Raw genomic sequence first — 72089 nt, 5'->3', positions numbered from 1 at the left:
TGTCAAAATGTAATAGAATTTTTAAAAATTCCTTAAATATATCAGTCAGCCAATAAACCCTTATTAGGTGCCTAGACATTGTGCCAAATGCTGGAATGAGATATCAGGAATGAAATTGTAACAGTGATATTCCTAATAATGTTGACAGAGCTCTACTATTCTGCAATGAGAGATGAAGGGTTAACAGCTAGCAGCTGCAGTCTCAAGCTGGGATAAGACTTCCTTTGGAATGTTATATTCAATGATAGGAATGGAGCCTGGAATGACAAATCCAAGAGAACAGGCAGAAATAAAAAAATACCATAAAAAGAATAGAGTAAGATGAGATTTTGAGAAAAGTACCCAAGATGAGACAAACCAATCACAGGAGGTTCCAAGCAAAAAAAAACAGGGGTAGAAATCAGGAAGCAACAAGAAGTATACAAAGTTCCAAAGACCAGATGTCTTATTATAAGGAATGGCTACTTATAGCTTCCCTATTGGTTTTTTTTTCTCTTTTTTTGGGGGGGGAGTGCTAAAATTTATTAATTTTTAATACGCATTTTTTAAATCATGTTGGGAGAGAAAAATCAGAGCAAAAGGGAAAAACCATGGGAGAGGAAAAAAGTAGAAAAAAAGAAGTGAATATAGTATGTCTTGATTTACATTCAATCTCCATAGTTCTTTTTCTGGATGCAGATGGAATTTTCTATCCAAAGTCTATTAAGATTTCTTTGGATCACTCAACCACTGAGAAGAACCAAGTCTTTCATAGTTGATCATCACACATTCTTGCTGTTATTTTATACAATGTATTCTTGTTCTGCTTGCTTTACTCAGCATCATGTAAATCTTTCCAGGCCCTTCTAAAATCAGCTTGTTCATCATTTTTATAGCACAATAATATGCCATTACTTATATTCCACAACTTATTTAGCCATTCCTCAATTGATGGCCATCAACTCAGTTTTCAATTTTTCATTACCACAAAAAGAGCTGCTATAAACATTTTTGCTCATGTGGGTCCTTTACCTTCTTCATGACTTCCTTAAGATATTGGCCCAGTAATGGCATTTCTGGGTCAAAGGGTATGCACAGTTTGATAACCCTCTGGGCATAGTTCAAGATTGCTCTTCAGAATGGTTGGATCATTTACAATTCTACCAACTTTAGTGTCCCAGTTTTCCTACATCCCCTCTAATATTTATCATTATCTTTTCCTGTCATTTTAGACAATCTGAGAGGTGTGAAGTGGTATCTCAGAGTTGTTTTAATTTGCATTTCTCTAATCAATAGTGATTCAAAGCATTTTTATAAGACTATAGATGGCTTTAATTTCATTATCTGAAAATTGCTTGTTCAAATCCTTTGACCATTAATCAATTGGAGAATGACTTGTATTCTTATAAATTTGACAGAGCTCTTTAAATATGTTAGAAATGATACCTTTATCAGAAACACTGGCTGTAAAGATTTTCCCTAAGATTTGTATTTCCCTTTTAATTTTGTTTCTTTTGGTTTTGTTGTACAAAAATATTTTAATTTAATGTAATCAAATTTGTCCATTTTGCTTTTCATAATGTTCTCTAGTTCTTCTTTGGTCATAAATTCCTTTCTTCTCCAAAGATCTGATAGGTAGGGGGTTTTTCTAAATAAGTTAAACTGTTTCACCCACAGAGTCTTTCCTTACTCCCCCTCTCTCTCTAGATAGATATTTGACTGATGATTTCAATACTTATGGTTTCTATAGATGTGGCCTTTGAGTGTTGTTGTGGTTTAAAAAAAATCATTATTTGGAAACCTGGTGATAACTCTCTCTCTCTTTGAACTTAGGTCCACTGCTCTTAGTTGAAAGTCACATAGTCTTAACTTCAGGATGTACTTGAAGGCATTCAGATTCGAAGAACCAAACTTACATTTTGATAACCCAGTGTCACCTCCAGACCATGATAAAGTAGTAAACTAAATATTTTATAAATTAATTTATGTAAATCATGGTTTAATACCATGCATGCTGCTTAGCTTGATTTTTATTTTACAGATGACCACAATCTTAGCAGCAAGTGTTATAGGGTTGAAAAATTAGAATCTAGAATCAGTGTCTTCCATAAATCAAAAATTTTTAAGAAACAGTAAAAATGAATTGTCTTATGATAAGGAGTGACTGCACATCTTTCTTTGAGCAAAAGGCTGGAGTATAGCAACGTCTATCTTCATGTCTAAAAATACTCAAAACTTGAACCAAATATATCAAGCAACTGAAGCAAAGTCAGCAACTGGGTGAAGGTTTTGATTGAACCTTGATTGAATTTATTCTATAAATCTTTACTGAATAAATCTATATTTTCTGCTATAGGATAATATACATGAAAATAAATTAAACTGCTTAAAATTTGGAAGAAGATAGCTAGGCAGATGTAATTGGAGTAAATTATCTAAGAATAATATAAACAAAAAGTTAAAGACAAAAATGTAACTTTAAGAGGTATGTTAACATCATAGAACTGAAAAGAAACCCTACCATTACACTCAGTACTATTCAAACCATTATCAAACCATTAGAGTACCAAACATAGTTCTTAACTTCACAATTAGAAAGGGATGTAGAAAACTTGGAAAAAGTTCAGAGAAAAGCCACAAAGAAGATTAAAGGGTTTGGGAAAGAGCTCAGAGGAGAGACTGAGGGAATTGGAATTATTCAATTCGAAGAAGAGAAGGTTAAGGGGTAATTTAATAATGTTCTTCAAATATATGAATAGTTTTTGCATAGGGGTGGTTACCACCTGTTCTCTATTTCCATTCAGGACAAAAAGAGAGGAAACAGGCTTAAACTGCAACAAGGGGGATTTAGGTTAGTTATAAAGAATTTCCTGACTGTGAAATAATAGAACAAGACCCCAAGGGAGAATATGGAATATCCCTATCTGAAATTCTTAAAATATAGACATTTCTCACATATCTAAGATGGCATAACCATAATCTTGCCTAAAGGTGGGGGTGTGCCTCTACTTGCCATTCTATAACACATTCCTATACTTTGAGTTAATTTAAATGTTTTAATTCTTTCCTGCCTCAGTTTCTCTTCTTTTTTCAGAAGTTAACATGTTCTGCCATTTTAACCCAAGTTTTCAACATAAAAAAAAAAAAAATGTCAAATTTTGTCTGGGAAAAGAAAATTGTTTTTTTTTTTTTTTTCTTTTAATTTGTATTTTGTTTAGGGTAGGTGAACCACAGTTTTAGAGGAAATGATGGAGGGGACAAGAGAGATGAGGGCTGTAGATAGACCCAGAGCACACACAGCATGCTGGGATTAGGGCTAATTAAGATGTTGACTGAATCTATGCTAATCATGTTCCACCAGACTCTGCAGGATTAGTATGTAAATTGGTAAACTCTGTTCTAAAATTGCCCTACCAGCTGAGGTCTAATTACTGACTAGACATAACAAATAATAATGGGATTTGTATTTTAGGATGTTTAATTATGGAAATGCGTGTCTGGAAGAAAATACCAGTTGTGTTGCAAAAGGAATTAATTCATAATGTTCTACTAGAGGTTTGTGAAATTTTGCACCTTTCATGTCTTGCAGAAGCATTTTAGCAGATAAGCAAAAGAATCCTTCAGAAAACTAGCATTCATGAAAGACCAGAATGACAATGATCTACACAGTGTTTAAAGTGATCCCCAAGCTACTCAAAACCCAATTGTTTAGTTGCTGATAAGCAGTATGTAAGCTTTTGGCTGCAGGTAAGACTGTTAGCATCATCAATGGGAATTTTCCTTATTCATGAACTACAATAATAAAATATACAGAGGATTTAACTCAACTAATGTAGAGACACTATTAAAAAAGGGAACACTAACAAGCACCGAACAAGAACATATGTGTATTTAGAGAAAATGAAATACCTTTTACATTTTTTTTTTTTTTTGCTAAACGCTTCTACAAGTAAAATAATTACCACATAAATTAGGAAATGATTAAGTCAATTTTGTACTAATAGAAAACATAGACTGAATAGAAAAATTTAAAAATAACCTTTTAATACTTACCCTGAGAGTGATCATCTTCTTTGGAATCATGTTTATGTAACTTATCAATTTCTAATAGCCATATAGAGTTGATGATATGCAGAGTTTTTTATTAACTACTTGATCAGTCCATGTTTCATATCATTTTAAGGGCTTTCGGGCAATCATTAAATCTTTATTAAATTTTACAACATAAACATAAATTATTCATAGCACTCTAATGCATATTAATATCCTACTGCCCTCTTGTCCACATTCATCAAACCAAATTATATACTGCAGATAAGGTTCATTTCAATTTCAGAATAATTTGAAAAAGAGAAAAATCACACACACAAGCTACAGCAAAATTCTTCCTATATTTACCAAAAAGATTTATATTCTGTTATGGCTAAAGAACCATTTTTGGGGGGGTTATTAAAGGAAAGTTCCTGATTAGAGTTTATTAAAGAGATAACAGCTCTGGAAGATCTGAATCCCATTCTATCACATGTGGCTAAAGAAAAGAGTTACATTATATTTGTCAGTTGTTTTAAAATTTGTTGCTCTCAAAATCTTTTACAATCTTAAAAATTATTGGTGAAACTTTCAGAATCCAAGATGGCAAAATAAACAGCAAATTGCTATACCCTTCCCATACTTGCCTCCAAATAACCATAAAATAGCACCCCAAAATATCAGAACCAACAAAAAGTCAGAGTGAAACTATCTTTTAGCCAAGAAATTTGGAAAATTGCCTAGAAAAGTCTATCTCACTCAGGCAAAAGGGGAATGCAGTCCTAGAGGAAGCATCCAAGTGAGCCAGCAGCAAATTGATAGGAAATCCTCAGTCCCAGTTTGGTGGAGTAGGCAAATGCCAGTGAAAGAACCCCAATGTGCCTCAGTATAGCTTTCAAGAGTCAGCATGTGCTTCTAGGGAAACACAGAAACACCCCACTGTACTCAGTACATACTGGACATCCTGGCTCAACAGTGGGTAAACTGCCAGACCCCTATACCTTCCAGCAGTATTAGTCACTCTTCACCCTAGCCCATGAGCATAGCCTCAGATTTGAGGGTCCCCCTTGTGTCTCAGGGCAATATCATTGCAGCACCAGGTAACAGTCAGAGCTTATAGTCCCTAGCAAAAGAAGCCTGAGACAGTGCCTTTTCCACCCAGGGAGCAGAGTTCAAATTTAAAAGAAAGGAAAAAAGGCCAAAAAAAATGAGCAAAAAGACAACTAAACAAATTCTGACAATAAAATATTATATATAATATCATAGGTATTATATGGTGACAGGGAAGATCCAGACACAAACTAGAAGAGGACAACAGTGTCTATGGGCAAAACCCCAAAATAAAATGAGAAATGATCTCAAGTCTAGAAAGAACTCAAGAAAGAGCTGAAAAAGGAGTTTAAACATCATATAATAAGGGTATGAGAAAAAATGGGAAAAGAAATGAGATTGAGGCACAAGAATTATTAAAAAAAAAAGAGTGAAAAGTTTGGGAAAAAACACAAACTGCCTAAAAAGTAGAATTGGCGAAATGGAAAAGGAAGTGCAAAAGCTAACTAAGGAAAACAATTCCTTTAAAGTTAGAATTGGGCAAATGGAAGACAATGAGTATCAATTGAACAAATTAAAAGAATGAAAAAATACCTCACTGGAAAAACAAATGACCTGGGAAAGGTTCAGAAGAAACAATACCAGACTCATTAGACTATTACTTGAAAGCCATAATCAAAAGGAGGACTTGGACACTATTTTCCAATAATCAAGGGAAACTGCCTCAATTTTCTGGAACCAGAAGGCAAAATAGGTATTGAAAGAATCCTTTGAGCAACATAGCTCTCTTTTTGTTAATCTATTATGTTAAGTATCAAAAATTCCCCAAATGCTTCTTGTAAGATTCTATGAAGAGAAGCCAAAATGCAAACTTGGCATCTGTTTTACATTAAATTAATATTGTACAAGGTAAATTGGCAAAAATAGCATGTAGGACCTTTTCAAATTTGTTTCTTACTTTTAACACCTGTCATCCATTTTGTACTCTAAAGATAAAAGAACATTAATTTACTGTACTACCATTCTTATAGCATGTAAAAGGATGCATTAAGATCTCATGTGAACTCATAAATATCATCCTTATTTGTCTATTGATTAACTTAATTCTCCTGTATTTGGAAAGGAATATAATTCAAGTGCATAGACTTGTGAAGACTAAAAATGATATAGGTCAGTGGTTTTCAATGTGTGGTCTAGGAACCTTGAGGGGATCCTGGAGGACAAAAGTATTTTATAATAATATTTTAATTTTGAATATGGCAAATATAAATAGATCTAGCTTACATAAACAAAAGCTCTTGGGATGAAAGGAAGTCCTCAATAATTTTTTAGATCTAAATAAGTAGTTTAATAAAGAAATACAAAGCTTAAGAAAATTATAACATATCACACAATGATTAGAATTGAATTTGGTAATTTTACTTATTAGTAGTAGTATACTCAGCTGGGAAACATTTCATATTCAAGACTCATTGGGACACAAATAGGCTTTATAAACTGCTAAGTAGTTATATGACATTTCACTTCAATTAGCATTGCCTAATCAATAGTAACATTATCTGCTAAGCCATGTATAATCCCACTGCAGAAATCTCCAATATCATTTCCATTTTGAAATCATTATAGTACTTTGAACTGTATGGTAGTATAATCTTGATCTTTCTTTTATTTAAATTATAATTTTTCCCCAATTACATGTCAAAATAATGATTATGCATTCATTTTTACAAGATTTTGAGTTCTATTTTTTCTCCCTCACTCCCTGCCTCCACTTCCTAAAATCAATTTGATATAGATTATACATGTAAAACATATTTCCATATTTTTCACAGCTATTAAAAAAAAAAGATTAAAAGGAAAAAAAAACATGAAAAAAGAATAAAGTAAATGAAAAAAATAGTATTGTATAAATAGTATATGCTTTACATATATAATATATATAGCACATATTTGGCATAGTATATATATATATATACATATATATATATATATATATATTATGTATATTACATAGTATATATGCTATATATGTAGGAGAAAGAACAAGAATTCTAGCTCAAGAGTTTCTGACCCCGTTTTCTGTTCACTGATGCATCACCACTAAACTCTAAAAGTAAGTGGTAAATGATAACTAATTGCTGACAAGTATATTTGAGTATTTGGCAACTTAAATGTGTAAAAGTGTTTTTATTATATATCTGTTTCCCATATAAAGATTTTCACTATGTAAACAAATGCATTTGCCTGGAAGAAGTAGTAGAATTCTATACTGAATTATAGGTGAAAGTGTCTGTTGTTCAGTTGTGGATGATTATGAGTCCAGTCCCTGCAGTTTTCTTAACAAAGATACTGGAGTATTTTCTGTAATGTCCAGCCTAGCTTTCCTCTGGATAGGCCTTAGTCTCAGCAGGATAGTCACCATGAGAGGATGGTCAGGTATAGAGTCTAAAGTCTATTGTTTCTTTCATAATCTGTCTCTTTCTGAGTGTGTCCCCAGGTCTCTCAGCCCTTAAATACCCAATTACAATTACATCATTATAGCATACTAAGTATATGTAAACTAGAGAACCATCATCTCATCAATCATACTGAGTTAACACCTTGTTGTAAGTATCCTTATTTCAAGTATACTTCTCCAGAGTTCTGGCCCTTTACAATTCTCCCATTTCTTTCCCCAGTGGATTAAGGCAAATAGTTGTCAAGTAATTTGTCCAGCATCACAGTTGCTCAGTGTCAAAGGTTGGATTTGAACTCAGGTCTTTTTTATTCTAGTCTCAGAGATTACAGCAACAACATAAATTTAAATGAACTTCACATAGAATAGTAGTAAATTAGTTAATTCTCGAGCCAAATTTGGGTCTAACTACTACTTTGCTGCTTATTGCCAGTATAAATGGAGTAACTTCTCCACTCTGGAACTCAGTTCATCCATCCCATCTATAAAATTAAAGAGTTAGACTAGATATGGCTAGTGTTAAACTCACATAAAATTATGAGCTAAAAAGCTGTATGAAAATCCATGCACTTAATTTTTAAATGTTTTATCATATTTTTATTCATTTTGTTAAATATTCTCCAATTACATTTATTCTGAGTAAGTATTGCTGGCTGAATATTTGGCAATATAGTCTATATACCTAAATAGACTATAAAATATAAATTTAAATCTATGGTGCTGTGATCCTAGTAGTTCTAAAGAACTCTCTTTTGTCAGAAAGGTGGAGCCTCTACCATATTGCTGAAATTGTTAGATCTCATCTCTGTGTTTAATACTTTGCTTAAATTTAAACCTTAACTTTTTTCCTCTTCATTATAAGATAAGCTCATTTGGTAAGGAGAAGTATATCCTGAAATGAATGACAAAAAGAAAACATAATGATAAAACTATTTTCCTCCAAAAAATTGAAAAAAGAATTTCAAATTAACTATCAGCTATACCTTCATAGTGTTGAAACTGTGATCCCCATGATTCCATTTCCTAAACTGTAAAATAAGAGTGTTTGATCACATGGTCTCTGAGATTACTTCTAGCAACAGTTCTAACATCCTATGAAATATAGCATACTTTCGGCTGAGCAATTTATCCTTGGTAAATATTTTTTTTACTTAATAGTTGTAATTTTCCTTGAAGGTCAGTAGCACACATTTATTTTACTGCTAGCATAAGTTTTACTTAATACTTCATATGGTATATAAAATGTGTTTAGGATTTCTAGACTAATATATACAAATGACAGATTCCTGATCAGGAATGAAATGGACCCAACAAAGGCAAATAAGAATATATTTGCCTAGAATCTTGACAAACTTAGTCAAAGACTAAATCAAAATTGAAAAGGACAAATAAGGGAGAAAACTGCATGTATCTATATATCTATATTATAATTATACACACATATAAACATCTACACATATGCATACATATAACATATGTGTAGGTATTTCTAATACATATATACATGTGTGTGTATGAAATTCCAATAAGCAATATATCACGGAGAAGATAAAATGTCCAAAGAATAGCAATAGGGATTCCCATATGTTCAATGGAGACACAAATCCACAAAAATAGCCATCAATAAAACCAAATATCTATATAGAAATGTACAACACAAAATTAATTATTGATTGAAGGAAGGAAATTTGACCCAGACTTAGTAGATTGAGTCCCAAGATTAGAATATGGCTCAGCAAGAATATACTTAATTTAAGAAAGAGGATGGGTAAAAAGAAGTAGTGATGTAGCAATGTATAAGAAAAAGATAGACCTGAGAGAAAATCCAAGAATTATTGTATGGAGGCATGAATCAAGATTAATGAAGGCAGAATAATATTATCATTAGAGCATAATATAGACGTTTTTGACAGAAAGAAGAAAAAGATGTGGAATTTGGAAGATATTATAAGCATGGTAGAGATACGACTTAATGATGAGGGGACTTTAGTTATCAATACATTTGTTACAGATCTCTGCCCAAAACAAACAGCTTAAAATTTCTTTATTTACTATAATGATTATTTCATCCACTCAAGATACAGAAAGGAAAAGGCAGAAATCAGTCTTGAATCTGACTGTCATTGACAATAAAACACTTGTCATGTTGGAAATGATGGGAAACATAAAGGTAAATGACTACTCTATCTTAGAATTATGTTCCATGAATATGACACTATTGACTGCTGACATCAAGGCATATTCACTGGCTGTCATCCATGCCAGAAATGTGTTCTTTCTCTGCCTTTTAGCTTCCCTAGATTCCTTCAAATAACAACTAAATCTTAGCTTCTACAGGAAGCCTTTTCTTATTAATTGTGGAACTTTATTTTTGTTCATAGTCTTCAATTTATTCTATACATAGATTGTTTGTATATAGATGTTTGCATGTTATCTCTCCCAGTTAAAATGTGAGCTCCTTGAGAACATGATTCTGTCTTTTACCATTTTTTGGTAATAGGGGAAGATGCAAAACTCTCAGAATTCTGAAAAACACCAAGAGAAGCAGTTTTGATAATAAGCAAATAGGGCAAAAGAGAAGTATGAGCTTGTACAGGGAACAAACCAAATAAAAAAGATTCAAAAGAAAATATCCAAAAAAATGTAAGCAAGGACAGGCAAAAGATATGGTATGGTCTTGTAAGAATAGTATCAGCTTATGAGATAAAGCTGATAAGAAAATACTAAATATAAAGGAGAGGGGATTTGGGGGTATATTGAGGAAAAAAGAAGGATTAAAGAGCTAAGAGTACTTCTCAAGATGGATGAAGTGAAGAAAGAATTCTCAACTCTTATTTTTTACTTTTAATTTCTTATTTTATTTCTTATTCCATATTATTTTTTATTTCTATTTTCTTTACCAAGCAAAATGATCTTATAGACTAAAAAAGACAAAATAAAAATGGCTAATTGGAAGTTATATATTTTGGCACATGTTTAGTTTGAGGGTTGATATGTGCTGTGGAACAAACCAGAAGGAACTACCCTAAAATATATAGCTATGTTTATTCTACATATAATAAGCATATGAACTCCTTTAAGAATATTGATTCTTTGGGACCAATGGATATTTGAAAGCATCCAATGTTACAAATGAAAATGTGAGACTTTCAGAGATTAAATGACTTGCCCAGGACAGCCTTAGCTAGTGTCAGAAGTGAGACTTGAAACAAAGATTCTTGAATCTTGCTCTAGCCACTATTTTATATGCTTCTTATATCTATAAGTTGAAATTTATTCAAGAAAAATATGTATCCCACCAAAACCATATATAATACTTCACTGTACCCTGAAGGTGATTTTGGATCTAAATGAAAGTGACCCACAGTGTGGCAAATCCTACCAAATAGGAATAAATCTAAAGATTATGTTTGTCATCTGAACAGCAGCTTTACTAAATTTGGAATAGTCCAACACCATAATTTAGATTATTAGGTGATAAATTTTTAATAATAGCAATTCATGAAGTTTGTGTCAGCAGAGGTAGTAACCATATTTATGAACATGTGGAATATTCATATCATTCATTCAAAACCATTTGTTAAGACCTACTTTGTATCAAGTGCGGTGATACATGCTAAAGATATACAGAAAAGTAAAAGTGTCTGGTCTCAAGGAGCTCATAATCTAATGGGGAAAGATAACATACAAAAAAGAAGATAAAAAGGCATTAAATGGAGGGTAGTTGGGGAAGAAGAAAATAATGAAGATCTGAAGACAGGAAATGATGATTTACTTTGGGCCCCCCTTTTAAAAAGATCTGAAAGGAGCTCTCCAGTATCTACTCTCTACCCAGTCCAATTAGAGGGATGGATCCCAGGACCAGGCAGTATTGAAGTGTTAGTTTCAGAATTTATGTAATCTTGCAGAAAGGTGAGTTACTGGAGACAATTATGGAACCTAAGGGATCAACTGGGATGTCAAATATTAATATACTATACTTAGCTATGCATAAGGATAATTCATTCATTATTTTGAATAAATTATGATATAGAAAGAAAGGTACCTTGGAGATTTTCTAATCTAGGGGTCGGCAAACTATGGCCTGTAGGCCAAATTATGTTTTTAAAGCTTTATTATATTTTTAAAATAATTTTAAAGAAAAGCCAACCCAATTTGTAGCCCTACAAAAACAAATAGGTAAGATTTGTCTTATCTCTGACCTAGTCTAAACCTGATATTGTACAGATGAGGAAACTGAGGCCTTAAGTGAAATGAATTACCAAGATCACATAGCTTTTAAGTGGCAAAACTAGGAGGCAAATACCTTCCTAGTTACAATTATGAAATCTGTGCTATTTCTATTAGATGCTTTCAAAAAATAATATGTAACATTAGTTTCCATGAAACATCAAAAAAAGTGAAATATTTCTCCACTTTGTTGTTAGTCAACATTTATTAAGATCTGTGTTTCAGGCACTGTGTCTATAGATGATAAGCACAAAGCATTTAAAAATGTTTTGGACTATTGTTTTACTAGATTATTCACAAATAGCCTAAATTTTGAATTATTTAGTAAGATATTAATATATTTAGAACACAATGAGATTGGTGATTAAATCAGTTACTGAATGATAAAAGATAATAATGCATTAAATTTTTTATCTTTAATTCAGGAAAATTAGCATTTTTTCTATTGACTGAAAACTAATTTGGAATTTAGTACTCTATGTGTGTGATGGAGCTATAATGCTAAGGAGATTTCTTTTGCTATATTCACTGGTTGACAAACAGGTTTGCTCCAACTTTAATTTCCTCATTTAATAATATGAAGATGATCTTCCTACAAACTAGTCTTATTAAATACTTTTCTATCTTGTATAAAACCAAAAAAAAATTTAAAGGTCTTTATTTTAAAGACTCAGTTTCAATAGAGCATATCTTGTGGCAACAATCTTTCTAAACTAAATAAGAAACCTCATGGTATAGTGAGACATTTCAAGCAAGATATGAAAATAACCCATGTGTCTTCCTTTGAAGTATACAGATAAATCAATAAACAACTGTTAACCCCCAGTGGGGAGTCTAGAATTAGCTGTCAGTTCCTAGCAAACAAACAAATCCTAAAGGCAAAGGACAATAACTTTCAACCATTTGGTTGAATTAGCAATTTGGAGGTTGATAAAAGGAATCAGAGCTGGCTGCAAGTTAAAAATGAATTGATTTGCTAGATCCTAGAATATCTAAGGGGAAAACAATATATTGCCTTAAGAAAACATTGATATCTTTCCCAGTTACCTAGTATTTTCAAATTCACACAAGAAACATCATTTAAGTAGATTTGCATTAAAAAAGCTTGCTAAAGAGAGAAAAAAAAAAAAAAAAAAAACCTGTCAAAAATTTTACTGAACCTGGAATGAGTTCATCAGATTTAACTAGAAATTCCCACAGGACCAATTCTAATATTAGTAAATAGAACACCATGGAAATGAATGTCATTAGTCATTTTATATGATCACAGCAGATGTATACAATAGGAGTACTAACATTTTTGATATTTGAATTTTGTCATTTTAAAAATTGTAAAACACTGTTCCCTAAGCTTTGGTCAGTCCAGTATACAGTCTACAATTTTGCCATTTCGAATAATACAAACATAAAAGAAGAATAAATTCTAAGATAAAACTTTGAAGTGATATAAAACAACATGCTTTAAATCCTGTTCATTGTTTTTTCCTCCCCCCTCCCCCCATAAATATTACCAAGAAGTCATTTTATTCCCCACTAGGACAAGATAAGCTTCTGTCAATCACTTACCTCCTTCCCATCCCCCACAGCCCACCAAACCAAGTCATGAGGTTTTCTGCAATTTAACTGTAGGATGGTTTGCCCCAAGCTGAGTTCATGTATTTCTAAGTATCCAGGCTGAAGTTTTCCATGTTATGATGAAAGGAAATAAAAGATTATAAATACCAAAGTTGCCCTTCTAAAAATAACATAACATTAGGGAGAAAAAGGTTAGACAATCATTTCCCAAATAAGGTTAAATCCACTTTCTTGAAAACATCTAACGAAACACCACATACCTGTACTTTCTGATTCTAGGGCAGCCTCCTCATTTCTTCCCTCCAATTATTACCGACAGCCGGTGTCAGGTACAAAACCTGGAATTCTTTACAGCTAGATCAGATTTCAGTTTTTCAACCAGTTCAATCAGGCTCTTTCATTTATTTCCTACTTTCTTAGAATTACCCTTGGGTGTATTGGCTGGCTAGCAGTGGTTTTAGCTGAAGCAGAGCTAGTTATAAAGCAGGTGAAAAGTGTGTTGATAAAGAGAAATTCTCAAAGGAAATTCACTCTGGAAATTTTCCAGAGAAGCAAGAATTATAACCAGTTTCCCAGCCCTCAGTGGCTCCTTCCCCCAAAACAATCTTAAAGGAACTAAATGTTGGATCAAACACTTTAAAATCTTTAAGCTTGCACAGATCTAATTCTCTCTGTGTGCATGTGTTTTATTTAAATCCAAAAGTGAGGTTTAAATCAACTTTGAGAAAAGCAAAGCACAAAGTTTTGTTGTTTTTTTTTTTTTTCTCTCTCCAGAAAGCAGCCCTTTCTACTGTAAACAGAGCTTCTCTCACAAACTAAGCAGCTTCACAAAGAAGGGACAAAGCAGGGTGTCGCCAGAATCATTAAGCAACTTCCCTTCCTCCAGACACAATCACTCCAATAAAGCAATTACAGTAGCATCATAGAGCGTTAGAACAGAAAAAAAAAATAATAATAACCTTACCAGCTTCTCCTACAGTATGTAGATGAAAAGAAAACAAAACCCTCCCAGCTGCTTTATCACATACAACTGGGTCTGTTAGAATGAATTGACTGAGGAAAGTATGAAAGGCTGAATGCTTTTGTGCCCCTGTTTGGTTTCTCCTCAGCAACCTCTCCCTTGATTTTTTTTTCCCTCACAAAGCCACTCTCCTATTCCCTAATCCTCTCACAAGAAAAAACTGCACACACCAATTGACTTCAGCAGAAACGCTTCTCCTGGGAGGTGGGGTGGAGAAGGGGGATGGGGATGGGGATGGGAGTGGAGAGAGGGAGAGGTTCTTCTGGCATTGGACCACTGCAGTATGCTAATCCCTCAGAGAGAGCATCCAAACAAATTCTTCTGTACGATTCAGGCCACTGGAACCTTGAGCACAAAGCCCTGTATAATTAGTGCTTTTTCATAAGGAATTGAGAAGTAGATATACTCATTTCCATTCTCTTCTTGTCTACTAATTTCCAAAGATAAACATAATAGCAGGAAAAAAAGAAAACTAAACTAAAACTTCTGAGCGGTTTCTTCCTGTGTAATTTACAGAATTGGGTCATTCAAAAGAAGTCGTTTAAAAATGAGCCAGAAACTGATAAATATTATCTAACATTTTCCCAATGAGCTGTTATTTCATAGACATCTGCTTGTGTTTTACTTTGCTTAAGACCTAAAAATAAATTATTAAAAAAAAAAACTCCAAGGAAAGCAAACCAAGCAAACTCTCACTTCCCCCAACCTCCCCTCCCCACATTCACACTTACAAAAGATTTAGCAAGGAACCTGCAAATCACTGACTGAATAATTCAATTACTCCTTAACATTTCTAGAAGACTATGTAGCGAAAATTAATTTATAAGGTTATTGCAAAGTTATAAACTTTTTTCAAAATGAAAGTACATCTATTAATCATGGGGCAGGATCAAAACTTACATTTCTGGAAAAAATATGTGTATCTTATAATTCCAGACATATTCAATAAATTTCATTTCATAAGTTCTTTTTATCTATATTGATGATGTAATTAGCCTGAAACTTTTAACTGATTTCTCTCTAGTATTTTAAAAGATTTACCTTTTCTACTATCTCATTTTTTTAAAGCAGTGAATAAATCAAAGAGAACAAAAGCAGATGGCCCAGTTCTACATTTGGAAAGATAGCTATTAGCCTTGTAATAATTATTTGAAAGAAGGCTTCTATGCTTGTTCCTCTCTTCAGTTGTATGCCATTTGGGCCTTTTAACCAGAATGAATCAACATCAAACCACCAGCTTTACACACATACTAACACTTAAGAATGCCAAACTCAAGGCATGTCACTTCATTCCTCAGTGACCCTGCACAGAAATCTGAGGTGACGGTTTGATGGATGAGCATCCCAAGAGACAATGCAAATTGTGACATCACAGTTTCTGTCTGTGTCCACCTCCCCCACCCAAACCCCATCTAATTATTGCTTCTTTTTGACCAAAAAAACCCCAGCCTTTGATGGGCTACAAAGCTTTTTCTCATAGTGCAAATTAACTGTCTATAGTTAAAGCTACAGTTTACATTTAATATGTTATCTTCATTTTTTTTCTTTTTCTCCCTTGTTGAGAGGATATGGAAGCAAACACTCAGTGAAGAAATGTCAGAAAAAAACCAACCAATATTCTAGAGGTTTTTTAAAAAGTCTCACCAAAATAGTGATGTTAACTAAGATACTTGGTTTTTACTGTTTTTCATCAACTATAGGGCTCTGATACATTTTTCTTTTATGCAGTTTTTTATAATGAAATTATTTATAAATTGTTATAAAGACCTCAAAAGTTTCTCAATAATGATATTTATTTATAATTTAGTTGTTCTTTGTAGGCTTAAATCAGATTCATCACCTGTCACAATTTTTCTTCCTTGTTGTTATTTAGTCATTTAGTTGTGTAAGATTTTTCATGACCCTGTGGACTATATCATTCATGGGATTTTCTTGGCAAAGACACTGGAAAAATTTACCATTTCCTTCCAAACAGAGATTAAATGACTTGTCCAGGGTCATACAGCTACTAAGTGTCTGAGGATGCAGTTTGAGGTCTTCCTGACTTCAGGCAACTAATACTAGGTTTGGTATCAGGAAATCTCAAGCTTATGAATTCAAATCTGGCTTCCATGGCTGTGTAACCCTGCTTAAGTCATTTAACCCTGATTGCTACAGATCCTCATCTGTAAAATGAGCTGGAGAAGGAAATATCAAACCACTCTAGTATCTATACTAAGACATCACAAAGAGTAGGATATGACTGAAATGACATAACACAATAACTTCCTGACTCCAGTCCAATACTCTATCCACTGAGCCACCTAGCTGCCTCATTAGGAAACATGTACATATCTTTGGTATCAGTATCAGTAGTTAACAGTATAGGTAGTATCTTTAAGGTATCAGTAGTTCTTCGTAACCTTGAACAATTCACTTTACTCTGTGCCTCATGAGCTAATTAGTGTATTTGTTTTAGGGATTAAATAGATTCTATTTTAGTTGTAATGACTCAATAAACAATTTAGGCTTCTTGGGAACAAAAAAAGTTATTATAAAAAGTTACTATAAAAGTAAAAAGAAGAAAAAGGAAAAGTAAAAAGAAAAGTTATTATGTTCTATAAGCATAATAGAGAAGCAATTTGGAAGGAGAGCTGGTCCAGGATAGTGAAAGCCCTGGATTCAAGTTCTGCTTTTGCTCCACAGTAACTTTGTGACCCTGGATGCATCACAACTTTTCAGTGTTCTAGGTAATTGTCTAAGATTGCAGTTGTAGAGAAAATGTCTTCATAGAAGTGTAATTATAGTCCATCTTGGATCTCAATTCAAAAAGACTGTTACTACTATCATTAATACCTATTGAAGTCTACACATGACTTTAATACTTAGGTTTATTAAATCAAGTCAAATTAGCAAGCATTTATTAAGCACTTTGCTATTTTCCAAGCAGTTTGTTAAATACTGGGTAAAAAGAAAGGCAAAATAACCCATCCCTTTAAGAATTTCTGATTCTAATGACTAAGACAGCATGTAAAAAAATTAGGTACATAATATATATATATATATATATATATATATATATGTGTGTGTGTGTGTGTGTGTGTGTGTGTGTGTGTGTGTGTGTGTGTGTGTGTGTGTGTATTTAAAACCTGCCTCAACAAAGGGAATCTGATAATAATCAAAGGTTATGCAGATGAAAAGTAATCTCAGAAAGGAAGGAACTAGCAGCTGGTGGGTGGGATTGGGGGTAAGGAGTAGAGGATAAAGGAAACAAGAAAAGGCCTTCTGTGGAAGATGGGATTTGAGGTGCCTAAAAGAAAATCAAGGGAGGAGGAAGAATGTTCAAGCATGTTGGACAGCCAATTCAAAGATAGAAACGTAAAATGGAGTCATGTTTGAGTAACAACAAACAGGCTAGTTTATAAGAAACATCATATTAATGAAAACATCATGAAATGAATTAAAAATACATTATGGAGACAAACAATCAGGTCTGTAATATACCCATCAAGGCATTGAGTACTGGATGGAGAACATGGTTAAATAAATTAAACCTAAATAGCTGGAAAGTTTTCAATAATTGTTGACCAAGTACAGAAGGATAATTCTATAAGCTATAAAATTAAATATTTGCCCAAGTGAGTTGTAGACATATTTTTGAGCTCAGTTTGAAGCTATACAGTGAGGATGATAAGATATACATTTCTTATTTCTACTTAGGGACCTAAGGCTAGCCATTCAATTTCAATTAAATTCATTCTAATTCTCTTCAACAAACACTTATTAAATGCTATCTATATATAAAACTATGTGCTAGGTACTCAGAATACAACACTGAAAAATAGCGCATCTTCTCTCAACCAATGGACAACATAATAACAAGATGCAATATGTATACAGGTCATTCTAATAAAAGGTATAAAATGATTAGGGACAGAGAAGAGATCCAACAAAGTAGGCAGAAAGATTCCAGGAGAAGGGATTCATTTCTAGCTAAAGAGAATCAGATTCCTCATAGAGGAAGTGGTACTTGAGGAAGAAAGAAGATAACATAGTCAATAAGAAAAGATAAAGGGGATTCCAGGTATTGGAGGGGATCTTCAGAAAAGCCCAGCAAGTGGGAGAGGGCAGGATGAGATCAAAGAGCAGAAGTAGTTCAGTTTTGTTTGAGAACGACTAAAGAGAAAACTTGATATACATTTGAGCTAAATCATGGATCAGAAGGAATATAGTAATAAAAGAATAATAATTATTGTGATATCAATTTACATTTATAAAAAACAAAGGTTTACAAAAATGTTCTCTTCATACTTAACCTCTGACACAGTTTGTGCAAGCTTGATTCCACTTTACAGATTAGGAAATGTAGGCATTGGTTGATTAAGTGACCAAAGTTGTTAAATGACTTGCCTTCCATCACAGATCCATTAAGTGATAAAAGTGGTAGACCATGGGAAGATTTTTGTGCAGGTGACTGAATAGGGCATTAGGGAAATTAATTTAGCAGCTGAATGAAGAAGAATAGCTATTGACTGGAGGAAACAAGACTCATTGACTGATTATTACAGTAGCTTGATGGCAGTAAAGGTTGTGGAAACAGTATTGAGGGAGCTTAACAAAAAACAAAAAACAAAAAAATCCAAAAAAACCTTGGATACAGACCCATTGCGCCAAGCTTCTCAGTTTGGTATCTAGAACTCTTCACAATTTAGTTACAATCTTCCTTTCCATACTGATTTCACACCTCTGTATGTTGGCCAAACCAAGCTAGTCCCTGTTCCCCATAAACACCACTACACATGTGTAAACTGAGAATGCTTTTCTTTTTACCCCCAATTGCTGAAATTCCTAGTCCCTTTCAAGATTCAATTTAATTGACATGATTTTCATGAGGCTTTTGCTGGTTCCCCCTCTCCTGGGTAACCACAAAATTTTGCTCTGTATTTATTCTACATATATTTTATATGTCCTTATGTGGACATGTTGCTCTTTCCAGAGTTAAGATCCTTGAAGGCAGGTAGTATTTCATTTTTGTCTTTCTGTCACATACCAAATTTGTCTTTGTATCACATAAATAGATAATGAATGCTTTTTGACCTGAATTCTTAATTATAGAGAAGATAGTGAAGAGATAAGAATGAAGGGGAGAATGGTGATAGCATCAAAGATAGAAAAAAAAAGTAGATCTGGTTCAGGAAGAAAGATGGTGAGTTTATTTGAGACATTTTGTGTTTGAAGTTTGAATGTCCCTCATGGGACATTCAGGTAGCAAGACATTCTAGGAGAAAGTGGGAAATGTAGTTAGTATTAGAGATCAAATGAAAAGCCTGAGTTGGAGATGTACATTTGGAAATTATCTTACAGAGATGATAAGATATAAAAGTGGATGAGATTTACTAAAAGTGAAAGTTAAGAGAGAGATTAGCAGGTCAAGGAGGAGACCTGAAGGGAAAGTCACACATCTGGAGAGAAAGGAAGACTAATGAAAGATCAGTTGAAGAGATAGGTAGGAAAAACAGGAGAAATCATTGTCAAGAAAACCAAAGATAGAACATGTAACAATGTGTGTCTGGTCAACTCTGCCAATGCCATAGACAAGTTGAGTAAATAAGATCTGAGAAAAGGCCTTTTCATTTGCCAATTGAGAGGCTGTTAGTAACCTGTCAACAACCTTAATAGAAGACTTTCGTCTTTTTCTAGGTCTCTTCTGCTTTCACTTGGAGATTGTGTTTTGTTGTTGTTGTTGTGATAGAGCATAGTATTATACAGTAAAGTTAATATAGTTTTTTTTTTTTGTTTTAGACTGTAGATTTCTTTTAGAATTCTTTACATAGAATTGAATTTGCATAATGTGAATTTAAGAACTCTTTGTACATAAAAGGAAGCTGAAGGAAGATGGTGGCAATACTAGAGACAAACATATCTGATAAGGGTACTTTTTAAAAAATGGATGTTCTTGAGAGCCAAACTCACAATCACAGGAGGAGTACTCTAGGGAGAAGAAAATCAAGGAGTCATGGGCTGAGCTGTACTTGAATTTAGAGGTCATTCAGTCCAATGCTTTTCTTTTATAAAAAAGAAAATGGAAGCTTAGTGTCTAAATAGCTGGTTAGTGATAAAACCAGGACTAGGAATCAGGTATTTACCACCAGTTTAGTACTTGTTGTTCTACACAATTTATTTGACCTTCAACTTCATCTTAGCTAAGACTGTTGTTACTTTATTCTAACTTGCTTTTAGTGTCTTGTCAATGCTTTTATTTTTACATTGCTGTTACTTCCAAATGCACTTCTCCCACAATTAAAAGAATTACAATTAAACAAAAGACTCCCAAAGGTGGATGTCTCATTCCACACCTCCAGTCCAACACTCTCTGAGGGGAGAGAGATGTGTTTCCTTATCAACATTCAGCTGTTGTAATATCTTCTAGCATTGTATTGTGATGACTTTGTATTTTAATGTCTTGGTTCTGCTTCCTTAACTCTTTATCAACCTCCTGAGATTCCCCTAATTTCTCAAATTCTTCATCTTTGTTGTTCCTTATTGCATGGTGAGACCGTAAATTTAGAGTTAGAAATATCAGCATTTTTCATGTTTGCATTAATTTCAACTTCTTTTTATATCTACTGTTTAGCTTTTTAAAAGATACTTTAATGATTTGTCCAGTTTTAAAACATATATTGAGTTTAAGTAGTCCTAAATGTCTCTGAAATGCTACCTGAGATAATGCTTTGATACTGATGATTGGAAAGGTCTGTTAAAACTCTTTTAATGTGGATCTAAAGGTTAGTTGGAATATTTCCCAGCAAGGTAATTTTTTAAAAATTTGATGGTGGAGAAGTTCTAAAAGCTGAGCTGAGGCACCTGTGAAGAGCACCTGTGAATTTTATATAATAAGCATATTAAATAGATAGTTTTGTTTATAACATTTATATGTCAAACAAATCTGTATGTATTTCTCCTTGAGATTAAAAATGTGAGGCAACTAAGTGATGTGATGGAGAGAGATCTGAAGGGGGAGTCAGAAAAATCTGAGTTCAAATTCTATCTCATATGACTCTGGCTTAGTCACTTAAAATTTCTCAGTCACAGTCTTCATCGTATGTTAATAAAAATAACCTATAGCTCACATGTTGTTGTGAGAGGCAATTGAAATTAGGTATATAAAGCATTCTGCTACTCTTAAAAGACAATTTAAATATTACTTATTATTATTATTTTCCAAAAGGTATTTTATAAGTAGATCAGACATATACATAATATAAAACTTGTACGAACTCTATCAATCACTAAATGCCTATATGCCGTCTAGGGTTCCACAGTGTGCTAGACCTAGAGTCAGAAGTCTCATCTTCCTGACTTCAAATCAGACCTCAGTCACTGACTAGCTTTGTGATCCTGGACAAATCATTCTATTAATCTTATTTGCCTCAGTTTGTTATTCAGTCATTTTCAATTGCATATGACTTTTCATGATCCTATTTAGGAGTTTTCTTTGGTCCAAGTATTTGTATAGTTTGGCATTTCTTCTTCAGCTAATTTTACAGATGAAGAACTAAGGCAAATATGGTTAAGGGAATTGCCCAGGGTCTTACAGCTAATACTGAGGCTACCTTTGAACTCAATGGGATATTTTCCTGATTCCAGCTCCAGCACTCTATCCTCTGTCATTTAGCAGCCCTTGCATCAATCTACTCATCTGAAAAATAAGCTGTAAAATGAGCTGTAAAAAGGGATGGCAGAACACATCAATATCTTTTACCAAGAATACCCCAAGTTGAGTTACTAAATAACATTACTATAAACAAATGAATAACATATGCAAAGCACTGTGCTAGGTACTGGGGACACAAAAACACAAAATAAAGTCCCTGCCTTCAAGGAACTTATGTTCTATCAAGGGAGGGGTGTGTGTGTGTGTGTGTGTGTGTGTGTGTGTGTGTGTGTGTGTGTGTGTGTGTGATATATCTAAAACATAAAATATAAGATTAACATTTGGAGAGATCAGGAAAGGCTAATTCTTTGATGATCTGTTTAAATGAAAAGTTGAAAACTATAACATAAATCATTTACTGCTTTGACATTTACTAGCTCTGCGCCTATGAGGTTGGCATTTACTCCTTTGAAGTTGTTTGCTTATCTGTAACATGGGATTCATGATATTTGTATTTTTGGGTTTTTTGTTTTTTTAATTTTCTGTCTTTAAAATTCCATTTATTTATTTTTAATATACATTGCTATTGCTTTATGAATCATGTTGGGAGAGAAAAATTTGAATGAAAAGGGAAATCTTGGGAGAGGAAAAAAAACACAGAAAAAAGAAGTAAACATAGCATGTGTATCAGCACATTATATTCAATTGCTGTAGGTTGTTTTTGTTTGTTTGGTTTTTGTTTTTGTTTTTGTTTTTGTTTTTGTTTTTGTTTTTGTTTTTGTTTTTTTCTGGTTGCAGATGGCATTTTCTATCCAAATCCTATTTGGGATTTCCTTGGATCATTGAAACACAGAGAAGAACCTAGTCTTTCACAGTTGCTCATCACACATTCTTTTTGCTATTGTGTATAATGTATTCTTGATTCTACTTGTTTTGCTCATCATCAGTTTATGTAAATCTTTCTAGATCCTTCTAAAATCTGCTTTTTCATCAAATTTTTTGTAGAACAATAATATTCCATTACCTTCTTATACCACTTGCTCAGCTATTTCCCAATTCTTTGTGAGCTGCTATAAACATTTTTGTACTTGTGGGTCCTTTTCCCTCCTTTATGATTTCCTTGGGATACAGATCCAACAATGGTATTGCTGGGTCAAAGGGCATAATACTTACATTAACTATTTCAAGAATTTGTTGTGAAAGAACTATGTGGATGTGAATTTATCATTTTATCTTATGTTAAATTCTTCATGATTATTGTTTGCTGAATTTCTTTTTTTTTTTTTTAATTAAGATTTTAAAAAGACTCTAGGAAAGCTAAATTGCCAGTGCCTTCACTTTCAGCAAATCCTTCAGGAATAATATATAGCAAAGATAATAGAAGAGATTTGTAGATATAAAAATAGAAATATAAAAGGAAAGGGCAACAGAAATGGTATTCATGGCCTTGGCAGTATGTAAAGCAGCACCTAAAGTTTGGGTCATAAATAAAGGACATTCTGTAGTGAAGGGTCAATGGGAACAGTTTCAAACTTCTGATAATTAGCTGAAGACTGATTATACAACTCTCCAATTAATAAAAAATGCAAAGGGATAATACTAAAATTATGGAGATCATTTGGGTAATAGTGAAGGAAGACACTGTTTCCACCCTGACTCATAAACTGGTTGAATAGAAAACAGCTTTGAATAAACTTTGGCAAGCTTAGCTATTCAGCTCTGATTATTTCCCCCTTACTTGTTCACAATTAAATACTCTATTATCCTTATCCTACATCCCTTATCTAAAAGCTTGATTTGCATAGCACTGGCTCCTTTGGATTCGAAAAAAGAAATAAGAAAAGGTCATCCCTCTAATAACCTTGCATTTTTAAAAAATAGTTGTAAGCATACGGGTATCGTTTTTCTGTCATCTAAAAGAAGCTGTACTTTGAATGTCTCTAACAATCTGTTTTTAAAAATACATCGTTTGAAAAAAGATCTTTTATATACACACATTTTTCTTGTAGCTGATTAGAAACTGCCAAGATTCTAAAATATGTCTGGTATCTCTATGTCTAACATAGCTACTAAAGAAAAAAAAAGTCTAAGAAAAAAAAATCTTACTTTTTATTTTAATGTTATATGTTCACTATTAATTAGTTTGTTAATAATTCACTCAAAGTCATAGGATTATCAAATTACAGATCTAGAATAGAAATGGACCTCAGAAGATATCTAGAGGCACTGAATGGATGGGTCTAGCACCGGGAAGACCTAAGTCTAATCTTAGACTCTTATCATCTGTGTGACCCTGGTCAAGTCACCTAAATAATAATGAAGTTTAACCTTCATTACTAACTTTTTTTGGCCTCAGTTTTCTAATCTGTAAAATAGGGGCAAAGTAGCACAACCTTCTCCAAGTTGTTGTGAAGATACTATAAAGTAATCTTTATAAGAATACAATTCAGAACCTGGCACATAGTAAGTGCTTAATAAATGTGTGTTCTCTCCATAGAAAGAATTATGGAGTCTGAATGCAGCTAGAAAATACTATTTTCACTTTTTTTGTTGTTTTTCCTTTCTCATGATTTTTGCCTTTTGTTCTGATTCTTTTTTTATATAACAACTAATATGGAAATGTGTTTAGTATGATTGTTCGTGTATAATCTATCTCAGATTGCCAACTTGAGGAAAGAGGAGGTGAGGATGAGGGAAGAAAAATGGAAATCAAAATATTATAAAAGTAAATATTATAAAGCAATAAATAATTTTTAAAAATAAAGCCACTGAGAAAAAAACTGTGAGTTCTTTTCTCTAGTATATCCCTTCATTATATACATGAGAAAATTGAGGCATAGGATGGTTAAGTGACTTAATAATGTCTCCAAACTAGTAAACATCAGAAGTGGGCTTATTCTAAGTCATTTATTTTAAGCCAATGTCCTATTCACTGTATTAAAGTAACAAAAATAGCTCATTATTTATGTTTTAGCAAATTGAATTTATTATGAGACTAAGGCTCAAGAAATGATAATAAAAAATAGTATTTCCATATTAATTTAATATTTGCAAATAATTATTCAAGTATTGTTCAATTTAACCCTTACCTTAACCCTGGGAGGAGGATGCTCTTATTATCCCCATTATTTAGAGTGTGGAAACTCAGACAGAATCAAGTTACATGATTCACTAACAGCCATACAGTTAGGAAGTACCAGAGACTGAATTGGAATTCAGGCCTTATAATTCCAAGATGCTTTTAATATCTACATTTTCAAGATGGGGAAATTCAGGTAAGATTAGATTACATGAGTTGCCTAATAACACATAACTAGGAAGTGCCAGAGACAGAATTCAGACCTTATGGTTCTAAAACACAATACTTCACCCACTCTGCCACATAGCTACTAGAAGAAATCATTACAGAAATTAATGTCCAGGTTATCAAAACATTTATACAGGACTTTTTGTGCCAGCAAAAAATAGGCCTTTCTTGCAAATTAGATCCCTACATTTTCTATCCAACATATATCACAATTCCTATCCTTTCAACTTGGCTTAAACTTTCTAATTTTGTCGGAACGGGCTTTAAAATGGAAGTTGAGAAAGACAGAGAAAACTGACTGATTAAATCAGATATCATAGTGAACAGCAGCTCTAACCCAAGAAGAATTAGAAATAGAGATATCCAGTATGTTCAATGCATAAGATGCAATGAAAGAAAAGAAAGGATGGAATAGTCTTTCTGATATAAGAATATATCTATATGGTAATAAAAATTGTAAGAATAAAGTAAAAGTGAACTAGAGAGCTTAATTCAAAAAGATATGTCATAGACATCAGTGAGATATAATGGCATATGTCATGAGATAGACTCAGCAATGAAAGTACATATAAGTCATTCAAATGGAAAACATGGGTTTGAAGGAGTGGTGGAATACTCTTCTATATTAAGAAGTTATATGTACAAACATCCAAGAAACTGTTTATTGTTTGCTATTGATTGGGAATGATACATGATTTTTAAAAAAGTAGTTGAATAAGAATGGTTGGAAGATACTATTCATTTGAATAGATGGAATCGTTTGTTATATATATGATCACAACATATGTCAGTGTATTTTTAGATAATTGTATTTGCTTTGTTAGTTTGCAATTATATCTTGTACAATGAGGTATGTCTATGGAAAGTAGTAGGGAGAAAGGGGATGATTGCTTACACATAACCATTAGATTTTTTTTTGTTCTAATCACAGTTTAGAGCCTGGCAATCTCTTTGATTTCTATACATAGACAAATCATATAATAACTGTATAGATTTTCCAAGTGGTTTCTTATTCATAACTGCTAAGCTTCACTCTGTGATGGATTCATTTGTTTCTGAAAATATTTCTAATGTACCACTCAGCAAGTTATAGAATTTTCCCTCTAGACAAGAAAGCAGTCAGACAGACTGAGATTAAAGTTGAATTATGAAGTGATCATTCACTGTGTAGGCTCTCATGACAAGTTTACATTCTGATGTGGTGAAACTCCATCTCCCACAATTATCAAGAAGAAATGTAGAAATTAAATAGTCTCATGAACACATACAACATTGACTTGGTATTTTTCCCCCTTGAATTAAAAAATGTAAACTATTTTAAAATTATAGTCTGTTTTATTTTTACAATAGAAGATAGTTTAATGGGTCACTTACATTTATAGTGGATGTTGTGACAAGCATATGGAATGCCTATATATGTATTTACATGGAACTGTAGACCTAGTTTAAAATGAAATTTTCTTAAGATCTGACTGTTGATGATGATGGGGATTTAGAAGAAGTGCAGGGATACCAAGTTCAGAGTGCTGGATCTAGGCCTCTATGAATATGTCTGCAATCAACCAGAGCAAGCAGAGGAGGAACAGTTTGGCATACAATAGGTCAGTGCTGGTGATTAAAACTTCGATGTCAAATGACCAGATGGAACATCCTTTGAAACATGTGAGTACAACAGTTGCTAACCCTAAGATAGAGAAAAAAACTTGTTTACCCAATCTTAGGATATATTATGCAAATTGGTTGGTCTTGTAAATTTAGGCATATGCTAGTAAGTGTCTAGCTCTCTTAAAAAAAGTACCAATAACATACTTTTAATTTTTAATCTCCATTATTGAAATTTTCTTCATCACTTTCTTAAGTATACAGCCAAAACTGGATTTATAGCTTTTGCCAATTTCTGAGGTCTATTTGAAAATTTAATAATCAGCTTTCAAAAGCTGCTTTAAATTGGCTCCATCACAGCCCTGCTTAAAACAAACCTGAAAGCCTAGAGAAAAGGGTTGAACTTAAGTTAAAAAAACTGAAAATCTTACTATTCTTATTAGATATTCTTACTAGATTTTATTTCTTATGGGATATGCAAGGTAGTAAATTTAGAAAATTTGATAAAAACATACATTGCTTGAATGTATTTACATAAAAGAGTGTATAATCTCTAAAAACAAGAATATCTAGTTGTTTTGATACCAGGATAGCACATATGGTTTGCTTCATATGCAAAATGACTTATTAAAAGTGTTAATGCTTTAAAATTCATTAATTATGAACATGTGAGAAGGTGAATATTTGCTAAATTTTATAAAAAAAGTATACTTTATTTTTATAATGAAGAAAACAACTTTTAGAGTCCTTAGACAACAATGATAATATAAACTTTTTTTGTTGTTTTTTCTTTCTCATGATTTTTGCCTTTTGTTCTGATTCTTTTTTCATATAACAACTAATATGGAAATGTGTTTAATATGACTGTTCATGTATAAACTATATCAGATTGCCAACTTGAGGAAAGAGGAGGTGAGCCAGTTAGTGGCCAACCCAATGCTATCGTGTGTATGATGGTGGTTCCTTGATAGCCCAAAGTGTAGAAAGCATTCTTTTAAGTCATAATCTCCTTCTTTTTCAGCCTCAAGAGTTGAATCCATTTTTAGGTGAGTGGTAGATTAGAAAGATCACTGCATTTGTAATCTTGAGTTCAAATATGGACTCAGTCTTTCACAATTTGTACGACTTTAGCAAAATCACTTAAACTCCTCTGAGTATCATTTTCCTCATCTGTAAAATGAGCAACTTGTATTGGATAACTTAAAAAATCTATTTTAGTTCTAAAGTTATCATTCTATGGGAAATATCATTGAGTCAAATACAATTTTCTGGACTATCCCAGGAATTTACCTACCATTTACAATGTGGTTTCCAAAGTAAAATATTTTCTGAATTTCAAACTACCTTTCCAATTGAACTTTTGGAACAGAATTGCTTTATACATTGTGCATGGCTTATCAATCAATAAGTATTTATTAATAACTGACAATGTGCCCAGTATCATGCTAAGGAATGGTGATACAAAGACAAAAGTAGAATAGTCTAATGAACTCATACAATAATTATCATGATACAAACAAACACCTCTGAACAAATTCTATTTTCATTTATTATGAAACCCGCTAACTGTTTATGGACGAACTACTTCTCACGTGCTATAGTGAAATGAAGGATTTTTTTTTCTCTATATGCTATTTCAAATCATCCCTTCAGATATTTTATCTATTACTAGATCAGAAAAGTTAGATTGGGAAAGAGTATGTCATCCGGTCAATACTTAAAATATGAATTCACTTGTTCAGTTATTTGACTACCTTTTATATATTCCTGTTGTTGTTTTTTGATCTCTTATTTTTTGTGGAACTATCATTTTTTAGTTTAATATTATTTTATTTTTGCAGTTATTTGTAAAGATAGTTTTCAACATTCATTATTGTAGGATTTTGAATTCCATTTTTTTCCACCCTCCTTACCTTCCCCCTGTCCAATACAGCAAACAATCTGAAATAGATTATGTATTGCTCTTAAACAGTTAATGTGGAAGATAACTAGAGAAAAGACATAGTCCTTACTCCAGGAATTTAAAGTTTAATTGAAGAAAGAAGACTATCATATGTAAAAAACCAACCACGAAGAGCAATGTATGCAAATACATATATTCTATATGTGTGTATGTATGGTTGGATACATATAAAGATGTATATTTACACTAAAATGATCACTTACACATACATATTTGTATCAAAATCATTTCTTCCTTTCTTTGATAAATCATTCTCCATTTTGCTATCAAAGTGATAATCCTAAAGCACAAGTTTGTCAATGTCATGCCCTTATTCGAAAAGCTCCAGTGGTTTTCTATCAAGTATAAACTATAAATTCCCTTGTTTGGTGATTCAAGACCTCCACAATCTGACTGTAGTGTACTCTCTATAGATAGACCTATGACATATTACTCCCCTTCATGCATTCTCTATTTCAAACAAATAGCCTACTAATGTATAATATTGTGTCACCTGTTTCTGGCCCAGTGTACATATTGTCCACTCCTGAACTGCATTATCTCCTGACCTCTGTCTTGTACAATTTATAATTTCCTTCTGAGTTCCATTCCCAATATCACTATCCCCTCCAAGAGCGCACCCCAGAAATCACTTTGTATTTACTTTACACATATTCTACACTTATTTGTATGTGTTGTTTTCATTGATAGATTATAAGCTCCTTGAGGATAAGGACTTTTCCTATTTTGGGCTTTATACTTTCAGCACTTAGTGCAGTAGCTGGCATGTAATAAGCAGTTCATAAATACTTGCTAAATGACTAATTGTTTAGCCCAAAGGAAATAAATTATAGACTGCTAAAATGATATAATATGGGATCAGATTATTAAAATGCTTAACAACTATGAAGAGGAGTTTAAAATTGGAGTAAAAGGCAAGTAGATTTTTAGGTAGCAGGAAAGACATGGGAAAAAACCCATTATTTAAGATTTGTTGCATTTTGCAAGATGGATTGATGTGGGGAAAGATGTTCAGAAGCAGTCCACTTCAAAGGTATTATGGTAACTCAAGCATGAGGTGAAGAGTATAGACTGAAACAATGGAAATAAAAAGAGAAATGGACAGATATGAAAGATACTTCAAAGAAAGAATTGATAGGTTTTATTGTAGCCTGAATGTATAGATTGAAGAAGAGTCAAAGATAACTAAATTCTTAAACCCAAGTGATAATGGTCATAGCAACAAACTTATCTTTAAAAGAAGATGAGATGTAAATATACAAATGACTTTTTAAAGAAAACATATAATGTACTTGTATATAAAAATGAGAAGCCCAGCCAGATATAGCATAGACAGACGAATCCTGAGTGTGAATTTTACCTTGGCACTTACTGCCTTTATGTTTTTGGGCAAGTAATTAACTTTTGGGGATCTCAGTTTCCTCATCTTTAAAAAAAACGGGGAGTAGAATTAACCTATATAAACTTCCAGTTACCTAAGCTCTAATTATGGAGAAGAAAATGGAAAAGCACTCCAATATCTTTGTCAAGAAAAACGGGGTCAAGAAAATTCAGAAGCTCCAATCATATGAGCCTCCCATACAATATTCTTTGTATCTAAATGAAAGAAGAAACCAAAGGCTGAATAATAGCTAAATCCTGTGTATTAGTCGAATTTACTATCTTTTAATGGATGGAATTGAATATAGGCAGAATATTAAGCAGAGAGAAAGAATTTCATACTGCCTCACAGGCAGAAAGAAAAATAAACATTTGTTCCAAAGCATTCTGTTGATGCAGGCAAAGGTTACAGCAACAAGACTGTTTTCCAACAAAGTGTGAATCCCATTAAGGCTAAAGTGTTATCACATCTTTACACACTAGCTGGAGCCAATTTAGGACTTGATCAATCTACCTCTTGAGGCTGGTAGCTCTGATCTATGGAAACATGCCAAAACGGTGAAGCCATTAAAAAAAAAAAAAGAGTCTTCATGCAAGAAGTCTATGTTTAAAAGTTTAGCTTTGGGGAAGATTTTGAGCTGGCACAAGCTTAACTAAATAGTCAAATATAGAGAACTTCAGAGTCCAAAGAAAGGACTCTGTATCACTTTTCCCTATTTCTTGCTCTCATCCTTTTTCCCAAAGTCAGAATAGATGAAATATATCATTTTGAGGAGCTATGAGTGAAAGGAAAACCCTTTGCAAAATTTTGCAAGGGAGTCTCAAATTTAAACATTTTCCCCTTTAAAAATAAATTAAATGAAAACTACAAATATAAAACACATGGAAACTCTCAATATCCTAATCTCATGACTGGTACCCAGGTAATATATTAACTTTAATTTTGTAGCCAAATAAAAGTTGATTGCACTTTTCAACTATTCATTTTAAAGTTATTGCTAATCAAAACATTTGTATTTTTTATGGATCAATATCAGTTGATTCTTCTCTGTTGCCAGATTTATTCATTAACTAGAACCAAATCAAGTAATAAAATAAGGTCATATATTCTCATAAACAATTCCAAATATACTGACATATAGTAGGATATGCTTATATCAGCACTATTAATATTGTGAAAGTCTTGTGGCGTTCCAATTGTGTTAGTTGATAAGATCAGCCAAATGCAGAAATGTATTTGCTGTCATTTTTATTAACAGAATAAAACTAGAGGTCTTTCAATTGTTAAATTTAGATTTCTGAATTAAATGTGTTCTGAATGTATATGATTATTGCCCTGTTATGCATTGAACATAAATAGTATTTGTATCCTGAGGTAAAAACAATCTGATTCCCAGCCTCCCAAAGCAGCACCAGCTTGCCAAGAATGAGGAAATAAAAAAAAAAACCCACTGGTAATAGCATTCAGTTGCTCACACTTGAATTAAGACGACTGTGGTTTAGAAATTTCCCTTATTTTAATTACTGCAAGTAAACTATTTTGCCAACTCTCTTTGGGCAGCTCAATTTACATCCTAGCTGTCTGGGTTTAAAATGAAGTTGTCAAGAGTTCCAGGTTGAAATTGTTTTTATGGCAAGAATGTTTATTGTAATATGTCTCCAAAAATCATGAAGAGTCAGTTTGGAAAAAACAATGTCTTCTAGCTTCTATGGTGTAAAAATGCCTTAATAGACCCAAAGAAGATCTAAATAAAAAATTCTGCATCTTCAACTTTGCTGAAGGTAGCTGATAAAGTATCCAAGATGCCTCTGAATGTATGCTGTTGTTAAAGGATATAGGCAATTTCAATAAGTACAATATATACTATGGTTTTAGGGCTCAACACCTGGACTAACACATTTTTCATTAAAGTCCTCCCCTATATGTTTATATAACTACCAGGAGAGTTTGTTAATACTTAACAAAAATTCTATTTGACAGGTTGCCCTTTCCTGCAATTAAAAAACAATAAAATTTAGAACTTTATATACATTTCAGCCTAAAATGCACTGCTGCAGCTGGATTGCTGGAGCGTGTGTAGAGCACCTATTCCAGAATGTTAGCAATAAAAATTGTTCCCTCTCTAAATTATCTAGACATCAACAGGTTTAACCTTTGAGAAATGTCACAAATCCTTTCCGAAATGCCACCTTTTGAAGTATTCATGCAACCAAATATCTATTTCACAAGAATCACAATAAACTGGAGCAGATATTATTCTTTACTTTCTTCCCATCACTCCCCTAGTTAACCCATTTTAGCTGGTACTGATGCAGTGCTTAGTGCCATAGAATCAGATAGAGAAAAACCAAATATAACAGCAATAACAATAACAACAAAAACCAGCCTGTTGGTTATTTATCTACCCTGTCCATAGCAGGTATTAAAAAATTAGAAATTGGTAAGGGTGGGATAGACTGAATATATATATATATATATATATATATATATATATATATATATATATATATATGTATGTATGTATTAACAGGAACAAAAAATAATTTTAAAAAGATGGCTGGTGGAGGCAGAAAAAAAATAAAAGAGACACAAAATGACACAAACCTAACTATTGGGACATTTTGTAAAAGGATTAGGTATATTTATATGCCTTAAAAACTGCTGAGGGAATCACTATATTATAACACCATATATTAATTTCTGTTCATACTACTGACTTTAGACCATGAACATTAAAAAAAAATACCTAAATCTTGTTTCATGTACTCCGGTTTAAAAAATGGCATGATATACTATATCTTAGGCTATTATTAAAAATGTCTCTGAAATAAGAAGCTCAGACTCTTAAAAGTTTACTGGAGAAAAAAAATCATTTGTATAAGACAATGATTTCCTGACAATTCTAGAAAAAAAAGGCATTTAGGGTAGATGATTTTTATGCTATATGTCTTACTGTCATGGATATTATGTGTTAGGGTTGAAGGGCACTAGGAAGATTGAGGAATGTGGCTAATCTGAGCTTCTCATATTTGTTTAAATTTTGTTATCAAGCAACAATCTGACAAAAACCAATTGTATTCCCTCAGACTCCCCTTAACGCATACATTTATTTTCCACCTTTGCTATTCAAACCTCTATAAGAATAGGCACACAGACAGACACATAATCACATCCCCCTAACAGCTTGGGAGATGATAGAAGGTAAAATATATATAGAAGAGACTTTTCTCTTTCCCCTACAAGGTTAACAGCATTTCTTTTCCCTTATTAACTGGTAATACAAAGACTAGAACTTTCATTTTGCCTTCCATTTTTTTTTTGTAGATTTGGAATGAAATTTTGGGCAATATGTCATTAGTATAGGTATATTTAAATGCTACAGTAACAGCATTCAAAAGAACCTGGAATTGTCTTGAAGTTTTGTCACTAATGCTAATAAAATTGTGGGCATATGACTTTTCTATGAATGAAGAAAAAGAAATGAATTGATTCTTTCAAAAAAGTATATTTATCAAAATGTTTCACTATGCAATGATTGTTATTTTTTACCCAACTAATTCAATGTATGGTCCTATGTTTCCTGAGTGTGATACAGTAGCTCTTCTACCTTTTCATGGAGTTTTAAAAAGCATCTAAGTATCAGCTTCATTTATAATATCATTAAGTCCTCAAAGTTTTAGTTTGACTTTTTATGATGCAAATCCAAATCTAAAGAGAGCCCAGGGAGCTTTGAAGTGCTACTGAGCCCAGTTGTTGGTTCTGACAAACCAAGGAATATGACAGCATTCAAAATGGTCTCCCACCAGCTGCGTCCCCATTCTGTTCACTAGTACTTTATGAGCCTCCAGACTGTGTTAAATGTTGTTGGGTTTTTTTCCCCCTCTCTGAAATCAGCAATGCTATGCTGCATTAACTGGCTTCTGGTTTGGCATTCTGGTTATCAATAAAAATTTTAAAGGCACATGCCACTTGTGGTACCAACTCACATTATAGCAAGAAGGAAAAGAATATAGAAATTTCAGTATAAATGCTTAGTACTAAATAAAAACAAATATTGAGGTTATTTTTGTTCCTAAAGGTCAGAATGTTATTTTGTTTGTTCTAAGGCATACAAGTACAACTTTACCAGGAATGGTGACTCAGGTTTCACACCTTACTTCATGGTGTTTGGATAAAAGCCATGGTTACCTATTGACTTTTGCTTTGAAGTCACAGGATTAAGCAGAAATAAACACTTTGAATTAGTCTAAGGATCTAAGAAAAGCTAGAACATGTCTAACAACTAGCTACAACTTCAACTCAGAAGAACCCTGATGGAAGCAAAGAGCAGTATGATACCCAATTGCATTGTTAAGCCCTTCAACAAGGAGACAGATTTCTAATAAAGAGCCTTGATGTTCAAAAAACACACAAGTGAGATGACTGATGGGAAGCTTCTTCACACCTATCTTTAGAAAGACTAAGCATCTTTCTGTGTTACAGAATAGTAGTCAATAAGAGACCAGTTCTGGAAGTGTATACTTTGGACTTTGTTGCCAACTCACAGACTGGGGTTCCATTAAATAACAATTCATTATAACTTCTTGCTTGTAGCAGAGTTAGTTGGGCTCCCCAAAGAACAGTTGCAGGTAAATGATGCATATTTGACTAGGCAGACAGTAAATAAAAGTGTTATTCCTCAATTAAACAAAAATTACAAAAAAATCACCTAAATACTGATTTAGAGAGTGCCATTTTTAGAAAGTGATATTTTCCAAGAAGGAGACTCTATTTACCATGACCAAACATCTTGATCTGGGTCTGGTACCAATCAGGAAAGTGGATTGAACTCAAAGGCAGCATCCTTTCTATCTTCACTCACTGAAACTCCTTGGGCACAAATATATCTCATAAGAGACTTGTAAAATAAATAATTAGCCCATGCTTTCCACAAATTCAGCTTTAATAATATTGGAGTATAATTAGTTCTAATGAGGACTATTGGTCAATATCATCAACTAGTTAATGCATTTTGAACACAAATGCTTGATCTATCCAAACTGTGTCCAGATTTGCTTATGATGACATGGATAAACTAAAAAAGTAGTTCATATATATATATATATATATATATATTTTATATATACATATATATATATGCAGATAATAATGTTTTCTCAACTAGTGTATACCATGTAGGTAATCACTTTGGTTTATTGATATATTTTCATTACTGTATGCTTCAAGTTGGAAAAATTCAACTAGGTGGCATAGTGTATAGAAAGTGCTGGATCTGGAATAAGGATTACTGAGTTCAAATCTGGTCTCAGAAAGTTACTAGCTGTCGAGTCTGGACAAGTCCCTTTGCCTTAATCCACTGGAAAAAGAAATAACAAATCACTCCAATATCTTTTTCAAGAAAACCTCATGGATAGCATTGGTGGGCTATGGTCCATGGGTCATGAAGAATAAGGCAAAACTGAACCACAACAAAGTTAGACAATTGCCTTATTATGTCTATTGGATAATATAAAAGTCTATTGGATAATATAAAAGTCTTCTTATGCTTGAATATATATATATATATATATATATATATATATATATATATATATATATATATATATATATTGCAGTAGTCTATCAACCTAACTTGCAATATCTGCCAGGTATACTTATTTCAGTAGTCTGATGATATAATAATGATATAATAATATATATATATATATATATATAGTGCTATCACTGTAAGTCTAAATAATACATATACCATGATAATAACACAAATTAAGTGGATAATTCTATTAATTTAGTGTCTGAAAACTTTAAGTGCTATATAAATAGCAGCTATAATAACTATTATAAACTACTATTAATATTACTATTAAGAACTATTATGGATAGTGTTTATTAGGCACTTAAAGTTTGCAGATTACTTGGTAAATATTCTCATTTTATCTTCACAATAAACCTGGGAGGTGTATATATTATTGACCCCATTTTACAGAAAAGAAAACTGAGGCATAGAGTAAATGATTTTCACAGAGTGAGACAGTTTACTTACATAACTTACAGTACATCTGTATCTCAGGAAGTATTTGAACTCAAGTCTTCCTTATTCCAAGTTCAATTTTTTATCTTGCTATATCACCTAGCTGCTTCTAGTAGATAGTGTTTGCTGCTAGGCTTATATATGCATATGCATATCCTGCTGATATGGGAATGTAACATATCTGCTTATAATTTAGACATATAGTCCTTGAGATACCGTGTCAAGCAATGCTATACATTTATGTACAATTTTTTTCTTTAAAATTTTGAGTTCCAAATTCTATCCCTCTTCCCTCTCTGAGATGATAAGCAATCAAATATAAATTATATATGTATTACATCTTCTGTTGATATTTTTTTGTCCTTAATGGTATCCTGAGATGATTACTTGAGACACATGGTGATTATTTGTTTGACCCTGCCTTTAAAAGGAACTGTAAGGTAGAAAAAAGCCACCCAAGCAAACAAGAGATAAGAGAAGTAAGCAGGGAAGAACAACAACTTGTGATCTGATTGGGTAGGAAAATGGTGGAGGCTAGAGATAGTAGAATCTCAGCTTGAATCTAGGTAATTGAACTGAGAATCACCTGTTATTGTGCTCCCCAGTAACAGAGAAAGAAAATGAAGAGTCTAGGATAAAATCCCAGAACCAGAACTGAAAACATGTAAGATACAGTACCAGAACCCAAATCAATGCTGCTTGAGCAAGGCTTCTGGCAAGGTAATCAAAGAGCTAAGCCATTAGAGAGAAGACAAGTTTCTTGGGGAGAAAGAGTGCAAGACTAAGGAGTAGATCTCAGCACATATGAATCCAGTAGCCCCAGAAGATGAATCATAAGGTTCTTGGCACCTCTTCCCATTGTCCTGAAAGCCCATGGTAGATCTATCAGGAAAGATCATCCATCTAAATTGGAGGCACCATTAAGGAAGCCCAGAGTACAAAAGTACCAAAAAAAAAAATCCCCAAACACCAAACATACAACAAAAAAGATAGGAAAAAATTGTATGTGCATTTCCCTTGAGTCCCTAGCTTGGTTTGGTAGAAGGCTATCTCCTTATTGTGCTCATCATCACCATCTAGTGGTTACATAAATACAATTGGTTATATCTTGATAGGCATAAAAATTGAAATAAGCATACCTGGCAGATATTGCAAGTTAGGTTGACAGACTACTGCAATACGACAAATATAAAGCAATGCACACAGATTTTTTGATTTCCCAGTGCATATCCAAGTGGTAGTCTATTATAGTATCATGTCTAAATAGTCTATTATAGTATCATATCCAAAAAACAATGTGTATACTTAATTTTAAAAAATGTATTGCTAAAAAATACTAACCATCATCTGAGCCTTTGGTGAGTTATAAGCTTTTTGCTTATAACCCTTTTGCGAGGGTCTTGCCTCGATATTGATATGTACTGAGTGATCAGGATGGTTGCTGTTGGAGGTTGGGGAGATTGTAGGACAACATTGAAGTTTGCCTCTTTGACTCTTCCTGTCATTTGAACACTTGGAAACCATTGCAGGGTTATTAATTATCCTGATTTCAATATTGTTGTGAGAGAGGATTAAGAGACTGGTCAGTGGATAGAGCAGCCAGAACATAACATCTATTGATTAAGTACATTGTCTTTGTATTTGACCTGCATAGTTCCTTGCATACCAAAACAATCACAATAGCAACATAAAAGATCACAGCACAGATCACAGAACATCAAAATATCTAATAATAATGAAAAGAATTTGAAATATTGTGAAAATTACCAACATAAGACAGAGAGACACAATTTAGAACAGGCTGTTAGAAAAATGGTCTCAGAGATGCCACAATCCTTCAATTTGTAAAAAATATATAATATCTACAAATGTGCAATAAAGTGAAGCACAATAAAATGAGGGATGCTTGTGAGGATATGAAGGAAGATTATTTCTGACTGGGCAGAATATTTGAGAGGGTCACATTGAATGGAATCTAGGAGGATGTGAGGGGGAGTAGATTGAAGGGGGTAGAATTCCAGGTTGAAGAAATACTGTGAATAAAAGCAGAGGTGGGAAACTAGAGAATTCTCTGGAGAGGTTGAGTAGTCTAATTTTAAATAGGAAGATCAAAAAGGGGAGTAACAAGAGACATTACTAGAAAAGTTACACGGGGTCAGTTTATAGATGATATTGAATGTCAGACCAAGAAGAATGAACTTAATTCTGCAAATGATAGCCCTTATTGATTTTGGAGTTGAGATATTGAATGGTCAAAATGCTGCTTTAGTAAAGTAAATCTAATAGCAACAAATGTGAAGAAGGAAAGAGACAACACCTGAAACACAGAGACCAGTATGTAAATTCTTTTGATAGTTCAACAGAGAGGTAATGAGGTCATAGGTTATGATAGCACAATTGGAAAATAAGGTAGCTCTGCAATTTTAGGTATTGTTATTAATGGATACATTTTTAAAACAATGCAAAAAATTAAGGCAATGTAAAATTTTAAAGGAAGACATTTCAAACAATGTATTTTTCTAATCTATGCCAGGCATGACAGTATATCAAACTTTCTATCATTTATTAAATAGTGAAGATTGTGTTGTGTAGGACAAAGTTCACAGATTATAGCAATACTATTATTTTATTTGCTTTCAATATATGAATTATTAAAAATAAGTTACAAGATCATTATGTTGATAACTTCAAAATGAAAGCAGGGAGAGGGCTGTCTCCACTTTGTGTAGTTATTTAGGATTTAATATTCCCTTTGGGAAATCAGCTGGGATCTTAGGAATTATTTATACACACCAAGTCAAGTGTGGTTTAAATAAAGGCAGTTCATTGCTATGGCTTTGTGGATTTTTCTCCAATGTGATGACCTATCTATTGAATAAAGGGAAATAATAATAAATCAGCTGACAGAAATATGGTTTCTGCAAATTATCTGACCATTTTACTTATACATATTAGTTTTTTTATTGTTTTCTTAAAAATACATTCATATGTATATTGGTTTCTAGTATGTCATTCAAATCATATAGATTAATATTTGGGTATAGTAAGGTAAAAAAAAAAACACTATTATTTAAAAACATCTTTCAGATGGATGCTTTGGGAATTTTAACTTGAAGTGAATAGTGTACATGGGTGCCCAGGCGCTTATAAATATTTAATCTTTAATTTTTTTTAGAAAACTTAACAAGCTAAAAAATTAATCAATTAGCTAAAATATCTGAAAGTATGAAAGGACTCTTGCTTTTAAGAAGCCAAAGGAAATTATGCATGATTCAAATGGACTGAAACCTTCTCATGCATATACTTGCATTTTAGGACCAGATAATGTTGGGCAACAGTAAGATAAAAAATGAAATCAAGAAAATCTAGGTTTTGCAAACAGTACTGATATTTGTTTTATTGTATCCTGAGGGCTCTATACTGAATGAATAACCAAGAATCAAGGTCAGGAGAGAGGGAAAACAAATGGAGGAAAAATGATTAAAGGAAGGCACTTACTCCTGGGAGGCAGCACAAAGAACTCTATAGAAAGGAAACAGTCTACAGAAAGCATTTTCACTTCATGGTAAACCCTACTAATTTTCAATGTTTCTTTCAACATTTTCCCCCAGTTTCTCTGTCTTTTTAGATACATATGTCTCATTGTAAAATAATTATATACTTCACATTTGAAGGTGAAAAGAATCTTTGGGGTTTTACAATCCAGAGACACAGACCACAATAACACTACAGAGGAAAATCTGAACCAAATGAAAATGTAATTGGGAGATATTTAATAAAGTAAGTTAAAAAATGCAATAGAATATGGCTAATATTAATATGTGTTTTTCTAAGTCAAAATGTGCCAGCAGGGATCCTATATAGGGTTTAATGATCTCAATTCTATTGATTTTAATGCCATTGATCGTCTATTGCTATTGCTTTCAAATAAATTAAGGTCCCAAAAGAAAAGATGATTTGTCCAAAATCACAAAGGTAAGTGGTAAAACCAGTCATCAAACTAAAGTTATCTGAATACAAGTCCACTCTTTTCTACCACATCATGGAAATTACCACGTATGGAATATTTGGCACTTGGCATCATATAGATATAGACCCTATCAGAATTCTGGATCCTTTAGCACAACATCAGGCTTACTTTGTTACAGTCAGGGGCAGATCTCAAGGGCAGAGTATAAGAGGCACTTAGAGGCTTATTCTGCCTGAGCCTAATAAACTGGGCATTGAGTATTGAGTAAGCCTCATTAACGAGGAAAAGCCTCCTCGCTCTTGCACATCATGGTCAAACTTGTGCACTCTCAGTCATATGACCTGGGGACTATAAAAAGGGGGTTGCAGAAGGTGGGGAGGGGGAACTCGAGGGAACTCGAGGGAACTCCAGGGGAACTTGAGGGAACTCGAGGAAACTCGAGGGAACTCCGAGGAAGAAAGATGGGAACTCCAGAAGGAAGGCTAGAGGGAACATTAGGGAACACTATATAAAGAGTTAGAATAAAAGACCTGTTGCTGCATACTTGAGTGACTTGGGTGTTCTGTGGGGGAACCTCTAAAGAGGTAGCTCTCTGATTGAGATAATCAGAGCCGGAGACATCCAAAGACCTGGAGAAGGTAAGAAACCAGTTGACCCCCGCTGAGGTAAGCAGCTGGGAGTTAACGTTACTTATTTTTCAATCTTATTTTTTAAAAATGCATGTGTCCAAGAAAGAAATCAGTCACTTGAGATTTCTTTCTTTTTTTTTTTCCAAAAGTGAAAAATATGTCAGAAAAGAAAATTCTGAGTAGTGACTCAAATTCGTTACTAAAAATAAATACAAAACAGTAAATGTGATTTTACTTGTGTATAATCACTTGACATTTATTTAACATCAACATTTGTTGGATTGAAAACTATAAAATCATATGAATTTTAAGAAATGGTAAGAAGTTCTTTCTATATGTACAAATCCTTAAAAACAATATCTTCCTCCCCCTATTATTCCATATAATGACTATTTAGTCATATTGAATTATATGCTAAAAACCAAAATAGTTTCTGTAATAAAATGATGCAGCCAGTCAATATATGTTTGCATAGTTTTTAGATCAATTTATAGAATAAACTCATCACATTTTATATCTCAAATTCATGATCAGGCACAGATACCTAATTTACAAACAGCACACCACTCTAAAGCAAATACAAATAGGTCCAGAACATGTCCACTGCTTAGGATCAATGAGTTTAGAAGATAAATGAAACTTTAGAGGTCTTCTAACAAACCCGTCTTGGAAAAAATGATGTCCATGGGGAGGACCTCATGAAGTTATTTGTCCAAGAAGTTTGTACTAGGAAAGATGGGCTTCCTAACTCAAGTTTTCTAACTCCAAATCTAACATGTTTCTACCAGTCCATATGGGATCACTGCCAGCATTTTTCAGCTTTTGGGGGAGACATTATCACTGGATTTGGGGATAAAAGATCTGTAGTACAAATCCCTCTTTTGATACTACTTACTTATATGTCTTTGAACAATTTACTTAGCTAAAATAGGCCTATTTCCTTATCTATGAAACTGAGGAGATGGAATTGGTAGCCTTTAAAGTTCCTTATAGTTCTAAATCTTTAATCTTAAAAGTCTTTCCATTTCTTCATGCATATACTCATTAATATCTTCATTCAATCACCATGTACCTCCTGAAGACTTACTATAGCCAAGGTATTTGGTAAATAAATAATGACATAAGATGTAGTCATATCCTTTCCTTCAAACATGTTACAATCTAGTTGGAGAGAGAACTTAAATGTTACTTAACTTAAACTTAAATGTTAAAATGTTAAAAGTCAAATAAGAGTACAAGATATTGTATTCTTTAATTTTCCTCTCCTCTTTCTTCTCTTCAATTCCATTTCTCTACACTCACTAAAACCAAAGAAAGGGATGCAGATTTGTTTCATCTCAAGCTCAATATTATATTAATATGTTGAGTGGTTTTAATAAACATTGACCAAATCAACCATTTTTCTTTGTAACAATGTAACAAATGTAACAAAGTAGTATTTAAGACTTTCTAGTATGTGTATGTTATTGCTGTCCAGTAGTTTTGCTTTTATTTTTTGAATTTTTCAATTGTAGCTCCATTTGGGGTTTTCTTGGCAAAAACACTGAAGTGGTTTGCCATTTCTGTCTCCAGCTCATTTTACAGATGAAGAAACTGAGGTAAATAGGATGATATGATTTGTTCAGGATCACATGCTATCTATCTATATCTGTCTATTTTTAAATAGGACATTCTCTAAATGGTTTTTCAATTAGAAAATAGAACTTTAGAGTTCACCCTAGGCTTAAGGCTGTCTGGGAAGCTTCCAATGAGGCTTTTAAAAGACACTATATTTAGACTTTTAGTGTGGTTCCCAAAGCCAAACAAACTCACCCCTATAATTACAAGCTAATAAAACACATAAAGATTTAAGAGTTATTTGTAGACATATTGATTCCACATATAACAATTAAGAATCTGGGTATCTCAGTTATTCCTTAATCACGTAGCCTAGAAACTATAACTACATTTTATTTGGACTGTGCCTTTCATCTCTTTTCCTTTATTTCCTGTCTTGGAAAGCATGAAAAAAGATGTAAATTAGAATCATCAGAATGACTGGCTGAACTTTAAAGACATGTGAAAGACTTGTATATTAACTTCTATGGGGCCAAATACTAAAAGTTAGTCAATAAACATTTTAAGTCCCTACCAAGGGAGTTATGAATCCTTTTCTCATGATTAGGGTTGAAGTTTTTGGTGAATTTCAATGAAATTTGTGTGAACTAATAAGTTTTCTATTAGTATAGTGGAATTGAGGTTGAAATGTAAATACTCATCTCAGAAAATCACTTGTAATGAAAACAAGAAACTTTAAAAGGACATAAAATTGTATGCAGTGTTGCAAAATTCTACACACTAAGAGTTTTGGGACATCATGTTTTACATAAAGTAATGAAGTTTTTTGCTTATAAAAAGAACCAGTTACTTGTAAGAGGCCTTTTTCCTGTGCCTTAATATTTACAAAAATTCCTTTTAAGTACTAAAGGTGAGAAAACAGTATACTTAGATACTTAATGATAAATTTGTCTATTCATTTCAAGAAATGTTAAGAAACTTATATTGTAAAGTTGAAGAAAAAATGTTTTAAAGGAATCACTGGCAGCTCTGGCTGATTCACATTCACTTATTCAACATTATTGAGTACCTACCCTGAATAAAGCAAGATTCTCAATGCTAATGGGAATAAAAAATGAAGCGTTTCTTGCCTTCAAAGGATGGCTAGATGGTAGAATGGGTAGTGTGTTGGGCCCAGAGTCCAAAGGACCTGAGTTCAAAATTGGCCTCAGGTCCTTACAAGCTGTCACTCTGATCAAATAATTTTGACCTATTTACGTCAGTTTTCTCATCTGTAAAATGAACCAGAGAGAGTGGTAAATTACTCTCTTGTCTATGCTAAGAAAACCCCAAATGGAGTCATAAAAAGTTGGACACAACTTAAATGTCTGAACAAGAACAAGACCAAATGCTTGCTTTGTCACTTGGATCTCATTCCTTTTTCTATTTTTTCCTTTTAGCCATGAAAAATTATTTTAGAATTCATCTAGTTTATTGTCATTCATTTAAAAAATTTGCTGATATTTTTATTTATAAAGCATCTTAATCAATAAGATAAACAAAGACAAATTAGAAAGAAAATTCTACATAGGCTATAAACTGCCCATTTAAGTTCCTTTACTGAGTTGTGAATTTCACCATCGGTCAACAAGCATTTATAGAGTACCTACTATATACTGTGAATCCAAATACAAGGAATGAAACAAGTCTTCCCTTCAGAAGCATTGCTCCAGCTCTTTCTTCTGCCATGGTCCAAGGGTCCAAACTTATCCAAGTGTTCATACAATATAGATTTGAGATGAATGGAAGAGCAAGTTGCTGATAGATCAAAGAATCATAGATTTAAAATTAGAAGTAAATGCTCATACCATGCTCTCCACTTTACAGGAAATTGAGACTGAGAGAAGTTACATAATTTGACTGGACTCATAAAGAGAATGCCTGCGGCTAGATTTGAACTAAGGTTTTTCTGAGTCAAAATTCAACATTTTATGCACAGCTCTGTCTAGCTTCAGTTTTCTACAAGTCTCTAGGTATTTATAAAATAAGATTTTTAGTAGTGGGCTAAAACAGCTGATGGATGCTATTACTGAAAGCAATGCAATTCTCTACATAGTATCAAGAGGCAAAAGGCACCAGAAAATAACTGTATTTTTGACTTAATAAAGTTGATTGGGGTGAAGGAGGGAAGGATAGGGAGGGAGGATAGATAGAAAAAGAGGGGTCTCTAATGGAAGTTTGAAAACTGTCTCCAGTATTCAGCTTACAATATTCTCTCAACCTCAAGTATATAAATCAAAAAGTCTGCTTTGGCATACTTGTCTTGGAATATTGCCTCCAATAAATGCTGTTTAAACTTAGAGTCCATTAGTTAGATGGCACGTAAATCTTTCAAAAGTAAATGTTACCATTCCTTCTGCATTCTATGCCAGGGCAGTAGGGAAAGAACTACACTAGATATCTTTTTAGGGGAAATCTAGGTCTTTTTGAGAGTGATACAGCAAATATTTTTCATTCTACATTTGAATCTACCCTAAGCTTTTTTTTCTGTCTTTTTCATACATTTATACTTATATATCATTAGAAAATGGGCTTCAATGGGGGCAGGAAAAAAGGAGGAAAATGCAATGACATTAGAATTGCAGAGTAACATGAATTTTATTGTCCTCAAAATTCAAATTCTAACAGAATACCCTAAATTTTGAGATTATAGGATTATTTATTTGAAGTAAAAATAGACTGCTGTGGAGGCACACAGCTTAAATCAATAATTATAGTAAAAAGCATTTATTAAAGACTTACTATGTGAGAGATATGTTGTTATACCTGAGACTCAGGGTCAAATATGACCTGCCCAATCACATTCCTGAGTGAGACCTGAAACAGGTTAAAATATACTTGGGAATTCTTTAATAAAATAAATAAGAAAAATAAAATATAGATATTACATTTTAAACTTAAGCCAACATGTAGCCAGCAGAGATTCTTATACAAGGGTTTGTTGTTGAGTTGTTTTCAGTCATACCCAATTCTTTATGATCCCACTTGAAGTTTTCTTTTTGCTTTTTGGTTTATTTAGTTATTTTTAATACACATTGCTTTATGAATCATGTTGGGGAGAAAAATCAAAAGAAAAAGGAAAAACCATGGGACAAAGGAAAAAAAAAAAAACAAGAAAAAGAAGTGAACATAGCATTGCTGATTTATATTCAGTCTTCATAGTTCTTTTTGTGGATGCATTTTCTATCCAAAGTCTATTGGGATTGTCTTGGATAACTGAACCACTGAAGGGAACAAAGCCTTTCATAGTTGATCATTGCACGTTCTTGCCGTTATTGTATACAGTACATTCTTGTTTCTGCTTGTTTCACTCAGCATCAGTGTATGCAAATCTTTCCAGGACATTCTAAATTCAGCTTGTTCATCATTTTTTATAGAATAGTAATATTCCATTACTTTCATATACTACAACTTGTTCAGCCATTCCCCAATTGATGGGTATATACTCATTTTCCAATTCTTTGCTACAACAAAAGGAGCTGCTACAAATATTTATTGCACATGTGGGTCCTTTTCCCTCCTTTATGATTTCCTTGAGATACAGACCCAGTATTGGCACTGCTGGGTCACCGTTTGATAGCCCTTTGAGCATAGTTCCAAATTGCTCTCCAGAATGGCTGGATTCTTTCACAACTCCACCAACAATGCATCAGTGTCCCAGTTTTCCCAATCCCCTCCAACATTTATACTTTCCTTAGCCAATCTGAGAGGTGTGAGGTTATACCTCAGAGTTGTTTTAATTTGCATTTCTCTCCCACTTGAGGTTTTCTTGACTAAAATATTAGAGTGGTTTGCTGTTCCTTCTCCAATTTATTTTACAGATGAGGAAACTGAGGCAAACAGGGTGATGTGACTTGTCCAGAATCACACAGTTAGTAAGTGTCTGAGAGGCTAGATTTGAACTTGTAAAGATTAGTCTTCCTGACCCTGGCTCAGAACTGTATGTATTATGGAACCACCTAGCTCCTTTATAGAATATTTCCTGACCTCAAGGAGTTAATAATCTAATGGGGGAGCCAACATGCAAACAACTAGTGCCTTGCCTCAAATCTTACAGTTTCAGACAGTGACAGAACTAGAATTAGAACTCACTTTCTCTAATTCCAAATACACACTTTCCCATTGCAATGCAGATTCCTTCTTAGATTATCCATGTAAGGTCTTTCCTTTTCACTGTAATAAAATGTTTCTAATAAAACATTTTTAAATGTTTTAAATGGGAAAGGGGGAAAAAAGCTCACATTGTGTTGATCCTTGGAAAACCAAACAGTGAAATGCCATTATATGTCCATTAGCATGTCATTAGCTTGGGCCTCTGCCTTCTTGGTGGTGGAGAGTGAAAAATAGTTCAGGGCTCAAATTGTGTGGGAGAGGGCAGAAGGAATTTCTATTCTTAAACTGTCTTTAGGACATTTGGCCCTTATGACTTGAAAATCTATAAAGCTGTCATGGCCTCATTGGCAAAATTTAGGATTATTCCCCCCTTGCCACTGTAACCTAAAGATTTCATCTAAATGGAAGTTCTTGTGTTATATAAGCCATAGAAAATTTCAAACCAGAACACCTCTTTTACATTCAGGACAGAACAATTCATAAAATATACAAAAAGGAATATGGTCCATATGATATTAACATTATTACTAATTTCCCATTGGCCGTGTTTGGGGGACTGAGATTCCTAAAGATACAACTAATGTCTTGAAATATATGCCAGCATCCAGATAAAGTAATATCTGTCACATAAAAGAAGTTTTCATATTTTCTGATATGATAATGCCCTAGAAATTTATCATCAAATTGGAGAAAAATAGAATGGTAATTACCCAAGGTAATTAGTAATAATAAGGGGAAATTAAAAGTTTTGATTATTTTTCAAATTGTCCTACTGTGATGACAATTTCAAAAATGATTATTTAGGCTAATTTTCACTCTAAACAAGATGCTAAATGTATTGATATTTTTATTATGAAACATAAGCACAAAACTTTTAAAATGGTTTAATTGACAAGCATTAGAAACCTATAGGATTTTGTTTTATTTTGTTTTATACATTATATACTTATTTGCATGATGGAAAAGAATGGTATAATTTGAAAAAAGTATAGGTTCCAATCTTTACAGAAAAAAACTTCCTACACAAATTAGAATACAAATTCAGTGAAGTATTTATACAATGTTTATATATCTTAATTGCTTTCTTATTTTATTTGCAAGTATTTTTTTGCCCAAATCAATATGTAAGTTCTGTTATAATTAAAATGAATATTTTTTGCTAATGGTTCAAATGGTTTGATTACCAATTAATTTACAAGCATTTAAGTACTTCTTTTAACAAGTAAACACACTTCCTTTTAGTACAAAGTGGAATATGTTATATAAACCATAAAAAGGAAAATAATTTTCCATTAATATTGAGTGCTGACAAAACTGAGTGTATGAAAAAACAAATAAACTATACCATTTATATAGTACATTTAATCTTTTTATATTTATATAGTATATTTAATCTTCATAGCAAACTGAGGTTTTAAATGGCTTGTCTAGGGTCACACACATAGTATGTGTTTGAAGATGGATTTGAATTCAATTCTTCCTCATTTCAGACACAGCACTTATTGAATGAAAAATGAATTAATTAACACTGAGTAGGGTAGCTATTTTGTGGATCATCTATGAATATATTTTATTTCTAACCAGTTTTTCCTTATAAGTCAGTGGATTTAGAGGTAATTTTTGAATTCAAATCTTGGTTCTGCCACTTGGCTCTCTGGATCTGTTTCCTCAGTGAGATGATTGGATTTATTTAATTGATCCTGATCATCCTTTTCAACTAAACACATCCTCTGGGCTCTTACAGCTCATAGTGAACCAGCAAATTGGATCACGTTAGGATAATGACTGCTTTTTCCTTGGGGGTTCATTGTTTTGAAGTTTCTCAAAGTCCTTGCTACTTGTGTGGAGACCTTATAAAGTTCTCCTCTGGTATATGTAGCTCTTTATGGTACCATACACAATCAAGTCTTGCCTTCAGGTTACCTTTCCTTGATACATCTAATTTGTCCTGCTCTTCTGGGGTCATAGCTACCATTGCCAATTCTTCTGACCTCTCAGCATGGGGATAGTCATTCTATGTTGGAAGTGGGTGGAGTAGGGAGGAGACCAACACTACCAAGTAATTTTATACCTAGGGTTGGCGACAGTTGTTTTCATCATTATAACAGTCTGATTGATATTTTGATGGTAGATTTCAAACTAAACTAGCTTACCTTTTAATCAAGCTACATAGGATAATATTGACCACAGAACATTTCAGGGGTGGTATCATGTATTTTCATTCAATTCAAATATACTTTACACTTCCAATTGATTCAATAAGGTATCTAGGAAGTATTTACCCTTAGTTTAAACCTTTGATTAAGTAACTCAATCAAAGAAGCATTATAACCTAATACAGGTATCAGGGCTCAGACCATCTTACTAGTTGCATTAATTAGGGTTGACACCAAGATTTAAATTCTATGAATCCCAAGGCATTTCTCTTTCCTACTAAGGTTTATATAACAGAAATGAAAATATATTTTAATATTATCCTAAGAAAAACACAATTAAGAAGGAAAAAAAATGCTGGTGCCTCTCCAAAAATATCCCATACAGTAATGAGATTCAGGTCCCCATTCCTGTTCTATGGATAATTATCTATATTATCCTGAACAAATTATTTAACCTTTTTGTTTCTTCAATGAAAAAATGAGGAGTCTGATTTCTAAGGTTCCTTTCAAATTTAAATCTATGATCCTATGAAACTGACATAAATAAACCATTACATCTTGGATTGACATAATTAATGTTTACTCACTTTTGAATTTGAGAAAAATGAGTTTTTACCATTCATCTGTGATCACACTTAAGTCAAAGCAGAAAGAAAAACATTGTTTTACACAGTTGAAAATGTGCATTAAAAAAATCAGTTTTATAGCTTTAGGTAGGTACCCCCTTGAGACTATAGACCTTGGAAAAAACCTGAAAATGACCCCAATTTGCCAAATGCTTTTTCTCTTCTTGCTTTTTTCAGGTATTGTGTCTTGATACATCAATTTGGTGTATATTGAAGGGGGTGTGTGTGGGTGTGTGTATTGGGGGGGGGGGAGGTAGAGGACATTTTCAGAGTAGATGTGTTGATAATGCCCTCTACTGACTAGAGTTAGATATGACTCACTTATTTATAGATGCTTTGCTCCTACTAAGGAGGAACAGACAATTTTGGGGAATTTTGAGAAATGTTAAAAAAAAGTAGTTGCAAAACCCAAACTACATAAAACCAATTTGATTTTTCAGTTTATAGGAAAATATGGAAATAACTGTATTTCAGCCTAAAAATGCTGAAGCTATTAATCTTTCATCAAACATGGATATGATTGTTCTCCCGATTTGAAGAGAAGCTAATTTCTAGCTGCTGAATTTCTCTGCTTAGGCTATGATTTTCAATGGTTGTGTCTGATAGACAGGCTTTCAGATACTTATATCATCACTGTTAAGTGCTAGGCTTGTCTTTTCCTTCTAGGATCTCACTACTGAAAATCATTAGGTAGACATAAGGTAAATGGAAGTATATATACTTGGTACATGTATGTATATATGATTTCATTTTACTTCTATGTATTTTTACATACATATAATCTTTACATCATGTTATATATACATAAGTGTATATATCATATAAATTTCTTAAAAACTTTTACAATAAGAACAGTTATTTTCTATTACTAAAAAATCATATTTTTAGAGAACATACATTTCTTGTACTTAAAGCTTAAAATAAAAACAAGCAAGAAGCTTAAAGGTTTTCCTTTCTTCTTTATTTAGCTTCGAGGTAATTAAGATCAAGGTCAATCACATTAAAACATTATTGAATGTTATGGTAGGCCCTCCTACTATACTTTGAATTGGTCTGCCATCCTAGAAAACAATATTTATTAGGCAAGGAAAATGATTAAATTGTTCCAACTCTTTTATCCAGTCATCAAACTATTGTGTATATATCCCAAGAAAATAAATCAAACACAGAAATAAAGGCCTACTATTTAGGATTTTAAAATTTAGCATCAACTTTTGTCTAAACAAAAAAAAAACTAGAAAAAGAAATGATTGCCCATTATTGGGCATTGCCCATGATTGGGGAATGGCTAAACAAATTATGTGATAAGGATATGACATAATTTTAACTTGTAGTAAGGAATTCAAAGAAATGTAGGAATATATTTGTGAACAGAGTGAAGTAAGAGAATAAGCAGAGTTATTTACAATGGTTTTTATTGTTTTTCAGTTATTTCTAGTTGTGTCTGTGACCCAATTTGGGTTTTTCTTGCCAAGATACTGAAGTGGTTCGACATTGTCACATAGCTGATAAGTGTCTGAGGCCAGATTTGAGCTACTGAAGATGAGTCTTTCCCATGCTTTATCCACTTTGTCATCTACCTGCTCGTGTGATGACTACTTTACTGTTACTGAAAAGAATACTTTAATGAAACTAATCTTTTGAAAAGTAGAAAAAAATGTGGTTTTAGAGGGGGAAAAATCATTTAACATGTTTCTCCCATAGGAGAGAGGTAGGAGCTTCAAATGCAGGGGAGAATATTGCACACTTTTTCCAGACACATTTTGGCAGGTGTTTTTGTTTAACTTTCTTGTTGTTATAATGAGAGTTCATTTCTGGAATTCCTGTGTTGGAGTGGGATGGTGTTGGGTAGGTATATTATATATAGAAATGACTGGCATGTAGAAACAAAACATTAATAAAATATATCAGAAATTATTTCAGGTTAATGTCTGTGAATTCCCCTGCATTCCTTCTTTGTCTCAAAATGTCTTTGTGTCTTTATGTTTTCTTTCTTCTTTGTATCATTCTTTCTTCTCTTCTACATTTTGCTTAAGATGAAAGATTTTTCAAAGCGACTTACATCTCTGTTTTTGATTTCATCTCTTTACAATCTTTCCTGGATGCTGTTCATTCTTTCTCCCTCTCCCATTTTCCATTTCTTTCTATTGGCTTCTTTATCTTTTTTTTTTTTTTTTTACCATATTATTTGTAAGCATAAAGGTAGTGCATGTTCTTTTATTTTTTTATTTTTTTTTTGCTGAGGCAATTGGGGTTAAGTGACTTGCCCAGGGTCACACAGCTAGGAAGTGTTAGGTGTCTGAGATCTGATTTGAACTCAGGTCTTCCTGACTTCAGGGCTGGTGCTCTCTCCACTGCGCCACCTAGCTGCCCCGGTGCACGTTCTTTTAATGGATACCCTGTCTTAGACAACATAATTGGTAATATGGGCATACTTCAGTTATCCCTTCCACATGGTGACTTTTCCCACTGGGGTTTTGATATATTGCCATTTGGCATAAGCAATTAAATGGTAATTTTTTTGAATTTTGCAAAAGCCACAGACAACAAAAATATATAATTTATTTTTTAAAGTTAAAATAAAAAGTTAAAGTTTGTTAAAAGAATGGAAAAGTCAGCAGATGATGCACAAAGGCTAGTATTTTTATTTACCATTGACCTACTCCCCATCTTACAATGAGATATGAAAACAACCCCAAAAAAGAGAAAAAAAGTCAGGTTTCTCTGGTATGAAGGAAAGACTAAAAAACAATATGTGGATTTTCCTGATTGTGATGGTACCAGATATCCAACCCTAGGGATGTGGAAGAGTTGACTATTAAAAGATCTATGACTCAGTAAGTACAAATTGTCTCTGAATTAATATAAATTGCAGCACCATGTTCCCCAAACATGTTTTCATACATGACCTGTATCTCTGTGGCTAAACAAATATTACCTTTCTATATCCCTTCCGTGCTTAGTCTTTAACTAGTTAGAGAACCATACTTTTAGAACTGGAATCATAGTTTTAGACCTTAGAGATCATCAGATTCATTCTCCTTATTTTACAGATAAGGAAACTGAGACACAAGGTGGTCAAGTGACTGGCCCAGAATTACATCAGCTAGTAATTGAATCCAGGGTCTTCCATACTCCAAATCCAATGCCTTACTATCAGATCATGCTGTCTCTGAGTATGAGGATGGCAAATATAATCCTTTGTCAGAACTTTAGTTTTAAACTGATAGGACTTACCATAAGCTAGGTCCTTTAATGAATCAATGGCAACTCTACTCTCCATAGAAGTATCAGGATAGGTCTATGGCTGAGGTATCTACTTGGACAAAGATTATTCATAGTCTTACTTAGACAGAGTAACATTTCAAATATGTACTATATAAGGATTTCTTATCACCGAATCAAGATGCATCAAAATCCAATTTCATTCAGGAAAATTCAGGTTTCATCTTCAGGTTCAATATGAGAGCTACCTTAAATATGTATGACTTAACAGATGCAAAAATGTCTTTTTCAGAGAAAGCTGAGAGGAAGGATCTAAATATTAAACCTGATGGATAATCTGGAAGGAAGGAAGCTATCAAAAGATTTTGGAAATGATTGTCACTGACTCCTCTTCACCAAAGAGATAAGTGAATGTGACTGGTTTAAATAAAAATGCTAAGTTCAGTAAAAGAATACTAGTGGATGAAGAAATAAATCTAAAATGTCTCTATAGGACAAAAAATAAACTTTGATTTGCTTTGCTTTTAAATTCAAGTCATATTTTATACCACAAAACCCACAGGCTTCCTCTTAATTCTAAGAGCAAATACAAAATCCTCTTTTGGCATTTAAAGTCTTTCCCACCTTGATCCCCTCTTATCTCTCTAGTATTTTTACACTATAATCCCCTCCATGTATTCTATGTTAGGCTCCATTTTTCTTAACTATAAAATCTGGAGAATTCTATTTCACAGAGTAACTATGAAGATCAAATGAGATAATTTTATTTAATTGTGCTTTGATAAACATAAAACTCTATGTTAAAAACAATAGCCAGCATTTATATCACAGTTAAATATTTGCAGAGTTATTAATATTACTATACAGATATCTGAAACTCCTTTCTATTATCTCTTTCATTATCATTCCCCAACAAACTCTTGCCCCCACCAAAAAAAACCCAAAAACCAAAAACCAAAAAACCCCTAGCATCTCAACAACTTTTATCAGCATAGGAAAATCACTGTTTTCTTTCTCCCCCCCTTTATTTTTTCTTTCAATTTTATTTTAGGATCAACATTTTTAAAATCCATATATATTTCTAGACTATATTGTTTATTTTATATTACATGTAAATTTGGAGAATAAAGATTAGGTTTATTTTACCATCATTAGAATCTCATAATACAATCCTAACTCTGAAATTTACTAGCTTTGACACTGTAGGAAAATCACTCTAACACTCTGGGCAACAGATTCCTAAAAATGAGGATGATGTGTGGAAAGCTCTTTTGTACTCTTTAGTAAACATGCTAAATGAGGCAAGTAGATAAAACAGTGGACTTGGAGTCAAGAAGACCTGAATATGAATCTTCCTTCAGAAACTTACTGTGTGATTTTGGGGTAGTCACTTAACCTCTCAGCCTCAGTTTCTTTATCTGTTAAATAGATATCATAATAACACACATATCATAAAAATTCTTACAAGAATCCAATGAAGAATTTCACAAACGATATAGTACTATATACACACGAGCTCTGATGTTGATGTTAATACACTGATCAGCGTCTGGAAATGTTGTGGGTGATAATAATGAAGTAGGGAAACTCATTATAAGTGTCAGCTGCTTACAGTAAGATTGGACAACTTAAATTAGATATTCCATTATATATTTTAATATCTATATTTTCAGAGGAAAAATTGTTAAACTTTGCCAGTTAAAAAGTCAAAAGGAAATTACTTCTTCAAGGAAACTTGAAACATTTTTTAGAAAAGACTGGGATCTTCTAAATTAAAATTAACAATTCCCAATCACATCAAGTCTCCATTGTGCCATCTAGGATGTCTTTACTTGATGTTATTGCATGGTGGCGATACTTTATCATTCAATTTTAAATGAAATAATTTTATTATTTTCAAGGAAAACATTGAAGAGCACTAAACCTCTAAAAAGAAAATCTTCTCTTTATGACATTAATTGTTGTCATATTGTTTACTGTTAATTGAACCCTTCTATAATACATGGGAAAGTATTCAATGAATATTATCTTAAGAATATTTTCTTGTTAGACTTATCTCATTCTAATACACTTTCCCATTAATAAGCAAATATCTTGTTTGTCTATTAGCTGAGCACTACTTGATGCTCTGTATTAATTTACTGAGCTTGATTGTTCCACATATTATAATGAGAAAGTACCCACTTTAATACACTTAAGAGATTCCTTGTGAGGAAGAAAGGAATATGGTTTAAGCCAGTGATTGTGTGTGTGTGTGTGTGTGTGTGTGTGTGTGTGTGTGTGTGTGTGTGTGTGTATGTAGAAGGAGTTCCATAATGCTTTTTGTTAAAGTCCAGATCAAAAGCAAATAAGCATTATGTGGTATTTTATATTTTTAGTAGAAGAGAAAATTTGTATTTCCTTCCCTGAAACAGTATTCATGTATGAGGTATAAAATAATAGTTTTACAAAGATATTTCTGACTCTAAATCATATTTTGGTGAATTGAATAATCTTTCTGGTAGGATTTATGTGGGGGAAAAATGCTCAAGAGTCAACTGATTCTAGGTTTGGCTAGTATAAGAAAGGCTTGGCCCAAAATAGAAATGTTTCACCCTTCCCCTAATTTACTATCTTAAAATTATGGAGGCATCACATGCTTAGAACTTCATTATGCCAATGCCCACAATGACCAAGCCTTGGGACTCTGGCAATGAGCTGACCTATATTTCTAAAGGCCAAATTGTGGTTTTGGAGCAACAGGGAGCTCTGAATTGTTGACTAAGCTTTGCTTTATAATTTGTGGCTACATATGATCTAGTATGGAAGGTAGCAGAGACCTAGCTTCTTTGCCCGACAAGCATCACCAAATAGTGGAAATGGGCAGAAGGACAATCTGCTTTATCAATCCCTATGGAATTCACAAAAATATAGATGAAAAGGCAATAAAATTTCCATTTACAAAATTTCTTGGGTAATGGGGATGGGGGTGGCAATTTAGAAACGTTATTTTTGTTTCAATTTTTTAAAAATGTTGCCCTTTCAACTAAGAAAGGCTCATTCACATCAAACCAGAGAGATGTGGACAAACCACACTAATTGGAAATGTGTTGATTCTGCTCATTTGCATGTGTACAGATAAATTAAGGCAAATGCTCTTTCAACTTTATCATCCTTATTTATAGCCATCATAATTATAGCCTAGAACTGATTTTCCTGAGCTCCCCATCATGGGAAAGATAATCTAATTAACACTAGAATACACCCTGAAACAAAGCCAAACTGGTTGATAGTTTGGTTGGTTAGCACTTCCAATTTGTCTCATCCTTCCATAACTAGTCAGGCTCCAAACCTTGATCATCAGGCAAATGATCATCCATTTTACCACAATACAGGTATTAATCTTTTACAAATACCCTTCTTTCTGACTTTTGCACAAGGATTCATTATCACTTTGATTGGTTGATAATCACATTGCTTATGACTTCTACTAAATGGTGGTGAAAGTCTATTGCCTTGTGTTTCTGTCCAGAATCCTTATGATTCTGAAACAGATTTTCCAAGTCAGAATCTCTTCCCTGATCCCCAGTCTCCAGTTATTCATATGCTTATATTTCATCCTTTTAGCAGTCACTCCTATTATTTTTCATTATGCCTAATGGAAATCTCATTTTATTATTAATAACCTGACTTTCATATTAGGTCCTTATGGAAATGACTTTTTAATATATTTCATATTTAATTTTCTACATATATGTAATTTCTTTTCCAGTATAATATAAACTTCCTGAAAGCAGAGACTTAAAAAAAATTATACTTCTAGCATTTAATACAGTGCCTGGCACATGGATAAACTAAGTCTTCTCTCATTGAAATTGGATTACAGACATTATCTTCATACACAGAAGTAGGACCTACCCCTCTCCAAATTATATAATTGACATTAATCCATTCATAGATCAACAGCTAAAATTTTTTTTCATTAGTTAAAAAAATTAAATGAATAAAGGGAATGCACCTGTGATTTAATTGACATAGAGAACACTTGGATAAGGAGAGTTCCTTATCAAATGTTGAAGTAAATTAAGGTATTTTTCCGGTTTCTATTCATTTTCTTATATGAATTCTTTTTGGGGGCTAGAAATGGTTATATTATTCTAAAGAATGCCATAATTTAATTTTAATTATTGAATATTTCAGGGACCAATGATTTCATCAATGGGGAAAGAGACTTACACAGAAACACAAGTCTTACTACACTTCAGTCAGCAATCATTTATTAAGTGATTCATATATATCAGACATTCTGCTAAATTCTTCACTTACTACTGTTTGCTTTGTGATTGTGTTTATATAATTCCTTGCCTTTCCCCCTCAAAAAAATTTTGCATGAAATTCTTTCATTTTTATTTATTACATTTCATGCTTTTCGAATGTTGTAAATATAAGCAACTTTCTTAACCTCAGACCCAACCTTCCCACCACCTCCTCCCCCCACAAAAAAACAAAAACAAAAACAAAAAACAACCTACTACGGAATCGGTGCAATCATAGGTCTCTCAGACCAGAATGCAAATAGAGGCTGTCTTAGGTTTATGTGGCTGTTATATTGCCCGAAGGGGTGAATTGAGCTACAAATTACTTTAGTTCTTACTAGCTAAATTTAATCTTCTTTTGAAATTGTTTTTCTGTCAAGGAAAAAAACATATAAACTGATTAGACTAAAATTATTAAATGAATTCTATTAGTGAGAGCATATCTCCCTAACCTTCCAAAAAAAAAGAAAGAAAAGAAAAAAAATGAAAAAGAATAACTTTTAAAACATTGATCATTAATGAGAACCATTTAATAAGCTATTTGGAGAAATTTGGCCAGTACTTATTCCTTATGGAGTCTAGTTCAAGTGAGTATTCTCTAGTTACTTTTAAAAATAAATTCACTTATAATATTTGAAGTATATTAAAAAATTAGAAGACTGGCATTAATTAAAATAATCCCAGGCGATTAACTCTGCAGGGTCTTTACTATATCTTTGGTTCTGGAAAGACAAGGAGCTAACCATTTCTTTTAGCACAGCAAGGGCAAAGCTAAGGAAGTCTCCTTCCTGTCTCTTCTTTTTTCATGAGGGATGAATAGACAACATGTTGCCCATAATTCAACAATAACTGGCTTATTATTCTTTGATGCTTCAGTTTATTAATGTAACCACTGTGCCATTCCTTCCATACCCATGTAATTAAATTACCTAAGAAAAATTTTATATGAAGCACCCACATAGCACAAAAAGACAATTTCTAAAGCCCCCTTTGTGGAACTTTAATGAGTGTGTGGTACAGACATTCTCATCATCCATTTCTCCTGATTGTCCTCATCTCTACTCTCCTATACTCACAGCACTCTGTGAACATGCTCTTACAAGCAGCCACAGAAATATATCAGATAAAGGGCAACATCACCTTCTCATTTCTTTGCTCTTAAAAAAATCTCAGGGGAAAAATAAAATTTAACTCCATATTCAATTTTAAATTTAGGATTTTATTTGATTATATACATTTTAAAAAACCAGATCTGTGATTTCACCAGTTTAGGGAGTTCCTAATAAGGAAACTTCCTCTACCAATGCAAATTGGCAAAAAAAAAAAAACAAAAAACAAAAAAAAAAAAAACTTCTGCAATTTTTAGTCAGTTCTCTCTTTACCATTCAAAATTCAATTAGCTGTTAAATATCAATCTTCATTTTATTCATGACTAAAATAAATAAAAAGATATGACTAAATCTATTAAAATTGTGATATTTTTGATATCTTTAAGAAAAGAGAAAAAATAATTCTCTTATATCATCATGATTAGACTATTATAAAGTTCTCCTAATCAAAGTTAAAAATAAAATTTGTCATTAAATTAAAACTTTGTCTTTAGATAAATTAAATTAAATTAAAAATTTGTCTTTAAATTAATAAATAGCCCATGCCATTAGTTTTAAGATTTACAAGAAATTTTTGATACAGAATAAATGGTAGACAACACCATCCTTTCTTAAATGCCATGCTAAATTTCATAAACCCAAAGAATTTTTATTGTATGCTTCTTTTTACTTCTAGAAATAAACTTGAGGTTTTAAGTTTCTTTTCTAGAATAAGATAAAAATGTGCATCCATTTTACATTTAGCCAAGCTTGACAAAAGCAGTCTAGTACATCTCAATATATGTTATATGCATGATTGCATTAGGACAATTTCACCCTTACTCTATATCCTATGGGAATATAATACATATATTACCATACGTTATTTTCTTTGCTCTTAAGACTGAAATTTGAGATCTAGTCACAAAAATAAGGCTTTTTGTTATACAGGAAAATGCCAAATTATATCAATAGTCAAAAAAAAAAAAAGACCAAAAAGCTTTGAGCTTTTGAGACTCCAAAACCATGAGCTTTTTAGTTTAGATACTTTTTTAAGGAACAATTGCAAATTACTCAATCTCAAGATAGTTTGAGTTTATGAAGAAGAATTATTACTTCTTTACTGAAGTTTCTTAAGATGGGTTCCAAAAGCAATGAACTAGATAATCAACAATTGGAAATCCCTTTTCTAAAGAAAAAGGAATCTTAAAATCTGTGTTTTTCTCACAAACTTAATAATAGATAGAAGCATTCTATAAATATTAAATGTGAGTAAGAAAAAGCTATCAAACTTTCTCTTACACACAATCCTTAAGCCTTTTCTGCCTCTCAGATGATGGATTTATGTTGGCAGCTATTCAATATCACAAATATAGATTTTAAAGTCCAAATTTTCATAATGATTTATTCTATTAAAAGAAATAAAGGCTGTAAATAACTGTAAACCAAATTTTATTCATTGCCCTTCTAATTTTGATGCTTATATTATCGTTCACTTGTTTACGATGCTTTTGAAATCTGAAAGGTATGTTTTAGTTACCAAAAGAAAGGAAGATGGATTAAAAGAGCACTTAAAATTTTCTCTGGTTCTACAGTTATTCATTAAGCCCCATCTGTGTGTTCCTTTTTTCTCATTCTAAGCAAGAATTAGACCAAAAATAAACAGTTCTCTGGGGAAAGTGGAAATTAAGTAGACGTATCAATTAAAATTAAAGGAGGGGGGAGGACAAATAGCAACCACATTTATAATGACAATATGATTCAAAAAATAGATTCTAAAAACAAATAAATTTCCTTTCCTTTTCCCATTTTCCTTTCCTTTTTCTTTCCCTTCCAAATTTATAATCCTTTTAATTAAGATGCCTACATTACCAATATATAATGAAAACCATTTATTTCTGCCACACTATAATTCAAAGATAGAACACATCTCAGCAAAACAGCATGCTCAGAACATTTGAATTATATTTATAACAAAATTTTAGATGATTGTTTTTCATTTTTATTTTTGCTTATTTCTTAAATTTCCTGTTCTTCCTCTGGCTATAATGCTAGAGACAACTATATCTTCCCTTAGCAAAAGCTTTTTAGTGACTGCCTCCTTATCCAAGAATCAACATAAGAGACTTTTGGGTCAACAGCTAATAATGATGACTTCTGTTTTGGATTCTATACCTCCAAACCCCTTTCCAGATTCCATCAAATACAATAGGGATTTTGAAACCGTCCAAACACTAGAGCCAGTGTTTCATAATTATGCTACTATGAGCCTTTTTCCTGTCTTTTTTTTTGTATTGAATTTGTGGAAATCCGTGGATCAATTCTAAGATTAGAGGATTTATTTTGATTTTATCCATAGGTGCTCACTAAGTTGAAGGTCTACTTACCCATTACTAGTTTCTACTTACATACTAATTTAGACACATGATAACATGTGAAACAAAGAAGATTTTGCATCATGTCTAATGGGAGTAATACTAGTACCTACAACACAGAATTGCTGAATCAAACTTGATAATAGATAAAAGCATTCTATAAATATTGAGACTTTATATTCACTATTGTTATTATTACTTTTTAAAGCAACAAGTTCCAAATCCCCATGATGCTATTTCTTTTTCTTTCTGCAAAGAGAGTTTTTCTCTCACATTCATAAATATTCTAGTTTTATACTTGGAAGGGATCTTAAAGGTTATCCAGTCTTCCTTTTACAGAGTAAAAGTAATGGTGTGCTGGGCTTGTGAAAGTTGATTATTAAAATTTCAGTATGAGCATTTATACCTTAAAAGTCACCAAGTGCTCCAGATAAGTACATGATTTTTGAATCATCTAAATGTATGAAAATGACATATGAAATGTTGATAATGTAGATTAAACTTAAAAACATGTCATAAATATATTAATATTTTTTGAAAGTCACTTGTTGAAATTTTACTTGAACAAATTTGGAAGAGGTTGTAATTTCCCCCAAATCAAGAAGGTAACATCTGTAACTATAACCCTCTAACTCCAAATAAAATGCTCTTTCCTTTTGTAATATATTTTCTTTTTTTATCTTTTTTTCAATGTGTGATCATCTTTTATATTGTAATATATTATAGGAATGATTGTTTTGTTCCATGAATTCAAAATAACATACCATATTTTCTTACTAACGTAAGTTTTGTTCAACCTTTGAAACACCCATAAAATAAAGAGTGGTTTTTGCTTGCTTTTACTCAAGAATATTTAAGTGCAATTCTTATCTTTATGTCATTTACCTTCAACACATCAGAAAGTTGCTTCAAAAATTATTAGATTAATTTTTGAAATCAAATAGTTACATTTTATAGCATTAAAGCCAAAACCAAATTTAAAAATCATATTTTTCATGCCTTCTTATTTTATTATAATATTTTAAGCACTCCATGGAATAGATTTAGGGATATATGTAATTTATATAAGTCAGACAATTAGATAGTATAGTATATAGATTGTTAGACGTGAAATTAGGAAGATCTGAGTTCAAATCCAGCCTTGGTTACTCATTAGTTGAGTGACACAGAGCAAGTTACTTAATCTCTACTTAAGTTTTTTCATAAGTAAAATGTGTACCTATCTCCCAGCATTGTTGCAAGGATCAAACAAGATAATATTTTAAAGCACTTTGTAACCCTAAAGTGCTACATAAATACTCTCTCAAATAAAAAGACTCAGTAACTTACAAACAATCTCAGAGGAAATCCTTTGATTTCTTTTTAAAATTATGTGACTTTATTGGACTATCTGCCATCTAGGAGAGGGAAAAAGTTGAAACACAAGGTTTTGAAAGAGTCAATTTTGAAAAATTACCCATGCATATGTTTTATAAATAAAAAGCTATAATTAAAAAAAGAAATTATGTTACTATGGGATTTAAGTCCAGGTCTTCCTGACTCTTAGGCTGATTATCAATCTTGCTATATGATTTCTGCAGTTATATACTATAGATAAATAATATAGTTATATTATATTAATGCAAAATAATTTCAAATAGTTCTTGAATTTTCTCCAAATGCCATTTACTTTTCAATATGGAAATGAGCACATTAAGACTTTATTCTCCCTGTTGACATTTTGAGAATTTCTAGAAAAGCCATTGATTACCCTTCAAAATATATGTAATTTAGAATAGCATTGCAAATAAAACATGTAAGATTAAAATCAGCTTTACAAATTTCAATAGAGTTCCTTAAAAAGTACTTTTAAAGAGAATAAAACAAATAAATAATAAATGATAGAATATAAATATTATACTTGCCCAATTGTTATGCATCAAGTAACAAGCTGAGTTGGGAGTCAAATCTAGAGCCTCTGACTACAAAATCAATATTCTTTGATTTTACTCCAACGATTCTAAGCTTCTTAAGTGCAGAGACTTTTTGTGCCTCTTTTGGTAGACCTACTACCACTACCACCTCCTCTCCTTTCAGACCCCAATGGAGATGTTATCTTAGTACTTAGAACACAAGATCCCTGAGAATAGCAGTGCCTCTCCAAACTGCTAGATCTACTTCCAACCCATTCCTAAAGCCAACTCTTAGGGAAGAAATCATTAAAGGAGAAGGGGTTCACTGTCTTACAATATGTTAAACTGGTAATCAACTGCCACCTAAAGGCAAATAGAAATAGGAGACCTCAGACCTCTGATCTCTCTTCTTATCTGGGAATTCATTCCTGTAGAGAAGAACTAGCTATTACCACCAACCACCAATTATCCCTCACAGAGAAGGAAAGCTAGTTTCTTTTATGAAGGAGATAGAGGAGGGACCATATGCTAGACAAACTAACACTGCCATCTTGATTGTCATGTCTTTTTAGGTCCTGATGGAGATAACCCAAGATCCTGAACCCAAAAACTTTGGGAACTGTAATGCTTCCAATCCAGAGCTCACAGCCATCATTCTGGGAAGCAACACTTATGGAAATGCAGCCACATAACTACTCTTACAGGTGCTAGAGCCATAGAAACCAAAGACCCAAAAAAAGCGATTTCTAGTCACTCAAGTCCTTAGAATTGCCAAAAGGTTCTATATCAGAAACTTAAGTTTTATCAGTTGAAATACATTTTTTAAACAATCTATTTTAAAAATTTCATTATTATAGCTTCTAATTTACAGAATATTTACAAAACATGGGCAATTTTTCAACATTGATCCTTCTGTCCCAACTTTCGCCTTCTTCCCCCCACCCTCTCCAGATGGCAGGTAGTCTAATACATGTTAAATATGTTAAAGTATATGTTAAACCCAATATATGTATACATATTTATACAGTTATCTTGCTGCACAAGAAAAATTTGATCTAGAAAGAAAGAAAAAAACTGAGAAGGAAAACAAAATGCAAGTGAACATCAGAGAGAGTGAGAATGCTATGTTGCAGTCCACACTCAGTTCCCACAGCCCTCTCTCTGGGTGTAGATGGCTCTCTTCATCAATGAGCAAGTGGAACTGGTTTGAATCATCTCATTGTTGAAAAGAGCCACATCCATCAGAATTGATCTTCATATAGTCATGTTGTTGCTGTGTATAATGATCTGGTTCTGCTAATTTCAATTAGCATCAGTTCATGTAAGTCTCTCCATGTCTCTCTGAAATCATCCTGCTGGTTGTTTCTTACAGAACAATAATATTCCATAGCATCCATATACCATAATTTATTTAGTCATTCCCCAATTGATAAAGGTCCATTCAGTTTCCAGTTTCTAGCCATTACAAAAAAGGCTGCACATTTTTGCAACATGTGGGTCTCTTTCCCTTCTTTAAGATCTCTTTGGGATATAAGCCCAGTAGAAACACTGCTGGATCAAGGGTATTCATAGTTTGATAACTTTTTGAGCATAGTTCCAAATTGTTCTACAGAATGGTTGGAACCATTCACAGTTCCACCAACAATGTATCAGTGACCCAGTTTTCCCACATCCCTTCCAACATTCATCATTATCTTTTCCTGTCATCTTAGCCAATCTGAGAGGTGTGTGGTGGTATCTCAGAGTTGTCTTAATTTGCATTTCTCTGATCAATAGTTATTTGGAGCACCTTTTCATATAACTACAAAGAGTTTCAATTTCTTCATCTGAAAATTGTCTGTTCATTTCCTTTGACCATTTATCAATTGGATTGAATTATTATAAATTTGAGTCAGTTTTTGACATATTTTTAAAATAAGGCCTTTATCAGAACCTTTGAATGTAAAAATGTTTTCCCAGCTTATTGCTTCCCTTCTAATCTTGTCTGTTTTAATTTTATTTGTACAAAAGCTTTTTAACTTTATATAATCAAAATTTTCTATTTTGTGATAAATAATGATCACCAGTTCTTCTTTGGGCAAAAATTTCTTCCTCCTCCACAAGTCTGAGAAATAAAATATCCTATGTTCTAATTTATTTGTAATCTCATTCTTTATATATAGATCATGAACCCATTTTGACTTTATTTTGGTATATGGTGTTAAATGTGGGTCAATACCTAATTTCTGCCATACTAATTTCCAATTTTCCCAGCAGTTTTTGTCAAATAATGAATTCTTATCCTAAAAGCTGGGGTCTCTGGGTTTGTCAAACATTAGATTGCTATTGTTATTGACTATTTTGTATTGTGAACCTAACCCATTACACTGATCAACTAGCCTATTTCTTAGCCAGTACCAAATGGTTTTGATAACTGCTGCTTTACAATATAGTTTTAGATCTGGTACAGCTAGGCTATCTTCATTGATTTTTTTCATTGGATCCCTTGAAATTTTTGACCTTTTGTTCTTTCAGATGAATTTTATTGTTATTATTTCTAAGTCAGTAAGATAGTTTCTTGGGAGTTTGATTGGTATAGCACTAAATAAATAGATTCATTTAGGTAGTATTGTCATCTTTATTATATTAGCTCAACCTATCCAAGAGCACTTGATATTTTTCCAGTTGTTTACCTCTGACTTTATTTGTGTAAAAAGTGTTTTTTAGTTTTGCTCATATAGTTACTGACTTTCCCTTGGCAGATAGATTCCCAAATATTTTATACTATTGCCAGTTATTTTAAATGGAATTTTTCTTTGCATATCTTGCTGTTGGATTTTGTCACTGATATATAAGAATGCTGATGATGCATGTGGATTTATTTTATATCCTGCAACTTTGCTAAAGTTGTAGATTATTTCTAATAGCTTTTTCGTAGATTCACTGAGGTTCTCTAAGTATACCATCATATCATCTGCAAAGAGTGATAATTTAGTTTCTTCATTACCTACTCTAATTCCTGTAATCTTTTTCATCTCTTATTGCTAAAGCTAGCATTTCTAATACAATATTGAATAGTAATGGTGATAGTGGGCAACCTTGATTTACTCCTGATAGTTTTAAATAGATGCTACTATTTTAAGGAAAAGTCCATTAATTCCTACATTCTCTAGTGTTTTAAATAGTAATGGGTGTTAGATTCTATCAAATGATTTTTCTACATCTATTGAGATAATCATATGGTCAATAATTTGGTCAATTATGCCAATAGTTTTCCTAATATTGAACCATCCCTGCATTCCTGGTATAAATCCTACTTGATTGTGGTATATTATCATGGGGATGATTTTCTGTAATCTCTTTGCTAATATTTTATTTAAGATTTTTGCATCAATATTCATTAGGAAGATTGGTCTATAATTTTCTTTCTCTGTTTTTGTCCTACCTGGTTTAGGTATCAATATCATGTCTGTATCATAAAAGGAATTTGATGGGACTCCTTCATTCCCTATTTTTAAAAAAATAATTTATATAGTGTTGGGGTTAATTGTTCTTTAAATGTTTGGTAGAATTCACATATAAATTCATCTGGTCCTAGGGATTTTTTCTTAGGGAATTGTTTAATAACTTGCTCTATTTCTTTTTCTAAAATGGGACTATTTAAGCAATTTACTTCCTCCTCTGGGCAACCTATGTTTTTGTAGGTATTCATCCATTTCATGTAGGTTATCAAGTTTATTGGCATAAAGTTGGGCAAAGTAATTCCTAATTATTGCTCTAATTTCCTCTTCATTAGTGGCAAGTTCTTCCTTTTCATTTTTAAGACTAACAATTTGATTTTCCTCTTTCCTTTTTCTAATCAAATTTACCAAAGGTTTATCTATTTTGTTTGCTATTTCATAGAACCAACTCTTAGTTTTATTTATTAATTCAATAGTTGGGTTTTTTTACTTTCAGTTTTATTAATCTCTCCTTTTATTTTTAGAATTTCTAGTTTAATATTTGATTGGGGGTTTTAAATTTGCTCTTTTCTAGCTTTTTTAATTGCCCAATTCATTGATCTTCTTTTTCTCTATTTTATGCAAGTAACCCCCTAGAGATATAAAATTTCCCCTTATTACCATTTTGGTTGCATTCCACAAATTTTGATATGTAGTCTCATTACTGTCATTCTCTTGGATGAAATTATTAATTGTGTCTATGATTGGCTGTTTCATCCATTCATTCTTTAAGATGAGATTATTTAGTTTCCAATTACTTTTTAGTCTATTTTCCCCTGGCTTTTTATTGAAGGTAGTTTTTATTGCATAGTGATCTGAAAAGAATGCATTTACTATTTCTGTCTTTTTGCATTTGATTTTGAGATCATTATGTCCTAATATATGATCAATTTTCGTATAGGTTCCATGAACTGCCGAGAAAAAAGTATACTCCTTTCTGTCTCCATTTAGTTTTCTTCGAAGATCTATCATACCTAACTTTCTAATATTCTATCTATCTCTTTAACTTCTTTCTTATTTAATTTGTGGTTTGATTTATATAATTCTGAGAGTGCAAGGTTGAGATCTCCCACTGTTTTAGTTTTGCTGTCTATTTCTTCTTGCAGTTCTCTTAACACCTCCTTTAGTAATTTAGATGCTATGCTACTTGGTGCATATATGCTTAGTATTGATACTGCTTCATTATCTATGGTAGCCTTTAGCAAGATATAAGATATAGTTTCCTTCCTTATCTCTTTTAATTTTTTGATCTGCGAGCAGGATGGCTACCCCTGCTTTTTTTTTTTTTTTTTTTTTTTTTTTTTTTTTTTTTTTTTTTTTTTTTAACTTCACCTGAAGCATAATAGATTCTGTTCCAGCCTTTACTCTGTATTATCACCCTGCTTCAAATGTGTTTCCTGTAAATAACATATTGTAGGATTCTGGCTTTTAATCCAGTCTGCTATCTGCCTCTGCTTCATCCCATTCACATTTATGGTTAAAATTACTAATTCTGTATTTCCTGCCATATTATTTTTCCCAGATTATATTTTTCTCTTTCCTTTCCCCTTACCCCCCTCCCCAGTATTTAACTTAGGGGCACCGATTGCCTCAAGCAGTCCTCCCCCCTTTGGAATCCTTACCCTTTTGAATCCCTACCCTTTTCTTATACCTTTCCCCTACTATTTCTGTATTCCCTTCTTTTTAGCCTATCCCTTCTCTTTTGCCCTTTCCCATCCCACTTTTCAATGAGGTGAGAGAAGTTTCTTTGTAAACCAAATATGTCTATTATTTTCTCTTTGAGTTAAATTTTATGAGAGTAAGACTCACACGGTGTTCATCCCCTTCTTTTCTTTCCCTCAGATACAACAAGTTTCCTTTGCTTCTATGTGAGATGTAATTTCCCTCTTTTTACCTCCACTTTTCCTTTTTTCTGGTATAATCCCCTTTCCATCTCTAGTTCCTTTTTTATATTATAACAGTAAAATCAAATTATACATGTACTTTCTATGTATGCCCATAACAGAAATACAGTTCTCAAGAGTTCTTTTTATTTTTTTATGCTTCTCTTGAGTCCTATATTTGGAGGTTAATTTTTTTGTTTAGCTCTGGTTTTTTCATCAGAAATAAATGGTATTCACCTATTTCATTAAATGTCCATCTTCTTCCCTAGAAGAAAATGCTCAGTTTAGCTGGGTAGTTTATTTTTGGCTGCATTCCAAGTTCCTTTGCCTTTCAGAATATCAGATTCCATGCCCTTCAATCTTTTAATATGGAAGCTGCTAAATCCTGAGTGATCCTTATTGTGACTCCTCAGTATTTGATTGTTTTTTTTTTTCTGGCTGCTTATAATATTTTTCCTTGGTCTGATAATTTTGAAATTTAGCCACAATATTCCCTGGAGTTTTAATTTTTGGGTCTCTTTCAGGAGGTGTTTGATGAATTCTTTCAATGGCTATTTTTACCTTCTCATTCTATGACATATGGGCAGTTCTCTGATGATTTCCTGAAAAATAATATCTAGGCTCATTTTTTTCATCATGATTTTCAGGGAGTCCAATAATCCTTAGATTATCTCTCCTAGTTCTATTTTCCAGGTCTGTTGCTTTCCCAAGTAAGTATTTAACATTTTTTTCCATTTTTTTTCATTTTTTGGTTTTGCTTGACTGATTCTTGATGTCTCATCAAGTCCTTCATTTCCATTTGTTCAATTCTGATTTTTAATGAATTATTTTCTTCATTTACTTTTCTTTACTTCTTTTTGTATTTGTCCAATTGAGTTTTTAAATGAGTTGTTTTTTTCCATTTCACAAAAATTTTTTAAGGAGCAATTTTCTTTTTCCACTTCACAAATTCTGTTTTCCTGGGAAAAATCTTTACCTTTTCCAATTCACATTTCAGGGAGTTGTTTTCTTTTTACATTTTGTCAAATCTTTCTTTTAATGAGTTATATGCCTTTTACAGACCCTCTTTCCAAATCCTTTCCTTACCCCATTTTTCTTCTAGCCCTCTTTTAAGATCCTTTTTATTTCTTCTAGGAGAGCCTTATGTGGTGGGGACCAGGTTATATCACCCTTTATGGCTTCATCTGGAGAAATCTGCTTTTAGGCTTCTCAGGGTTTGGAATTTAGAAACTGTCTATAATTTGAGCTCATTTTGCCTTTTTACTCATTTAAAAAAATCTTGGGATCTGCTTTCAAGATAAGGAAGTTCCAAGATTCCTCTACAGACCAGAAAGTGACAGTAGCTGCACTGGAATTGTGCTGAATCAATCCCGGTGCTGGGTGGGTGTGGCCAGGTCCTGTGAGACTCCAACACTTTGGTATACACTCTTTACCTTTAGTGTTTATGTTGGATGTTTTATAACTTCTCTGCTGATTTACTGGCTTGCAACCGAGGCGGAGAGCCAATAGTGTGGTAGGGTCCTCCCTGTAGGTTCTCTACCCCATGGAGACTGTACTCTGCCCTGCCCCTCCTCTGATCAGTGTGCACTGGTCTCTGTGCTGTGCTTCTCTGCCTGTGCCTGGCCTCCTCCTGTGCTCAAGCCCAATCAAAACAGACCTTTTCTTGTGATCTTCAATATTATCTTCTGCTGGTAATTTACTGTACTCCTAATATTCATAGATTCTACCATTCAAGTACTATTTCAGAGGCTGAATTTTGTAATTAATGTGAGGGTAGAAGGAGAGCTCAAAAAGAAGCATATGTCCTCTCCACCATCTTGGCGCTTTCCCCAATTGAAATAATAAGAATCAATTATTGTCTATCTTGCTATTAGTCCCTAAGAATCATGAGGTAGTTCCATCTAATATGCAATTGAATCTTTCTAAATATGTTGTCTTCCTCATTAGAATGAGGGTGCCTTGGACATCTGAGACTCTTAGTTTTTTTATTGGATTTCTCAGCACTTAGTATATTTTTTGTACATTGTAGGTAAATAAATTAATGATAGTTTTCATTTCATTAATTCATTCATTTATCTCAGTCATTCATTCACTCAGTCCTATAAAATTTTCAAAGTGCTTTATTCAGATTATTCCATTTGATCTCCACAACTATGTGAGGTAAATATTATCAGTATTATGATTCCTACTTTAGATGAGGAAACTGAGGCTTAGTGAGTTCAACTGACTTATACAATGTACTTTTACTATTTTTACTGATTTAGTGTTAAAGTAGGATTTGAACACCTGTTTTCCAAGAGTAACATCAATCAATCCACTCATAAACATTTACTAAGGACCTATCATATGCCAAGCACTGGCTAAGGGATGAGGATACCAAAAGAGTATCTCTGCCCTCAAGAAGTTTATAATCTAATGGAGTGAAATAAGAGAATTGATTTTGAAGTCATATGCCCCAGATTTGAATCCCAACTACTCTTGTGAAATAAATGGACAAGTAATTTATGCCTCAATTTCTGAATCTCTAAAACAAAGGGTTTGGGAACATCTACATGACTTCTACACATCTCTTTCATTTCTAAACTCATGGTATCATAACTCTTAAGTCTAGCACTTTATGCAATCATACAATGCACTCTCTTTAGGTATCTTCTGTTATTTTAATCCATTGCAAATATTAAAGGAAACTTGGAAATAAAAATAATTGCAAATAGATCACTTATTAAAGCCAGGAACCAAGTTGAAATCAGTATTATAATGGATATTCTATATTTTGGTTCCTGTCTATAAAATTACATGTGTTCTGATATATGGACAAGAAAAAAGCAAATTTCACAGAAATCTGCCAGTGGAATCTCAATTTCTAACTGATAACAATAAAAAAAATTAAGGAGAAAATGAAAAGAAAAAATGAAGAGAAGTAATAAAAGTCTGTGGAAAGACAGAAAGAGAAAACAAGGAAGGAGAAAACATCAAAGGGGAAGGAGAAGAGTGAGAAAAACAAAGAAGAGACAAGCCATTGGGTGAAGTAGAGGTGGGGAAAGAATTTTGATGAAAAAGAGAGGAAAGATTGGGAAATACATAAAGGCACTGATTTGGAAGGAAGTAGAGAAGGATAACAGTGAACTCATAAGAGAATTTATGAGAGTTTATAAGAGGGTTTACCAGCATATGAACTACAAGCCTCAGGTTGTTGAATTGGACAAATCACATTTACGTAATCCAGCTGTTCACTTCTACTTTCCTTGGATTGGAAAGCATCATTTCATTATCAGCCTTGTTACTCTTTAGGAAATGTAAATCTTGAAGACAGGCTTGTTGAGATACAGAGCTCAGGATGTTATAAATCTGTAACACTAATTAACAGGCAGTCAGGCTGAATCACATATACATATAGATATTTTGATAAGGCAAATTGCTACTCTGGCATTTTTTGTTGATTTGATAAAGGGCAAGTGTTTTTTTCTGCTTTTTTTTAGAGAACAAATTGAGCAAAACTAGAATGAACATTTTGGGGGCTGGTTACATTATTTTTTTAAATAAAAAGACTGATCTTGAAGTCAGAAATATATGGCAAAATAACCAAAATTTATTTTTAATTCTTGTTTTTAAAAAGTATATCATGGAAACTAGGTGAAATAATGGATAAGAGGAAGTCAGAAAGAAAAATTAAAATTTAATCTTAGATAATAACTAGCTGTGTAACCTTAGGCATGTCATTTAACCTTGCACTTTTTCAGTTTCAAAATGTTATGAGGTTCAAATGAGATAATATATGTACAGAGTTTTACAAATCCTAAAGTATTACATAAATGCTAAATACTACATAAATCTTAACTTTCCATATAGATTTTAGGAAACAGAGAAAGGTATTGATATAAATATAAAAGCCAAATTGACATTTAAGGAAATCAAAATGAACAAAGCTGATGGTTGGAATATTGCCCTTTTTGTTAGTTTTTGTATAAAGTTTTGATTTTATTGTGAATCTTTGTTCTTTTAAAAAAATAAATGTTTAATTTATTCTGCTGTTTCATTTGTAGCTATTGATCGCTAATACTAGTGTTCATCCTCAGCATAATGATTTGCTGCTGAGTGAAGATAATTGTTTGGCTTTTGACCTCTGTACCAGTGTAGTTTTGCTAAGCGTGCTTTAATTTTTGCATTACTCTTTGATTTATGTGATATTTTGTCAGAGAGAGGAGACTGTGGCTTCCTTCAAATATTTACAGAGCTGTCATGTGGAAGATGGAATAGATCTTCTCCCTGTTGCTCTAGAGAACAGATGGATCAGTGGTAGATTTCAACTTGACATAAGAAAGAAGTTTATATAACAGGAGTCTGCCTTGCACGATAAGGAGTTAGTCACTGGAAGAATTCAGAGATTGGATGACGATATGACAGGACTTATTTTTAAGGGAATTAATACATTGAGTAAATGATTAGTTTAGATGGTTTCTAAGGAATTTGCCAATTCTAATATTTTATTACTTTGTGCTTAGTTCT

Source organism: Sminthopsis crassicaudata, chromosome 3 (genome assembly GCF_048593235.1).
Source record: "Sminthopsis crassicaudata isolate SCR6 chromosome 3, ASM4859323v1, whole genome shotgun sequence".
NCBI classification, from domain to species: domain Eukaryota; kingdom Metazoa; phylum Chordata; class Mammalia; order Dasyuromorphia; family Dasyuridae; genus Sminthopsis; species Sminthopsis crassicaudata.
This window is presented reverse-complemented; position numbering follows the sequence as displayed.